Genomic DNA, 61,935 nt, shown 5'->3' on the forward strand with positions numbered 1-61,935 from the left:
TAGTTCAATTCAATTCAATTCAGTTCAACTCAATTCAATTCAATGCAATTCAATTCAATTCAGTTCAATTTAGTTAAATTCAAGGGCTTTATTTGGAACATGATGAGAGTGTAAAGTAACAGACATGCTTGGACATACTGTAACCAGGACTGAAACAGATGCTTATACTTTGGTGGCAGCAGCAGCCTTGACATGTTTGAAGAGGAGTAGGAAGAAGTAAAAAACTTATGAACTCCTCCAACTTGAACTCAGTACTGTGTTTTCAGAAGGACCCTCGTTATTAGGTATCAAAAATCTTGACATACTTAGAAGCTCCACAAATGAATAGTCAGAAATTTACACAGTATAAATATATATTATGCTATACCTGAGTATAAATTAGCGGATACCCAAGTTATTATTGCCACGTGCAGTTATATGTCCCTGAGTCCCTGTATTCATCTACACATAAAAGCATACAATATTTACAATGTGAACTTATAGCCTATACACCCTTGTACAATCTTATTTATTTCAAGCATTCTTACTCATAGATATTCCTACATGCATTAAGGCAAACATATACACATATACTTATTACTGTCCATATATGTATAGATACACACATTTACACACACACACACACACACACACACACACACACACACACACACACACACACACACACACACACACACACACACACACACACACACACACACACACAAAATCATACAAGTCCAATGCCCCCCGCCAGCCCTCACCAGCACCCCTTGGTGACAGAACAAGAACACGCTTGGAAAGAAAAAGTTACATTTAAACCAACTGGCCTGTAGGGGGCGACAAACTATTTTCTGCTCATATCTGCAGGGTCAAATTGAAACATTCCTTGTATTTCCTGTTTTTGTCAAAGAATATATTATATTTGTCAAATCAAAGGACTTTTTCTTCACATTCTCTTTCCCACAGAGTCAAACTGTGTGCTCTCAACTGCTACGATGAGTACTATTTTAGAAAATATTCAACTTTCCAAGCAGCACAGTTAATTAAAATAAAGCAGCACAGGGCCATGAACTACTTATATCATGTTTACGCAGGAAGTATTTCAGTTTATATATTTATGCGTTATTCACCCTGCTTTAAGATTCAAATCTGGCTTCATCTTCTTTATTGCAGAACTTATGCAGCTCACACACTGCGTACCGGTGGTGCCTCAGGTTGAGAACGACTGCCTTACAGCAACAATGCCTATAAGAGGCTGGAGCAGTCTGATGACATTCAGCTTATTATCAACATTTGGCACACGTCATCTCGTCCTCATGTAAACCACGAGTTGTTGAAAGAATTTTGAATTTTAATGTTTCAAAGTTACAGCCAAGGGCCCTTAAAGGCTCTGTCTCTGTTCAAATTTCAACAAGCTTGTCTGATCATTCCTCCAGTGTCTGGCGATCAACTCTCAGTACTTTACCGTCAAAAGGCCGCTCCACTCACAAACTCACAACAGAACAACACCCTATAATACTGCTTAAAAGTGACTCCACCTTTAGGTGATCCCTGGAAAATTTGTTAAAAAAAAACACGCATTTCAGTCTCTTCCGTCCAACTTCCATCAGAACATCAGCGATGGACACAGATAAATTGATACAGATGTTCGTGCTGTTTTTGAATGGTACTAACCAATATCAGTGAGTCAGGAACCCCCACGGGACATAACTCTTATTGCGTTAATAAATATAACACATGTAGACACATAACACACTTGGACAACATGTGTGTCATAGTGAACCCACCAAATGACACTAAAACCACAGCTGTTTACTGTGTAGCACACACTACAAAGTCACCATGCTGGTCAGTTTGACACATTTATTTTAGTTTAAGTTTAAAATATGCACAACTAAAAGGCGTTTAAGCTAGTTTGCAGGTCTGGAGAGATAATTTGATATTACATCAATGATTAATAGAGGAAATGTTCCTTGAATCTGTTTACAAATGTGGACAAGCCCCTATTTCTTTTATCCAAACGCAGTTTCAGATGTGGCTCCTGTCACACAACAGTTTGACGCAGAAGGCGAGGTCCACCGTATAAGCCAACAGCGTAATACTGGAGACCACTGTTTCCACGATGACCAAATTCCTAGGTGGCATGATTTGCAGTATCTTGGTGAAGCAAATCACCGTGGCCAACATGTAGAGCAGCACCCCGATCAGGCTGAAGCCGGCTAAAAACCTGTCAAAGGGCAGGAGGCACCGCCCGGCCAGGTCGCCCAGAATCACCACCAGCGTGACGAGAGACAGGAGGACGCAGACGCCGCAGGACACGCCCGTCGCCAGCCGCTGCCAGGGCTGGAGGCCGCTGGGCGGGGTGTTGACCAGCTTCACCAGCAGGGAAACCATCTGACAGCCTCCCCACAGCTGGACTATCTTCAGGAGACCGGGCATGCTGCCCATGTACCCCCTCTGCTCATGGGCCTGGCCGCACAGTAGGAAGGACTCGGAGGAATAGGCCAGGAAGGTGAGAAACGGGGTCACCGCCACCGCCACAGAACACGGCGACACATTGGCCCGATCCATAACCATCCAAGGGAAGAACACGGCCGTGCTGAGGTTCATCAGCGCTCCCAGCACCGCCACGGTCATCGTCAGGTTCTTCCAGGAGATGGGCAGGAGGCTGTGGAACTGGATGATGCTGAGCGTGTGGATGAGGAGAGTCAGGCAGAAGAAGAAACACCAGGTGAACATGCAGAAGTTCCAGAAAATGTGGTCGGAGTCCGAGGGGACGTCGGCTTGCTTCAACGAGGCCAAGAGGCTGAAGGCCGTGCAGCTGGAGATGACCTCCCATGTCCGCACCAAAAACAGCGGGCTGGTGAAGTCCCGGGCCTCCAGGACAATCACAGGCATTGTTGCTGCGCGGAATCGGAGCGGTCCGGTCCGGAGGAGAAATGTCCTTTAGTGCGTCAATAATACCTCAGTTTCACTTCCTCTTGATTTATGTGGAAAAAAAAAACCAAAGCTCAATAGTTCAGTCCCCAAATATCCACAAATGTACAGAAGAGTCCATTGAAAGAAGCGTCTGAAGCAGGTCTGAAACGATCACTTGAAGCACAGACTCCTTTTTTGGCATTCCTCCCTGCAGTGCTTCATCATTTCGTGTGAACAGCAGAAAAACTTCAAAACATTACCTCCTTGAACCTGTTTTCTGACGAAGTGTTGCTGTGAAAGTAGACCTCGCCTACTTCCTTTTCGAGGTTGCCGCAGTGCATTTTCAGTCTCACTACAGGTAGGTGCAAATAACCGCAAACAAAAAAACCCAAGCCAACTGCAAACACTCTTATCTTGCTCCTGATCTCAGTCCTCATGAAATGTTGTTCCTTTTTTTTGTTGGAGGTACTCGTAATAAACTGGATGTCCTTTGCCAACGGTCCACACACCGTGTGCAAGTGCATGTGCATGCACAGAATTTGATGAGCACTGTCGATCTCCTGACTGTTGCTCAACGGATCTGTGGGTGTGAGTCTGCTCAAAGCCCCTGAGAGACGAAGCTCATTTTGAGAAGGAACATCTGCTTTTCCTTTGTTTTGAGTTGTGTAAATGGAAACGAGTGTGGGTGCCAGCAGCGAGCCGTGCATGAATATTTTTTTTTCATTTTATTGCTTGATTACATGTGTGCATGGAGAGGCCTCCTCTCCCTCGTCTAGCGTGCAGATGAATCCATGCTCTGCAGGAAGGGAACCCAGGGTGGATAAATCCATGTGTGAGAAAGCTCTTTAACGCTTTACCGCAGTGAGCTTCCCGTTCTGCTGGTAGTGGCAAAGATGTGTCTAAGTAAGTGATTTCTGATCACAACAATTTATACAGCTTTGGTTGTATAAATTATTGTGAGGTGTGAGGAGAACCCGAGAGGTAGAAAACTGTTTATCAGCTTCTGTGGACATACATGCAAAGTAAAATTCAAAGCTTTATATATATATATATATATATATAGCGCCAAATCATGACCAAAGTCCTCTCAAGGCACTTCAACACCTCAACCTGTTTGAAAGACGTCCAATTAATACAAAGCCAGTAAATTAACAACAATAATTATCGCTTCCCTGAGGGAACAAACAGATTGCATCAAAATCTTTCTTCGATACAAACCGCCGTCCTGAGCAGAATCAGAATCAGAAATACTTTATTTATCCCCGAGGGGCAATTTCAAGGCAACTGAGCAGCAAAACGTTGAAGGTATCAAATAGGATAATAAAAAATAAAGATAAGTGGGGCATGTCTCATATGTACAAGAAATGTGCAAAGAAAGAATGTACAAAAAAGTATATAAATATAAGAATGTCAGAAAAAATGTACAATAGAGTGACTGTGGTTTAAACAAAATATACAGTGTAAAGTGACAGTGTAAGGTGTAAATATACAGTGTAAAGTGTCAATGTAAAGCATGGCCAGGCGACTGTGTGAAAGGAAAAACTCCCCTTTAACAGGAAGAAACCTCCGAAGAACCAGACTCAGGAAGGGCGGCCATGTGAGGAGAGGTGCATCATGGGAGGTCCCCCAGTAATTTAGGCTTATAGCAGCATAACTAAGAGATGTTTCAGGGTGCCGGAGCCAAGTTTTCTCAAAAAGGAAGGTAATCTTAAAGGTAGCTGGTAAAAAGCTTTCTTTTCTTTCTTTATTTCAAGTTTGTCAGGGATGGTCTTAAGAGTTAAGAAGAGAAGCAGACAAAGTGATCCTTCCATCATGACTAGAGTTCGGTGTGCAGATCTGTGGTGACAGTATTATGGTCTGGAGTTCCCTCAGTGTTGTCAAGAACATTATGTGACCAAAATCTGAATTGTGCCGACAACCTGAAAATACTGAATAAACAGATTTTTCTCGTCCCTGATGACATGAGCATACTCCAAGATTACAAGGTTATGATACGTCCCAGTCGTTCTCCATCACGAAGACAAGATTTTTATTGCAAAATTCATGCAACAGAAAAACCTTGTGTGCAAGTATCATCTTAATAATATGACACCATGGGTGACTGCTCTTTCAGAGCCCCGTGGTGTAACGGCACACCTGCTCTGTGGAAACATGAATTCCCTCGTGTCACAAAGCTGAAACTCAAATCCTCCCGAGCAGACACACTTCTCAGAGGCCGACATGGCGCGTAAACTGTGTTAGTAACGTGTGTCAGGGCTTGTTGTTCCGTCGTGTGCTGCTAGACGAGATAAGAGCTCAGATGTAATCTCACTCAAGTTCTTTCAAACTTTTTTTCTTCACCATGAACCACGTCATGAACGTTTTTCCCCATAACCATTTCAACGGCTGTCGTTTTTTATTATTCTTTTACTTCTTGCAACTCTAGTGTGTGCGCCCTCTGGTGGCAACAACATGACGTGTAACATAATGTATGAGTGTCCCAGATTTGACATAAGAAACACTGTAGTACCGAGAAACAGCAGCAGAGGGTACGCTTTCACTTACAAACAACTGAAAGCAGCATTATCTGTAGCCTGCTGCCCAAAAAATGAATGTACTTTTTTTAAAGCTTTTTTAATCAGACTCTTGTGACGATGAGTCGACCAACATAAAAGCTCTGAAAACCCTGGTGGCACATCAGCAATGTGGCAAAAACAAAAGTTCTGGGAGCCCCTGCTCTCCACAAAACAGGATGTTCGCCTCATATCATTCACTCATTTCCTGCGTTGTTGAGATTCTTGAAAATGTAACGTAAGTTGGGGCAGTTCTTGGATCCCTAATCTCCTGAGAGGCTCTCCGGCCTCATAGTCAGTCAGAAAATATTAGAAATTGTTCAAAAGACACTGGTGAAGAGTGTTTTCACTTTTCATCTTCCACACTGGTACCACCACTTAAACTGCCGATCTAAATGCAAACACTAAAACCACAGTTATGGCATGTAAAATAGTCCGATACATCACAAATATCCTGAACCAGCTTTTGCTGACAGCATGTTGAAAAGCATTTTGGGGGACAGCTGCCATGCATTCTTTAATCAGTTTAAGTGTCTGAGCTGTAGGAGGCGCTGTAGAGCTGCTCTGGAAACCAGAAACCTTTATAAGACGTCATCCATCGACAATAGGAAGTGCAATCGACAGCAGGAGATCTTTGTGGTGGTTGGCATGACTCAGACATTGATATACAGTAAACTGTCATTTCTGTTGTCCTAGCTGTTTTTAGAGTTTTTCTGCACTGGATTATAACTAAAAGCGGGCTGCAACGTGGGTCGTCAGTGGGGTCGTCTGCAGGTCCCATGTCAGCCCTGCTGGTGTTTACCCACCAAGACTCTGAGAGGGATCTTCTGGGTATTTTAAGCAGGTCCCAACATGACTTTACATGAAGCCAATAGTCTCTATAAAGGACGCACATAGTTTCTCTCCTTCTTAGCATCCTTACAGGCCCCACATATGTGGGCCACACAGGCTTCTGGTCTGGGGGCCATTACACTGAAACCATATGGACTTTAACTTTGGCCCACTTTAACCCACATGGACGTGGTGACTGGCATGTTTCACAACTATCACAACATTTTTGTGGTGAGAGAGAGAGAGAGAGAGAGAGAGAGAGAGAGAGAGAGAGAGAGAGAGAGAGAGAGAGAGAGAGAGAGAGAGAGAGAGACTGACAGACACTAACACATAAACTTTATCTTTCTTTCATTCACTAATATATCAAATCCCTTCATATTGATTAATTACGTGTATTAATATAATGATGGGGAAAGATATATGGAAGAAGATATGTAGAAGAATGCATTATGATAGATGTTAACTGTCTGACTGGAAACATGTGCAGGGTGCACCCCCGCCTTTCACCCAGAGGGAACTGGGAAAGACTCCAGCAGATAACCATGACCCTGAAAAGGAATAAGCAAGTGTAGATAATGGATGGATGGTCAAATGTCGAGGTTTAGTAGGCTGCGATGAATCATGACATGTGGAGCTAGTCTTCATTTTAGTTCTGGCAACATTACATTCAGAATTATCTACAGTAAGGTGGATGTGGCTTGACCAAATAATCTATCTGAATGTGATAAGCTAGAGTCAGTCAAGTTGGCATCCTCTGGTCACCACTGGCTAGTAGCCTTCAGCCGGGGAGAAGTTCTACAGGCTGATCTGCTAACTAGGCCCCAAAGCCTTTCAGGCCAACCCCAAACAGTCATATTGGTCTCTTAGGACAGTTAACAGCTCAATAAGCCATACCATTATTAAAATAAAAACCATCATGCTCTGTTAAATCTTTATTCACCGAGCAAAGTCAAGGTCACTGAAGGTGCTAAGTGGCTGACGTGAAAGCTACCCATTTATCACCAGAGACACAGACAATCAATAAACTGAACATGCTCCTAATTATGCAAATATTTGTTTCATCACTACTTTTACCTGATCAGGTACATAAATATTCAGCCCCTGCGTGATAGTTATGGATGTAAAAGCTAGCTATGGGGGCAAAAACCTTTTTTATTTGCTTATAACCAGCTTTTGTTTACATGCACTGCAAAGGTGAACATGTGACCATGGTAGGGGTGAATGCAGACTGACCGATGTTAAGAGAAGCCCCCTAGTGGTCATTTAATGAACAGCAACTTTTCTTTCTCCCTCAGCGAGTTCGACTCCCAGAACCAGATGGTGTCCCTCGCAAATGAACAATAGACCCAAATATACAAGAAGACAACAGCTTAAATGAAAGAGAGTTTTATGCAGAAACACTGAGAAAGCGCAGTAACAAGGTTTTCAAGATAAAACTACGGGGCTCATCTTTTAGTCCCCATATTTTTGTCAATAAACTGTGAATTGCATAAGAAATAAAAAAAGACAGTTTCTTAAAGAATATACTCAATTCAGTTCAATTTAGGCTCATGAAATTCTAGTCTTGTATTTTATTCACCATAAAATATTTGACGGCTGTGTTCTTCCTAAATGACGCCTGCCTTTAAATGAACCGTTCTTTATTGCCTAAAATGGAAATGTTTTTGTGTTGCTTAGAATATGTAAATAAAATGTAAATATTAGGCTTCCTCATTCTGAAAAATGTTTGACCATGAGACAAAGTGTGAAACATGTCAAATAAAAAAAAAAAAGCATAGAAGAATTTTCTGGTAAATGTGAGACCACAAATGTGTGATTTGGCCTTATGGTGCTTTTTGTAACTAATATTCTATGATCTAGGACATTTATTGATAAAAATACAAAAACAGACTCCAGTGTTGTTCTTTTGGTTGGATGCATCTGCAAATCTGCAGCTATGACGCTGAGCAACGTTTCACCGCGTGAGACAGGAAGTTTCACATGTATCTGAAGTGATTGTCACTTATTATTTGGCTTGTTTTACTGTAAATGCAGTTGTGATACAACAATTCTGTTAAGCATTTGCTAACAAATCATTGTGATTTGGCATAACCTTCAGCCACATAACCTTTGGTCACAACTGATAAAGTTTGAACTCCAAGTTTCATAGTGACTTAAAGAAGTAAACACATAAAATATGTCTGAACTTACATGTGTTCATTGAATTAAAATAAATATATGAACTATGACCTATCGTCAACGTTAAACAAAAATAACACAAAAAAAGAAGGGGAAATGCAGTTCATCGACTGACCACAGGGGTTCCAAAAGCATTTCAACGTCCATCGATCATCATGGTAAAATGTCCTTATTTGCAGAAGAAATGTAGTGTATTTACAGCCTGGTTCACAAACCGTGTTTGGTGTAGCTCCACATCTATGAGAGAACGTCTGGTAAAATTATAGAAACAACCAATGTATGTATAATTTGTATATGTATACAGTATGTATGCATATTGTATGTATAATTCAATGGCTAGTTGTCATCACTTTGCTTCTTAGGACCTTTACATGCGTGAGCAAACAGGGTTTTCCCTGTATACTTGGTAATTAATCATTTGGGATATCTGGATCAAAACAGCGACGCGCGGAGAACATCATGACGCAATTACCGTCATTTCCGCTTCTTCTTCCTGTATCCAAATACAAAACAAATGCTGCTTGGCGCAACCTTTCGCTCACCTTCTTGTAAATCTCGCTATCCCGGTACTTTCTACCGTCTACAAATGCAGAAATGTTCATATCCTTCATTACATTTATGAAGTGATTAGTCTCCTCCTGGTCTTGTGTTTCTCCGTGTTTATAAGAACTTCCTGGACTCAAAAGACCAGGATTCCTTGCAAAAAGAGCATGCGCAGAAAACAAATTCATGTTCCGTTTGATGGGGATATTCCGTTAGGCGTTTACATGACCCAATATTCGAGTTTTAAAAGGAGTAACCCAGGGGTCATAATCGGGTTTTTAAAAACCTGAATATGACCAAATTCGGGTTATTCAAAGGGGTTATTGGTGTTTACAGGGCCGTGCAAATTCGGGTTATTGCCAATATTCGGGTTTTAAAAGGGTTATTGACTGCATGTAAACACAGTCCCATGTGCTAAGCATAACTTCTGAACTGTGAATAACGACCTAACAGAGGACGGTCATTCATATTTTAAAGAGAATACGTTTTATTGTACGGTTAATATTACAAACCGAGCACTGTGACTGGCTGTGGGAGGCCTGGAGGGGTCCGAGGCCCCCCCCACTCATCACTGGTAGTTATGGGTCAAGTGACTGCGTGTCACAGCAGAAGGAGCTGTTATTCCTCATCTCAGCCCTGGCAGCACTTGTACCCGCTTATTCAGGATCACAGGGGTCTGCTGGAGCATATCCCAGCTCTCAACGGGTAAAAGGGCAGGGGGACACCCTGGGCGGGTCGCCAGTCCAGTTCAACAGCTAACATTTGAGTGTCTTATCTTTATGTAACTTTGTGGGTGTAAAATAATTTTTATTTTGAATTACATGTGTACACTGACTAGTATTTTAAAGAGAAAAAGAAGGTAAAAAACAATGTGAAACTTCTTTGTAATTTGAAAAAAAGAGACAAGAGTGGCAGATGAGAGCATGTTGTTGGTCCTGATGTACAAATGAACTTTATAGGAATATAAGAAAGAACTCTGTGTCAGGTGATGCTTGAATGCCACCTCTGGAGCTGCCATACATATAGACGAGAAACATGGGATTTGTGAAAGGGTGGCCAGAATATCTAATAAATTATTAAAGATATAACATCTGAAAAACTCTCCAAATGTGTGGAAGGTAGATTTAGTCAGATCAGGCTCGTTGTGCCGTTCCACACCGAGGAAGATGCCAAACCCAAGACTGTTGAACCACACGTCTACATCCTTGGTTTTACAGAGAACTGAAACAGGTTTAACAGTCAGAAAGAAGAGGAAGCTAAGCCTTCTATAAAGATAACACTGGACTGTTTAATGTCTGGTTAGCAAAAAAAACTACTTTAAAAGATCTTGTCAAACCTCAGACCTCAATCTGTGGCATGACTCAAACATTGCGAAATATCAGCGGAAGTCATCAAGCTTGAGCTTCAGTTATTCACTAAATGTTTTGCATTGTCAAAGTTGCAAGCAAGTCACGTTGCTCAGTTAATTAAAAAACGTTACATTTAGTTTTAATACTGCATCATCAATCCATATAAGGAAATTATATTTTACAATTCTGTAAAATTGAAAGGTAGCATTTCAGTTCCCATGTGATACTAAAGTTTGCTTTACCCAACCATCCTAAATCATATGACAAATGTCAAGAACACAACTGGAAATGTTCATTTGCATGTCAAAGTTTGAATACAGATCGCCTTCTTAATGTCTGAATGTATAGCCAGAACTAACAAGGACTGCTCAAGAGTACTGAAAAAAAGCTGCTGCAGAATGAAACTTCCTCATTCAATCAAATGGGTTAAACCACATGAGACAGAGCGAGATATTATGATGTGTGAACAGCACGCACTTGCCAGGATCCTGCAGTAAAATGTTGGATTTAGTCTTCTTATTTGGCCAAGAGGCCATAGTTAAGGCTGACCGAACAAATGACTGTAGTTAGATTACAGAACACTGTTTTGTGTGATGTTTTCTTAAGAATTCATTGTTTTACAGTTTCATATCACAGCGCTTTTATATGAGATATGTCTCTAAATTTTCCCCTTCTAGTGTTTCTAAAATGATTAGTAAAAATGATATTGGTTCATGCACCCCATTTTTTGGAATGAATAACAGCCCGCTTGAGGGTTAAGTGTCACCTCATGTACATCAGTGGAGCCTTTGAGACTATCTCAAGAGATGCAAGCTGAAAGTTTTACTGCAGCCATCACCGTCCCAAAGGTTATCTGTCTTTGGCAAAATTTAAGTAAAATACATTTATTTCTAATATATGGCTTTTGATTGACAGTTGGCCCAGTTATGGATAGCCATTATCACTTCCTCATCAGTCGCTGTCATGTTAGAAAGCCAAGAGACATAATCAACAGTTTATACTAACCCGATGTCACCTTAACGCACCAGTAATTTGAGATTTTTGTTACCGAAGCAGCATCTAAAGAAAAATATTCCACTGCAAGAGTCTTCCTGCAGCTCTGCAGCTCTTTCAGTCTGGACCAGCTGAAGGAGTTGTTAGCCACCAGTTTTGATTGATATATGGTGAGCGTGCTCCCAATATGGCACGAAACAGCACAAGCAAAAAGAGGCTTCCAAACCTATGGGTCCCGTGACTGATGTGTCACAACACACAATGTTCCACACGCAAGCTCTATTATGGAAGTGAAAGAATTATGTGGAAGCACATCACATTTCTTTTTTTTTGGATATTTTAATGTCAGTTCTGATGAGTTTGTAGATCTTTTAATTTCTACTTGTACTGATGTATTGGACGTGGAGGCTCCTTTCAGAGTTAAACCAGTAACAAACGGAAGCTGAATGATCATACCCACAGAGGCGTCAGTAGATGCGCTGAAAGAAAATGGAGATCAATTACAAGTCTCCTTAAAAAACTTAGATAGAAAATAGCCTAATAAATTACCAAAATGAAATGAAACACCAGTTTTTGTCTGAAATTGTGTAAGATCTCTTATAATCTCTTCTCTTATAAACCCCTGTTATTCAGATGGTATACCTTCACCTGTTCTTTGTGGCATTTTACTAATAAAAGGGTTCTTCGATAAATCTTCTGCCTCTACTTATGCTTTAGATCCATGTTTCTTCTCCTGTATCTGCGGTTTTCTAGTGTTACTGTATGAACTGGTGTCTTTTACCACCTTGTGTGGAAATGTCCTTCATCTCACTGTCCCTTTGACAGCGTCCCACCTCGTCTTTTTGAGGATGTTTTTATTACTATTGGTACATATGTTGTAAATGTGATAAATTCTTCATTGATGTCCGGTTGTGTTGCCTTCAAACATGATGTGGTACAGGCCATCATCAAAAAGAGAAATTTGAATTCCTCAAATCTATTTCTAAGCTCCCTTTTCTGTCTAAGCTCTTAAAAATGGTAGTTATACCTGGACCCAAATGGCATGTTTGAGAAGTTTGTGTCTGGTTTTAAGTTGTGCCACAGAACAGAGGAAGCATTGTTAAGAGTTTTAAATGACCTCCTTTTAACTGGGGAATCAGTTAAATCAGCTATCCTGCTTCTGTTGGAATTGTCTGCTGCTTTTGATACATGAGACCACAACACTCTTTTACCACAGTTTGAGTTGTGTGTCGTATTAAAAGGTACAATCCTGAAAAGTTACGGTATTATCTGTCTGATAGGAGTTTTTACATTTAGTTAGGCCGGTATTCTTCTCCTGTGTCCCCTTTTAGACACAGGGTTCCCCAAGGGTCTATATTGGGCCCTGTTTCATTCATTTTATATGTTCTGCATTTGGGTAACATTTGTAACCCTTGCACGGCACTAAGGCTCGAGTCAAAATGACCAAAGCCAGAACGAAGGCCCTCAGTTTCTCAGAGGGCTTGCCTATTCTGTAGCACCTTGCACAATACCTCATTTCATTGTTTTGCAGATTATTTCCACCTATATCTGTCAATAAAAGCAAATAGTCATGTTAACATTCAGGCTTTGCAAAACCGTCATGTGTCTCAGATGTGCAGTTGTGGAGTCAAATGACCTAAGTCTCAATAAAAATTACCTATTGACCTACTGTATGGATTCTTACTGCAACTCAGTTGCAAGAAACTTTGGTGTAATGCGTATTGAAATTTGATAAACAGGTTAGTTTATGAATGAAAAGAAGTTTCTTTCACTTAAGGCCAACCCCCCTCCTGGAGGTTCCCAGATCCAGACTGAAAAGCAGAGGCGACAGAGCATTTTTGGTGACGGCCCCCAGACAATTTAGGAACAATTTACCTTTAACTATTACCTACTCTTTTATCATATTAGGGTGTCATTCTTTTCAACTTTGTATTTCTATTGATATTGCTTCGTTTATATGTGCAATTTGTGTAGCACTTTGGTCAACCTTTGTTGTTTTAAAGGCCCTATATAAATAAACATGGACTTATTTTTGAAAATGTTACTCTGCAAAAGCATGGCATAGGAGAATGTATCCACATAAAGTCTATGTCATTTGTAAATGCAATATGCAAAGTTTAAAAGGGAAGTCTAAGCCCAGACTGTCGTTTTGACCACAGTGATGGAAGGAGTAGCAGAAGGACCCGTCTTTAAAAGCTGATCTTGACATGGTTGACAGCTTGACCAAGGTGCCAGTCGGATGTTGAAAAAATTCCATCTGTTCATTTCCTTTACTTCTATTCATTTACCTCCATACGTTACATTTCAAACTGAGACAGCAGCTTCCTGGAAAAAAATGCTATCTTGTAATAGTTTCATTATAATAAATGTGTAAAAATCCATCATTTAATTTCTAGAGATCTCGGCAGCAGCTTACTGTCGCAGACCATCAGAACAAGAACATTTAAAATCACTGTAAGCTGATGCTTTTGAATGACTTTGAGGACTGAGACAGGAAAAATGTGACATTTAAGAGCAGAAATACAAAAACAAAATTCTGTATCTGAACCAGCGTCACTGGACAGAAATGAAAATTGGAAAAACTTTTGAAAGAATGCTGTGCCAGTACAACCATGCCCAAAGTGCTTTTTACAAATGACACTGTGATGGCTCTAAAGACAATTGAATAATGGGATTTCTCAGTCTTTCAGATATTTTCACCATATCAACCTTATTATTTTAATTGTTTAACCGATGGATCAACATGTCAACCCAACAGAAGAACTTCCACTTATTTCACACTTAAATATTTTAAAAACATACAAACTGACTGCATTATTACTGTGGGTGATAAAACGGTGGTTAAATGGGCATTTTTGACAATACATTCTGTGACTCCACCTCCACATCAATACTATAATATGGGTCAGCTATCAGAAACAACCATGCAGAGCCTGAAGTCCACGGCCAAGGTAAGACTCCTAAGTCCTGCTAAAATGTATTTTTTTAATACTGTACTGCAGAGGTGTAAAATCCAGGCTGCCATAAAGTAAAAACCTTGCCATGTTTCTGGATCAGCCTGTACATTTAGAACAGGGTTTTCACTAATGACCTACCATCTACCTGCAGAGGAGCTGGTTTAGTGATTGGTTGAAACAACTGCTGGACAGGATTTTTACTTTATGGCACCTGGATTATACACCTCTGCTGTAGTGTTTAGAAAAGGGAAAATATGAGATTTTTTGTTGACATTTTTGGTTCTGGATGTGCCATAACACAACATCTCATGTGTTTGCTGAACTCTTTATCCAGATGGTGCGTGTGTGGGGTCTGATGCTCGTGTGCTGGGCATGGTCTCCTCTGTGTCTCTCATCCACAGTGAGCTTCATCGGCTCACCTCAGCAGTGTAAGAAGGCTCACTTTGTTCCTGGTTACAACCTGGGTGGAGAAGGCTTTGACATCGTCACAATGAAGAGAAAAGGTGCCTACGTCATCAATACTGAAACGTGGGACCTTGGAAACAAAACATGCAGAATGTTTAAAAACAGCTACATGAAGGGTGAGAAGCAGAAGGTCCCGGCTGCCGTGGTGGACTGGAGAGCCCTGCCCAAATGCAGCTTGAAGGTTTCCAGTACACTCTACGATTCGGTCGAAAGTCTCGTCAACGACTCCACATCATCGGTGTCCAACAACTGGAAACTTGGTCTCGATATCCCTGCACACTTTTCAGTCTCTGTTGGGGTTGGTTTTGGAGGTTCACATTCCAGGGCATCTGAATTTGGGATGAGAAAGTCTAAACGAGACCGCTACGACTTTGTTCGCCATTCGGTTCACTGTAACACCTACAGGTGAGTAGCAGGCAGATCTTACTGCTGTTAACTTATTCGTTTATTTCCTCAGTTCATTAAGAATTTCGTGGTTGAGTCTTCCTAATATTTCACAATATTGGGAAAAGTTTACCTGAAGAAACTAATGAGGTAAATAGTGGCACCGTGGCAAACTAACTTATTTCTGCTTTATTGATATGGTTTCTCCACAGATACAGACTAACCACAGAACCTCCCTTGAGTCAAGCTTTTGTTTCAGCTGTGACATCTCTTCCTCCATATTCCTCTATCTCTGAGATATCATATCGTCATCTGATTGATACCTATGGTACACACTACATCACGCAGGTGTCCCTTGGGGGGGAAATTAAAGCCATTTCTTCATTCAAAACCTGTAAGGCAAGCTTGAGTGGACTGACTGCATCAGAAGTTAGTGATTGTTTGTCAGTTGAGGCCTCGGTTAACTTTGCACAGAATGCCGGCATTAAAGCCATGTATCAACACTGTCAGGCACTGAAAAGTAAACTATCTGGCCGGAGTTTCAGCTCTTTATTTAATGAGCGTTTCACAGAAGTCATTGGTGGGGATCAGAGGGGTCTTGTGTTATTTCTTGGGTATTCAAATCCTAGTATCTACAACAACTGGGTAGCTTCTCTGAAAAAGACACCTGATGTTATCCAGTACAATCTGAAACCCCTCCACACCATCTTGCCAAACAATCATAAAGCTCGGAAAGGACTGAAGAAAGAGGTGGAGAAGTACATCAAGAACAATGCAGTGCTGAAAAAATGTTCAGAGTCCTGTCCGATTGGACACAGATCCAGCGGAAGAGATCCCTGTGCTTGTGTCTGCAACGGTAACCAGATGATCAGGTCAAACTGCTGTCCTGCTGGCAGAGGTCTTGCAACATTAAAGGTGTATGGACTTTATGCACGTGGTCTCTATGGTGATGTGAGCACCCAGACAGATGGGTCAGTGGTGGTTAGATATAAGGACCAGATCAAGCGCACTGCTATTATAGCCAATAATGACAACCCTAAATGGTCAGAGGTATTTGAATTCGGACCCATTGTCATCAACACGGTAAACAAGCTGACATTCACTGTTTATGATGAAGATACATACTGGAACAGCGACCTCCTGGGTAAATGTTCAATTTATCTTCGTAGAGGTCTTGTTTCTGCCAGCTGCATGTTTAAGTACGGCACCTTCTTCTTTACATACAAAGTTCAGTGTGGACCACATCTTGGTGGTAGCAGGTGTGATGAATACATTCCCTGTTCCATGAATCCCTCCTTGGCTGACGTCTTCTACACCAGAAATGGGATTCTGGTTGGAGAGTCCGAGAATGTCTATGCTAATTCAACTTTTCCGTCAGGTTAAACCTGATGTCTGATGATTTGATCAAAAGAATGGGATCAAATCATTATAATTGCTTGTAGTTTATAATTTTCTTCTTTTTTTTTCTATCCAAAAATATGTAAATCCCCCCCCACCCCACCCAAAACCATCTCAATTGTTATCAAAAATGTGTTCTCTGATTATTCAACTTCACCATTTACATTTCTGTTTCTTTCATTTATTTTATATTTGCATACTTTCGCAATAAAGCATCAGCAAAGACAACATGTGTCCGTCTGATTTTAAATATTAAAAAAGTGTAATTTTATACTTAAAAAATGTCAAAAACCTAAAGGTACAGTATGAATTGATAATGGATTTACAACAGTATCTTCCTATGTGTGTGTGTGTGTGTGTGTGTGTGTGTGTGTGTGTGTGTGTGTGTGTGTGTGTGTGTGTGTGTGTGTGTGTGTTTACTACTGTCTACATATATGTCAATGGTTAAAGTTTTAATTGGCAAAACAATTTTTGTCAATATACATGCATTTTATTATAGCAGGAGATTTTTGTTTTCTTGTGCGTAGGTGTGTGGGTGTGTCCTCCACCAGTCCTCTCTGACAGACCAATCAAACATATTTTATTAAGAGATGAAATCGGGACTAATGATTAGTGGTTTTTCTTCTAGGTTAGGTTAGTACCTCCTTTTATGACACCTACTTGGCCGGGGTTCCAACTGAGCTGAGACGGATTAAAAATGCCATGTTACCAGACTGCAGGTCACAGAGTAGCCACACAGTAATGTTTCTGATGAGTCTTGCGAGCAACTCTTTTACACCCACCATTAAAAACCTGCCAACCACGATAATATTTACTTTACAACTAAACTTTGGTACACCAGAAAATGGCAAGCAAACCTACTCTGTGGTGCAACGAGGAGGTCCACACGTTGCGTCCTTGTGGCTGATAACTGCATCCAGAGGGAGCAGGATAGGGCAACGTGGAATGAAAATGAAGCTCCACCCACGTTGAGGTGGTACATAACTGTAAGAGAAAACAGCTGAGACCAAGGCGAGTTGAGTTGAAAACTGCAAATTGGAAAAAGGGCATTAAACCAGCAAGGTGAAAAAGGAAAGGACAGAAAAAGAGACAAGACAGTTGGGTGAAGTGGACGCAGTGTGGGGACGGTGTGTGTGTTATGATGTATGTGAATGTGAGGCGGAATTTTTACAAAAAGGGCAGATATCAAACATGAGACAGACAGATACAGATAATCGAAGTATAATATGAAGGGAAAGGACAAGAGCTCTTTCTTCGGAGTTCACCGGTTAGAGTGTGTGTGTACATGCATGCATGAATATGGATGTGTGTGTGTGTCTGTATGCGTGTGTGATGTACACTTCCAAAGGTCTGTAAACATCTTGAATATCTGTGTCTAGGTTGTGTTGGAGGGGGACGGAGTGGGACGTAATGGACCAACATTGATAGACATAAAATTAATCAAATCAAACACAAGAAGTACATATGGGAGTGCAAGTACAGATGGAAGTACATTTAATTAAGGATGACACACACCTAAACATAGAAACTTAAAAATGTATATGTATTTGTGCGTATACATATACAGAACTATAATCCTACTCACTAATAACGATAGTACTAACAATGATTAAAGAAATAGAGAACATTCACAGATATTTATAGATATAGATACAGTATATACATACACACACGTGTATACATGTAAATATAAATACATAGACACCTGCACTTGAACATTTATATGCACATGCGTATAGAGGTCTATGTTCACTTTCTGGATTTCATTAAACTATGGTAAAATTGACATGCTTACCCTGGATTTATTTAACAGTGGATAACTGTAATTTAAATATTGATACGTGAAATGGAGGTACACAATAAAACTTTAATTCAAATTCTCTAACCATAAAGTCATGACAAAGACATCTCAACTTTTTTCATATCTTTTCACACTGGCAGATACCATGTGTTTAACACTCGAATCGAGCATGTCGCCTGTCCTTTTGACATTAACTGACCCGGTGTGGCGTACCCAGCTGCTCTGCCAATAACTCGCTTCCATGGGTCCACTTGATCCCGGCTCAGGTCTAATGTAAACAGAAGTGACGCAGGGTGGGATTTATAGATGAAAAGATGATGATGTCTGCGACTTCCGCAAACTCAGAGCCATGGACGTCATCAATCAGAATATTGCAGAACCATAACTACAACTGGCTACTAAAATGACAGACCGCAGCTTTGTCATTAAGAAACTGAAAAGCCCTCAGGCATGTTCGGAGGTAAAGGGTATAGTCTTTGATCAGCTGTTCTGAGTGAGCCACCTTCAGCCCTGGACCATTCCAGGCCAACCCACTGCCAGTCATAGTGGTGTTGTAGTACAATTTATAGTATGACAAGGCATATTATCTTTAAAATGATCTTTTGAAATGACTGTGCTCTCTTAGCTCTTAATCCACCCTTAGATGTGAAGTTCAAGCTATCGGCTCCATAGAATCCATTGTAGCTTGGCTGAAAGCACCCCTAATTTGGCATGAATTTTGTGTCTCTATATGATTTTGCCTGACAAGATTCATAAAAATTTAAACAAATGTTTTTTCTGCTGTAAGGTTGCACATTAACCAGGGGGTCGCTAGAGACGGAGTCGCTATTGGATCCAGCCCCTAAATGGCATCAGCCTATAAAACTGTCTGTTGCCCTTTGGTCTTAACATTTTCCCTTGAAGTAAACTATACAGTGGATACAGTAGCCCTGTTTCACCTGATTTGCTGGCTAAAATTTAAATACTTACAATCAGGAAGACAATTAGAAATTCAAATTATTTTAATCTTAATACTTATACCATTCTCGCGTACTATCACAAATGACAACCTAACCTCATAATGAATGAAATGCATTATGAGATTTGAAAAATGAACTTTCCTGAAGCAATTACTTGTGAAATACTTGCAGACTCTGAGATTTTACAGTTCATTAAAGTTGAATTTATTTGATCTGTTCATGTGTTTCTGTGTTTATTCTTCATTTATAGGTGCAGGGTATCCATTTCACATAAAATGGATCACAATAACTACTGTTATACTCCCCGTGAATTTATAGTGTGTTTTAAAATAACAGTCTTTTTTCCATACACAACAAAACAGTCTTTTTTATGTTTTTATGATGCTTTATTGCAAAATGATTCATACAAACGAGGAGCACAAAGGTGGACTATGAGATAATCCTCATAAACACACATCTGGGGGGCACGGTGGCACAGCTGGTAGTGCAGCCGTCTCACAGCTAGAAGGTCCTGGGTTCAATTCTCGCAGGGGGGGTGCTGAGTGCGTATTAAGTTCCCCCATGACTTCAGCACCCACACTGGTTGGGGTTGGCGTGAGCTACCCTCACAAAAACATGCAGCAGTCCTGGGCTATACAATGCCCCCTCTGGCCACCTGAGGGTGCCAGATGGGGTGGGGAGGATGTAGCGCGTGGAAGGATCACGTTATTCCAGCCAGAAAAGCCCCAACCTGTCTGGTGAAAAGAAGCGGCCTGCTCACTCCTCAGGTTAAGGAGGAGACCTGAGCTCAGTGCAGGGCCCCCTCCGGGGTTGGTAGAGGGAGCAATGCCCAGGACTGGCTTAGGTAGGAGCACTGGGTGATAAGAAATGGGGAAATAATGCGGAGGAAAATATAAAAAAAAAACAACAAAAAAAACACACATCTGATCAGATCTGAGATGTAATTATTTGTAATTATTTTTCAGTGAAAAGGTCAATAAAAACAAGCTATGAAATTAATAAAAACTCAGAATCAGATTTAAATCATATCTTCTTCAACTCTGCAGCCAAAACCCCATTTCTGGTGTGGAAGACCTCAGCCAAGGAGGGACTCATTGGAGAGGGAACGTATTCATCACACCTGCTACCACCAAGACCTGGTGCACACTCAACTTTGTAGGTAAAGAAAAAGGTACCGTGGTCAAACATGCAGGTGTTGGACACCAGTCCACTTTGAAGACCAAAAGAACACATACCCAGCAGATCAGTCTGAAAATAGTTATCGTCATCATAAACAGTGAAAATCAGCTTGTTCACCATGTTGATGACAATGGGTCCGAATTCAAATACCTCTGACCAGCTAGGATTGTTGTCATTTGGTATGATGGCAGTGCGCTTTACCTGATTCTCATAATTAACCTGAACAAACCCATCTGTCTGGGAGCTCACATCACCAAATAGTTTCTCTGCATAAAGTCCATACACCTTTAATGTTGCAAGACCTCTGCCAGCAGGACAGCAGTTTGACCTGATCATCTGGTTACCGTTGCAGACACAAGCACAGGGATCTCTTCCACTGGATCTGTGTCCAATCGGACAGGACTCTGAACATTTTTTCAGCACTGCATTGTTCTTGATGTACTTCTCCACCTCTTTCTTCAGTCCTTTCCAGGCTTTATGATTGTTTGGTAAGATGGTATGGAGGGGTTTTAAGCTGTATTGGACAACATCAGGTGTAGTTTTCAAAGAAGCTATCCAGTTGTTGTAGATACTAGGATCTGAACCCCCAAGGAATAACACAAGATCACTCTGATCCCCACCAATGACTTCTGTGAAACGCTCAGTGAATGTAGAGCTGAAACTCTGTCCCGAAGTCAAATTCTTCTTCAGTGCCTGACAGTGTTGGAACATGGCTTTAATGCTGTCAGTCCATACAAAGTTAACTGAGGCTTCAACTGACAAACAATCACTAACTTCTGTTGCTGTCAGTCCACTCATTGTTGTCTTGCAGGTCCTGAATGATGTGATGGCTTTAATTTCCCCTCCAAGAAACACCTGCCTGATGTAGTGTGTACCATAGGTATCAATGATATTACGATATGATATCTCAGAGATAGAAGAATATGGAGGAAGAGAGTTCACAGCTGAAACAAAATCCTGACTCAAGGGAGGGTTTGTGGTCAGTCTGTATCTGTGGAGAAAGCAAACGTATTTACGTTACAGTTCATCTAAGTCTCACATTATTTATATCACTGTTTTCGTAAAACTACTGCGATTATTTATCATTTTAATAAAGAACAAATGAACAATATTTGGTAACAGCAAGACCTGCCTGCTTACGTACCTGTAGACGTTACAGTCAACCGAATGGTGAACAAAGTCGTAGCGGTCTTGTTTAGACTTCTTCATCCCAAATTCAGATACCCTGGAATGTGAACCTCCAAAACCAACCCCAACAGTGACTGAAGGGTCAACAGGGATATCAAGACCAAGTTTCCAGTTGTTGGACACAGACGATGTGGAAGCGTTGACGAGACTTTCGACCGAATCGTAGGACGTACTGGAAACCTTCAAGCTGCATTTGGGCAGGGCTCTCCAGTCCACCACGGCAGCCGGGACCTTCTGCTTCTCACCCTTCATGTACCTGTTTCTGTACATCTTGCAAGTGTTGTTTCCAAGGTCCCATGTTTCAGTGTCGATGACGTAGGCACCTTTTCTCTTCATTGTGACGATGTCGAAGCCTTCTCCACCCAGGTTGTAACCAGGGACAAAGCGAGCCGTCTTACACTCTTGAGGTGAACCGATGAAACTCACTTTGGATGAGAGACACAGAGGAGACCATGCCCAGCACACGAGCATCAGCTGCCACAGCCTCGTCATCTGGATGAAGAGTCCAGTAAAGAGATGACATGAAATGGCATGGCAAGGATAATTTCCCCATCATGTACAGTAATGCAAAGACAGAATGCTTAAATGACTTTGAGTCATTATATTACATATCACTAACATATAAAACACTTGCATCAGACAAGAGAGGACTTTGATGTCTTACCTTGACAGTGGACCTAATGCTCTGCTTTGTTGCTCTGAATATGTTCCTATTTTAAAGCATTGATGTGGAGGTGGAGTCTTCTTTACCAGCACCTTTCTCACAGAATTGTTTTACCACTTGAATGTAACATGTGGTGCAACATGGTGGCTTGATGGCTGGAACTGTTGCTTCACAGTAAGAAGCCTCTTGGTTCAACCTACGACAGGGGCCTTTCTGTGTGAAGTGTACAGTGAGACAAAGCAATTGTTTTTCTATATGTCTTCCTGTGGTAGACTGGTAATATGCCCAGATTGTACACCGGCCTTTTGTCCAAAGAGGGGTGGAGAGCTGGGATAGGCTCCAGCAGATCCCTCTTACCTTGAACAGGAATGAGAAGGCATGATGAATGCTGACCTTTATGGCCCTTTTGCACTAGTCCTTACTCGGCCCGACTCGGCTCGTCACGCCTCTACCCGCCTCTACCCGTTTTGTCCCCGTTTTGTCCCCGTTTGTTGTTCTACAGCCAGGTGAGAAGTGGGCAGGTTGGTGGGAAGCTGCTGTGACGTACTCGATTGCGCAACCGCTTTGTTCATGTCGGCGCTGATCAGAAATCAGCTGGAGCCGCGAGTGGCTGAGAGTAAAACAGCCCGTCTACATCCCTTTTTTAATTCTCTCCTCAGCCACCAGGTTTATGAACATCTGCACCTCAGAGTTGGATCACCAAACAGACGTTTTGCGCTTTATAATAAAATCGCCGCGAGTTGCGCTCGCGCTGACTCCCGCTTCCTGATTCAAACGTCTGACGGCCCCGCCCCCCGACCAATCAATGGTGCGGAGGGTGGTGACGTCAGAAATAGTCCCGGCTCAGCCCGGATAGAACCTCGCCAGAATGGTTACAGAAATAGTATCGGCTTGGAGCGGCTCAGCCCCTAGTGCAAAAGCGCAAGACGGGGCCGTGGCGGGTAGAACCGAGCTGAGGCGGGACTAGTGCAAAAGGGCCATCACATGCTGTACCGGTACCGGGTCCAGCAGCTGTATGCACCAGTTGATGAAGTTGAAAAAGTTACACAAGTGCTGTCAGGGTTTTTCTTTCAACTGTTTCTCAAACAAGAAGCCCTAAAGCCAATATGTGAAAACTCCAAGTACACTTTCCAAGTATCACTTAAGTGGATTGACATTTTTGAGTCTTTAAATAGCAATTTATTCTGACTTGCTACTTGCTTTCTGGGGTAACATTAGTCATTAAACTGCAAATGTATTTTCCATTCTCAAATAAAAACTTTGAATCGCACTTTTTTGCTTTCTAACACACTCATTACCGTCTAGTAATAGACATAAGGGTGATTTAACCAACAGTAATAGGGATGTAAATACAGATAGGTTGTGATGAACAGTCATTTATTTATATGCCTTCTCCGCAGTTACAAGATGTCAATGACTCCTTCACTGAGTCATGAATTTCTTTCAGCTGTGAACTCTCTTTCTCCCTATTCATCTAAAATTGGACAATTGTATGGCAATCTGATCGACACCTATGGTACATTACATCATGCAGGTGTCTCTTGGGGGTGAAATTAAAGCCTTTAAAGCTGTCGGAACATGGAAGGTAACCATGAGTGGACTGACAGCACCAAAGGTTAATGATTGTTTGTCCATTGAGGCCTCAGTTAACTTTGCACAATCTGCCCTCATTATAGCCAAGAACGAACATTGTCAGGTGATGAAAAATAACCAAAAAGTCATTGGTGGGGATCAGAGTGGTCTTGTGTTATTCCCTCATTCAAATCCAGCTATCTATAACAATTGGGTAGTGTCTGAAAACTACAGCTGATGTGGTCCAGTACAACCTGGAACCTCTCCACACCACCTTACCAAGAGACCATCAATCCGGGAACGGACTGAAGCAAGAGGTGGAGAAGTACGTCAGGAAGTCCTGTTCAGAGTCCTGTTCGACTGGATCTAATGGAAGAAACCATTGTGATTGTGTATGCAACAGTAAGGAGCTGGTCAAGTCAAACTGCTGCCCTGTTGGTAAAGGCCTTGCAACTCTAGAGGTGAATCATCTTTTTTCACGCAAACTCTACGGCAGGGCTATTCAATTGGCGGCCCGCGGGCCACATGCGGCCCGCCAGGAGCTTTTATGTGGCCCCTGGTCATATTTCAAAAAAGGGGTTGTTTGTTGAAAAAAAAAAATTTTTTTTTTTTTTTTTTTTTTTTTTTTAAATAATAGTGATGCACCTGCGCTGCGTAATTTTGTTGGCCTGCTGCACACCGCTGGCTGACGAGCAGCCTTGAGACACATGCAGACAGACGGGCAGACAGATATGCCAGGAATGCGTTCACACAAGGTGCGATTTTTATTTGTAATGTGTGCAGAGAATGCATATAGCATTTAAGTTTAAGATGCTTGGTAGCCTTTTTTTAGTTGGTTAACGATGCATAGTGTTTGTACATGTTAATCTCTGTTGGAGATGTTTTTTACTTCAGATTTTTTGCCAGTGTTGCACAGTGTTAATGTTTGTCACATTATTATTAACCTCCGTTGTACAAAGGACTTGTTGACATAGGCTTCTAGGATTGGCCTGACATTTTTTTCATTTGAATAAGTGAGGACTTTGCATTTCAGATGGAACTTCTAAGCCTCCTATAATTTCATGTGATTGTTTTGTTTTGCTGATATTATGCACAGATGTTTCATTAATAAAGGAGCTTATGGTTAATATTTTGGTTCCTTATTTATAACATCAAACTGGCTACTATGGACTGAAATGCTTGTGCTCAATGTTTAATATAATATTCAAATAAGGAAATCTTGGTGGAAAGTGGTGCTTTGTCATTATGGCGTGTTTTATTAAAAGTAGGTCAATATCAACTTCATTAAGTTTGCACAATGCATGGTTTCAAAATGAACTTGCATTTAAAATAATATTTCTTTATCTGAATATTATATTTAACATTCACAATGACTAAATCTGGAGACAATTAATACATAATTCATATGTAAACTAGATATATTCAAATGTATAATACAAATGTATTATATATAAATAAGTCTTCGTCTTTGAGTGCAAATTACATTTTGAAAACCCCCAAATTTTCAAATTGTGCGGCCCTCTCCATACAGTCCTTTTGCAGATGTGGCCCCCGGCCCAATCTAGTTGAATACCCCTGCTCTACGGTAATGTGTGGATGCAGACAGAACCATCCGTCGAGGTTAAATATGGGGACGAGGTTAAGCGCACTGACATCATACCAAATAATGACAACCCTAGATGGAAAGAAAAACGTACATTTCAAATTGACATGGGCATGTTAAAGAAACATATAAATATTGGAACATGCTTGGTTCGTGTGCGGCTTTTCTACATACTGGGAAATTGTCAGACAGCTGCGGGCTCAACCAAGGTACCTTATTCTTTTCCTACAATTTTAAATGTGCAGCAAATCTCGGTGGTGGCCAGTGTGATGAGTACGTTTCCTCTCCCATGAATTCTTCCTTGGCGGAGGTCTTCTACACCGGAAACGGGTTTCTGGCTGGAGAGTCAGAGAAGATGGAAGCCAACTCAGCCGGTCAGCCAGGTTGAAGCCTGCTGTCTGAGGATTTCATAGAGTGGATTTACTGTAGCACGGTGGCTTAGTGGTTAGCACTGTTGCCTCACAGCAAGAAGGTCCCCGGTTCGACTCCCAGGCCCGGCAGGGTCCTTTCTGTGTGGAGTTTGCATCTTCTCCCCGTGCTCCGGGTACTCTGGCTTCCTCCCACAGTCCAAAAATATTAGGTTAATTGGTGATTCTAAATTGCCTGTAGGTGTGAGCGTGAGTGTGGTTGTGAGCATGGTTTGTGTGTTTATATGTGGCCCTGTGATGGACTGGTGACCTGTCCAGGGTGTAACCCCTGCCTCTCACCTGAAATGAGCTGGGATAGACTCCAGCAGACCCCCGTGACCCCGCAAGGGATAAAGCGGGTATAGATGATGGATTTACTGTATTTACCTGTAGTTAAATAGCCTTCAAAAATCCACCCAATCCTCCCATGGTCTAAATATGTTTTAAGACAACCAGATAAACATAAAAATAAACACTTTTATGTTTATTTTTTTTGCACATTTTTGCAATAAAGCGTGTCTGTCTTAACTTAATTAATCAAAAGTTGCCTCGTCATTTTATAGTTGATGACATTTCTTTAAATCTACAACATCCACTTTATGTCAAATAAAACACACTTTACTGAAAGAGTTAACTTCCCATCATGAACAATAATAATACTGTAGATGATCATTTTGATGTACAGTATGTGCTTGTTGCCAAAACACAGACATGTAACACAAAAAAGAAAAGAAAAAAAAGGTTGATTTACGCTGCCAATATTTTACATACATCTGCTGAGTCCAGATCAATTAAAATGACTTAATTAAAGAAAACTATTATCCTTTCACAATGGGTGTGCTCAGAAACTAATTAATCATTTTAAAAAGGAAAGGAACTAAAGAAAACCATTGAGTGACATGTTATGGTGAAAGAAAAGTGAAACAAATAAACTACATATCATTGTGGCATTCAAAAGAAAAAACTGACGACTGGAAGAGTCTGAGATGTGCTTGAGTGGGAGGATAGGAAATCATAATTATAGGAAGAAAAACACAAACATAGAGGAGGCTAATTACAAAGCTGATTAAAAACAGGAAACACACATAACAAACATCATGTTGGTGGGTCCTCCTCTGAGTGCAGGAAGTAGCAGTCGAGACATTTGAAACTCCAGGTTTACTACTCACTAATGTCACACTCTCACACGTGTGTGTGTGTGTGTGTGTGTGTGTGTGTGTGTGTGTGTGTGTGTGTATGAGTGGGGGTGAATGTGTGTTGTGTGTCACACTTGTCCTTCACACTTTGGCGTATGCATCAGTGTGACATCTCACATTGAAAAATGAAGCTTTGAGCAAACACAAACATTACTGCAACGATGCCACCAAATCTTCAAGGTAGCAAGAGTGATGGTTGCAGACTCGAGGTTTGGGAGTTGAGTCTTATTTTTGGACTTTTACTCTGAATATTGTCAGCTGCATGATGCAGTTAATCAGGCTTTTGAGGGGTTGATCTCACAAATATCACAGTTCAAGCATCCATACAGTCTGGATCCTTTTAACTTTTGATTGGTGTTTTCCCTCTTTTTTTTCTAATTTGGACAGTGATTAAACAATGTAATGCAGATCTTCTTTATTTTTTCTTTATTACAGTTTAAAGTTCCACTTTTATGGATATGTGCAAATAAAATAATGAGTTGTATTGTCAAATACTGTGTAGATAATAACTTGAAGCGGAAAGAAGCTGCATGTAACCCATGCTGACAGCAGGCCGACACTTTCCCCCCTGAAACACCGTGTGAAATATTATGTGTGTATTTCAAATGAGGAAAACCTTTGACTTTATAATCATAAATCTGACACAAACCTTAGTTTTGAATCAGATTTGAAATGTATTTTCTGTAAAACTGAAATAAATACAAATTAAAAAGAGCACACAAACGTATAGTGTACATTAGAATGATGTCATGAATAAGCCAAGGACATGAAACTAACTTCACCTCCGAGGGTTCACTTAACCGGTCAGGTCTAATGTAAACAGAACAGAGTACAGAGTACAGCCCACCAATTTGATTTATTATTATTATTTCATAAAATAAGGAAACAGCCGATGAGAGCAACGAGGAGATCCACGAGCTGCTCAGCCTCGTTGTCTGCGTTGATGAGCATTGGAGAAACTCAGACGAAACTTATATTAAAGATTGCTGAAGAGTGCTGAAGTAAATCTGCTGCATGACAACACTTCCTCATTCAAGCAAATGGGTCAGACCACACGAGTGGGGTGAAATATGTGTCAATGTCATCTGTGAACACAGTTCTCAAGCACAAATGCGGTAATTCCGCAAATTCAGTCCACTTGTTTGGCAAGGAAGCCACAGTCATGGTTGATCAATAAAAAAATGATTTTAATTACAATATTCTGCTTTGCGAGACATGCCCGGATGATTTTTTACAATAATAGTTTATTATACAAATCTTTATTGTCTGTTTCTATGTTCTCCACAGTTATGACAAATGTGTGTCCGAATGTTGCTCTGCTCAGATTTAATAAAAAACAGCTTTGATGAGTTACTGCAACCTCCAAAATGCTACTTTCAAACAGGCTGCGTATTGTGGTATGCTTTTTAATCATACATGAAAATATGCAAGAGTGACGCTTAAACCATCAGTGATGATGTAATGTTAGCGTTAGTAAACTCATTATTCTGTTTTTCAGGCCAGAGTATCCTCTCAGGTTGTGTAGCCATGTTGCTCTATATCCTACGATTTCTGTGTACCCGTCCAACATCTCTGCTGTGTGTAGCGCCGGCTAAATGCAGCAGTAAGTTTTTAATTTCACCACTGAGCACATGTTAAATGGTAAAATCGGCTGTCAATGTTGGCTGGCAGCTCTGGAAATATTTTGGTCAGGATCCGCTGAAGGAGCTGATAGCCATATGGTGGACATGGTGGCCGTGTTTCCGTCAGCATCCATAGCACCATGGCTGAAGAAAAAATTGGTTTAATTACTGTTCTTCACTTACATCGTTGCAGAAGAAATCAGATACTTGGGCTTGGTTATCTCCAAAGACCCCAAACTAATTTATAAAACATTGAAACGTGGAGGCTGTTGCCCTTATCTATGACAATGTACAGTATGATAGGTGACACGATCTGTTACAAATATGAATTTTGAAAAATATGTATGTCTGTGTCCACAAACACAAACTTCTTCTTCACTTCATTTTTGGGGCAGCATGGTGACATGTCAGTCAACACAGTTGCCGAGCAGACAATGCTCTAGCTGTGCTTGTGTGGGGTTTCACGTGGTGTTCTGGTTTTCCTCTCACAGTCATAGACTCAGAAGAATGCAATAAACCTGTATCACCACTCATAAAACCTTTTAAAACCTCTGAGCCCCTTGTGGTGTGTAGCACCATGTTGCGAATGAGCAGAAAGAGAGATCTGACTTCCAGGTCTTCTCTCTCAGCCTGGAACACACCAGCCTTAATTCAGTCACTGCAAGTTTGTTTTTTTGGATTGGTTGGTTTATGCTAATTCACTCTGATCACATCCGTCAAATCAGCATGGTTTGAGATGCCACTACAGAAATGAAATCCAAAAGGAGTGTTCCCAGAGCTGAGAACCAGCAGAGCTCCGGGGCCACTGGTTTCGAGGCCAGGTCAAACAAGCCTACGGTTACAGACTGTGAGTCCTGAGCCAAGTGACTGAGGGTCCCAGCAGATTTCTGCTTCTTGTTTTAGCTCTGGCAACATTAATTTCAGATGTCATAGTTAGTGATTTATCATCTTGGAAGAATTCTGAAATGATCCGCGGCACAGGGTTCTCCTCTGAAGGACCCAGCTGCTCCTGGAGTTAGAAGCCAGTGAGCTACAGACAATCGGGATGATGTCCTCTGTTAAGCCGAGGACACACCAACCCGACGTCGCCCGCTGTCGGCCGACTGCTGTGTCGGCTCGCGTCGCCTGTGTCGGGCTGGGTCGGGCTCAAAAAGAAGCACTCAGACACACCGCAAAGACGACATCCAGCGGTAGTCTGTATTCACTCGAAAAAAAGGGAAAACGGGAAGCTCTGGGAAGCCGTAAACAAAACAAATAGGCTTCATATTCACACCACATTTCCACACCACTCTTGCTACCACAGTGCGTAAGAATAAAGAATTGGCACTGGCGTTGTCAGCCCTCGGCCTTCAGCTTGTGGAAGAAGAAAAGAGGAGGCGGAGGCGAAAAATAAGAAGAAACCGCACTACATGGGTGAAATCATGGATACGACAGCGACAGGCTCAAGGAGCTTACCCGAACCTGTGTCGAGAGCTGGAGATGAATGAAACCAACGATTTCAAAAATTTCGCTCGGCTTTTCCCTGTTCAGTTCCACGCTACCTGAACAGCCAATCACAGAGTGAGCTGTTTGACCGACGGCCGACGCCGATTCGACATGTCGAATCGGCTGAAAAGCTGCCGACAGGCGTCCAACCTGTGGCGACGTGCAGGACACACCGGGGAAACTAGCCCGACAGACGCGCACCGACGCTCATCAACAGCCCGACGGCCGACAGTCGGCTTGGTGTGTCAGGGCCTTTAGCCTTCAACGGGACTGAAGATAGCTGCTTTAGGGTGCTTTCACACCTGTCCCATTTGGAGCAGTTATTCCGGAACAGGGAGTGTTTCCCCCTAAAGATCGGATCGGTTGGTATATATGAACACAGCAATCGTGCTCGGAAGTGGCACAAAACAAGCGAGCCGGGATCACCTAGGAGAGGTGGTCTCGGCCCGATTCCATTCGAGACCTGAAGCGGTTCATTTTTTTTTTATTTGTAGTGAGAAAATAATCGACACAGCAACCGATACAACTCCATTCATTGTGTATGTGCTGCCGCGGCGCAAGGAGAAGAGTCGGCGCAGAGAACCCACCACCTTCTCTCCGTGCACGGTGAAATAAACGTTCATTTCTGACCAATCAGAGAACAGTTGGTTCGCGCAATTTGTTGCATTTGTTAACAGCTTTGAACCGCTACAGACATTTGCCTTGTGAACACAAACCCCACAAACGAGAAACGAAACAACTGTATCAATTTAGCCTCTGAATCGGAACAAAACAAACGGGCCACAGGTGTGAAAGCACCCTAGGACTGCATTCGTTCACCTTTAAATCCTTCAAGGCTGTTGTAGCAAAACAAGCTATATTAGATTCACAGTAAAAAAAAGACTAAATAAGTGTTTGTTTACAGTTCAGAAGTCAAGTCGATACAACCTTAAAGGAGCTTGAGGCAGGATTGAGGCAGAATTTATGAAAAAAATTCGTATACGTTTTAAGTTTTCTAGTAATAATGTCAGATGAAGCGTTCCAAACCAAAAAGAATGAGCCCTCTAGTGTATCTCTCCGTTGCCTTGAACAGGCTGTGTGCTGCAAAATGTGCTGCAATTCGGTCCCGAATTTCCCGCGCTGGGCTGCGGATGTGACGTCACATGACGCTGCATGCACGTTCTCCCCGTTCTCCCGTGCCGGCTTCGCTGTTGGCTGCAGTACCCCCAACGACCGTCGTGGTGAAGGGTGGCGCTAGAGAGTCTCATTTCTTAAAAGGAGCCTCAAGCGCGATTTTGTGTACCTAAGTTTCAAAATTTATTTAGACGGGACAATGCATATTCATGAACACTACATTAAGCCGTGTAAATACACCAGGTTTTAGCAGGTTTTGCTAGTTTCCACCCGCAGTCCCCACAAACAACCAGACACACTCACACTCACACCTACGGGCAATTTAGAATCACCAATTAACCTAGCATGCATGTTTTTGGACTATGGGAGGAAACCGGAGTACCCGGAGGAAACCCACGCAAGCACGGGGAGAACATGCAAACTCCACCCAGAAAGGTCCTGCTGGGCCTGGGAGTCGAACCGGGAACCTTCTTGCTGTGAGGCAACAGTGCTAAACACTAAGCCACCGTGCTGCTATTGCAACCAAACCCTCCCGTTAGCTTCAAATTAGCCAGCGGCCTAAAAACGTTTCTGGTAGACTGATGGTGGTAGGCTGATGACTCTCAACTGACTGCAGAAGTTACTGTGGGTGTGTGCTAGTTGTGTTCTGAGTGGCCTTATGATGGTGTGGTGACCTGTGCAGGAGAGGCTTCAGCAGACACCAATGCAAGTGGAAGTGAGTATAGTTAATCAATGGATGGTTGGAGATAACACCGTAGAAAAAAACGGAAGAAAACAAAAACAACAACACATATTCCAGTTATACAGTGGATTGGGGCATGCTGGGACTATCCACCCTGCATGTCCCACTCTCTTTTTAATGCACCTAAGACACATCGAATGGTCTAATGCACTATGGTTTTTGAGTTTCACGCATTCTTCATTTCTATTTATTCTGCATCTTGTCCTGTTTATGATGACATTGCTTGTTGTCACCATTTGGCCGATACATCGTATCATCTCTAAAAACTAAGTCATGTTAGCTTAAGAAAGATGGAAGGTTCAATTCAATTCAATTCAATTCAATATTTCCATTCGATTCAATTCAATGTTATTTATATAGCATCTATTACAAGAGAAATTGTCTCTAGGATCTTTCCAGAGACCCAGAACATGACCCATGAGCAATTATTGCATAAACATAACATAAACAGTGGCAGGTAAAAACTACCCTAGTGGGAGAAAAACCTTAAGCCAAACAGTGGCAAGAAAAAAACTCCCCTTTAGGAGGGAAGAACCTGGACCTGGACCAGGAGCTGGAGCATAAGGGGGGGCCCTCCTGCCGGAGACCAGGAGGGAAGGTGGAGGGGCGCCAGTCGACAAGAACCTGCCCTGTGGCATGTTAGCTGGTTAGCTACCTTGTAAACCCAAATTTAACAGCAAGCTCAGTTGGAGAACAGACGGACTTGTGCTTGTGTAATTGGACCTTAGATATCACCACCTGCAGTACACTGGCTTGCAGCAAAGCTCAATTGTCCTTCTGGTCAAGTTTTGTAAATTAGAAGACACAGTGTAGATCTTCATTTGATTTATCTTCATTTATCTTTAATGTTGTTTAATTATTGTTGCTGTTTAATTAAAACATTCCCGCCGTGGAAACGTGACGGGAATCCTGACGTGGCTCTAAATACTTTGTCTAGTTTGTCTTACCTCTAATATTTCACTGTATCAGTAGTACACTTTTATTTTAATTCAATAACTCTCTAATCGATCAAGAGGTCAAATTATTTTTTTATTTTTTCTTGTCTGCACACATATTAATGGTTAATACCATGCTGGTAAAAACCTAAGGCATATATATGTGCATTGTTACTATATTTAATATAGATACATATATATACGCATACACATACATATATAGCCTATACACATAAAAACCCTTTTTTTTTTTTTTTGGGGGGGGGGGGGGATGGGGGGGTTGGGGGGGACATCCGCTGCTAAACCTGAAAGCAAGAACACACATAGAGGCGCACGTCGAGCACTGGAAATCTGCAAAAAAAAAAGAGGTCAACTTAGACGAGAAGTGTGCTTCCCACATGCATGTGTGAAGGAAATACAAGCGGTGGGTGCTAAAATAGTGCTAAATATAGATCATTACTAATAAAATCTGTGAGAATCATGCTGACTCAGTGGACTCCACCTCCTCATCAATACTATAACAGGGGTTAGATGTCGGGACCTAGTAAGCAGAACTTCAGGTGCACAGTCAAGGTAAGGTATAAACAATTCCTCTTTGTGAGAAAACAACACTTTTATTTTGGTAAAATCTCCTTCAACAACATCATGGGTAAATACACTCACTGGTCCCTTTTTTAGGTATACCAGGTATACCTGATGAAGTGGTTGGTGAGTGCACGTTTATATATAATCCACGTAAAGTTTTCAGTGTGTAGTTGTATAGGTTTTGTCCATACCATTTCATGTCCCTCTCTTCCTCCAGATGGTGCGTGTGTGGGGGCTGATGCTCGTGTGCTGGTCTCCTCTGTGTCTCTCATCCACAGTGAGTTTCATCGGCTCACCTCAAGAGTGTAAGACGGCTCGCTTTGTCCCTGGTTACAACCTGGGTGGAGAAGGCTTCGACATCGTCACAATGAAGAGGAAAGGTGCCTACGTCATCGACACTGAAACATGGGACCTTGGAAACAAAAAGTGCAATATGTACAGAAACAGCTACATGAAGGGTGAGAAGCAGAAGGTCCCGGCTGCCGTGGTGGACTGGAGAGCCCTGCCCAAATGCAGCTTGAAGGTTTCCAGTACGTCCTACGATTCGGTCGAAAGTCTCGTCAACGACTCCACATCATCTGTGTCCAACAACTGGAAAATTGGCCTCGATATCCCTGTTCACCCTTCAGTCTCTGTTGGGGTTGGTTTTGGAGGTTCACATTCCAAGGCATCTGAATTTGGGATGAGAAAGTCTAAACGAGACCGCTACGACTTTGTTCGCCATTCTGTTCATTGTAACACCTACAGGTGAGTAGCAGGCAGATCTGTTGTCAACTTCTTTGAGAAAAGATTTCTTTAGAGTCTTCCTGATTGCTTGCCATAGTCATACCTGCATCATAATGTGATGAACAGTAATTAGTTTATTTGCTTCCTTCACAGATACAGAATGGCAACGAATCCTCTGCTGAGTCATGAATTTCTTTCAGCTGTGAACTCTCTTCCTCCTTATTCCTATGACACTGCAGTGTTTTATCGCAATCTGATCGACACCTATGGTACACACTACATCACGCAGGTCTCTCTTGGAGGGGAAATTAAAGCCATCACATCATTCAGTACCTGCAAGACAACCATGAGGGGACTGACAGCAACGGATGTAAGTAATTGTTTGTCAGTTGAGGCCTCAGTTACCTTCGCACAATCTGCGAGCATTCAAGCCATGTACGAACATTGTCAGGCAATGAAGAAGAAACTGGTATCTGGACAGAGTTTCAGCTCTTTGTTCACTGAGCGTTTCACAGAAGTCATTGGTGGGGATCAAAACGGTATTGCGTTATTCCTTGAGAACTCAGACCCCAGCATCGTCAGTAACTGGGTCGATTCTCTGAAAACTTCACCTGATGTTATCCAGTACAACCTGAAACCCCTCCACACCATCTTGCCAAACAATCATAAAGCCTGGAAAGGACTGAAGAAAGAGGTGGAGAAGTACATCAAGAACAATGCAGTGCTGAAAAAATGTTCAGAGTCCTGTCCGATTGGACACAGATCCAGCAGAAGAGATCCCTGTGCTTGTGTCTGCAACGGTAACGAGATGATCAGGTCAAACTGCTGTCCTGCTGGCAGAGGTCTTGCAACATTAGAGGTGTTTGGACTTTATGCACATGGTCTCTATGGTGACAGGACCACCAAGACAGATGGGTCAGTGGTGGTTAGATATAAGGACCAGATCAAGCGCACTGCTATTATAGCAAATAATGACAACCCTCGCTGGTCAGAGGTATTTGAGTTTGGACCCATTGCCATCAATATGGCGAATCAGCTGACGTTTAGTGTTTATGATGAAGATAAATACTGGAACAGCGATCTCCTGGGGACGTGTTCATTTTCTCTTCGTGCAGGTCAAGTTTCTGACAGCTGCATGTTTGACCACGGTACTTTCTTCTTTTCATACAAAGTTCAGTGTGCTCCAGGTCTTGGTGGTAGCCTGTGTGATGAGTACATCCCCTCTCCAATGTCCTTGGCTGCGGCCTTCTACACCAGGAACGGGGTTCTGGTTGGAGAGTCGGAGAAGAATGTTGATTCAGCTGTTGATTCAGCTGATCAGTTGGGTTGGAGTTTTACCTTTAGAATAGTTTGCTTCTTGTGCAGCCTTCTTTTCTTTTCTTTTCTCCCATGTTCATTTTAAAAATATGTGTTTATGAAGACCTAAGCGATTTCTTTACCTTTAAGTTTCTTTTTTTAATCTGCATTTTCTGGCAATAAAGCATCAGCAAAGACAATATGTTTGTGTGTGATAATTTAAATATCAAAGAAATACAGCATCATTTTATAGGCCTAATTGGAAAATGGGAATGACGTGAAGTTAATAATAATACATTCTTTGTGTATATAGTAGAATTGTAAAAACATCTGAAATTCTAGGCTTGAGTTCCCATTAATATCAGACAATAATGAAAAACGTGTAGTGTGCATGTGTGAGACAATGTGTACTGTCTGTCAGACTTGTCGTTCACACTGAAATGCAGGTCATCTGCGTGTCTGCCTTTCTTCATCTTCCAAATTCATCGTGTTAAAACCACCCCCACAAACCCTACTCTGTGTGATTCAGCCTTGAAACGCACTTTCAGTCTCTGAATAAAATAAATGAATAAGAGTGCACTAAGCTATGGTATGAAAAGCTAGAACATGATGTAATGAATTAACCAATAATATGAACTTGATCAATATGATTCATTGATCTTTAAAATCCAAAACAAATTCAAACCGAAATTTTGAAGGCTTTGACAAATTGTTCCGCATGTGTGACGATTAATAATCAAAAACCTGTTTCTCAGTCACTACTTCCTGACATCTCAAGAAGACAAATGAGAAAAATGAGCAGAGCAAATTCTTATCCAGGTCAATAGCACCACCAAGTGGCCATCCTGCACATTACAGCTATTGCAACAACACTTCTGCTCTCAACAGCAGCTTTTACTGCAGACAGAGCTCTGAGGTTAAGAAGCGAGTGCGCAAAAAGCGCTCATACAAAACAACTAGAAACATCTAATACATGTGAAAAATGCTTTTATTCTCATGAAACACAACGAAAAGCTAACAAACAGTTCTGTTGAAGCCAGTGCTTGAACAGATACTCAGAAAAAGAAATAGGCCCAATGCAAGACAATTACAATGTTTGTAGAGTGTGTTTCAGTAAGGTGGCCTGCTGATGTGAAAGAACCATCATCGTCTTGAACTGGGGGTCCAGAAAGTCCTGCTCATTAGTGTAACATCTGCACCTTCTGGACATCGTAAGCGAACTCTATCCTCCAAGACTATTAGTTTTCTGGGTTTATTGTTTATTTATTATTTATTGTTGGCTTTATCTCGAACAACAACAAATCATCATCAAATTAAAAGCATCAAAATATCAAGAAAAAGCAAAACAATTTAACAGTGTCATCCAAAAATAAAGAACAACAGCTAAATAATGTGTTCGAGAGCGAACAGGAGGAAGCAGAACGCTTATTTAGTCATGTCCCTTCCTCACAATATCATATCATATGCCATAGAAAATATAAAAATTAAAATAAAATAAGAACAGAAAGAAAAGACAAAATAATAACAAAAAATAAATAAATAGAACACAAACAATTAATAATCAAAGATCAATGCATTATTAAACTAGCCTCCTACAATATCCTAAACTCAAAAATGTAATTTCCCAGTCACTTCTTTGATGATCCATGACCAGCCATGAATGCAGGTAGTTTTAATTTGTATCGTATATGATGTATCACATAAGGAACAGAATAATAATAAAATAAATACATACAGAAGGTAAATTGGGTTCTTTAGAGGTCCTTATTTTTATATTTGTCAAGAATAGTTTTCTTGTATGTGTATTTAAACTGTATGGAGTTTCTATTCCAGTCGCGGGGGCAGTAACCTGAGCCTGAGGCCTGGAGGATTCTCTCTTGCTCCTCAGGCACCTCCAGGATGATACCTGGGCGTCGTCTGGCCAGAGATCGTCTCCCCACCGTCTTCGGGGAATGCTTTGGAGCCTTGTCCAAGTTAATCATCTTCAAAACATCTCCCCAGGGAGAAGTTTGCATTAAACTACTCACAATAAACTTTTTACGTTATTCATGTGCAATCACAAACCCAATTAAAGCTGCAAGCAGCGATGAACGGGCCCTCGCACTCACGGCCACCGCCCCCCATAAGCATATCAGAAATGACACCACCCACGACTTCCTATGTCAAACCATTGAAAAGTTATAGCAGAAAAAAGGGACAACCAATCAGAAGAAGGGGCGGGGCTAATCCAGGCCAATGAAGGTCAAGGACTCCATACAGAATCTGATGACACCACCCACGACTCTCTATGTCAAACCATTCAAAAGTTATAGCAGAAAATCGGGACAACCAATCAGAAGAAGGGGCGGGGCTAATTAAGGCCAAAGAAGCTCAAGGACTCATTACAGAGTCCCATGACACCACCCACGACTCTTTATGTCAAACCTTTCAAAAGTTATGGCAAAGAAAAGTATTCTAGTGGGCGCTGTTGAGCCGTTAGGCCACGCCCATTAATGCAAACCATGAAATATCAAATGTATCGACAGGCCTGGCTTTTCTTTAAGTTGCGACATGATACAGGTGTGTACCGATTTTTGTTCATGTACGTCAAACCGTATTATGGGGCTTGAGGCGCAGTTTTTCTGAACCAATCAGATGAAGGGTGGGCGCGCTTTTTGCCGTCTAGCGTCGCCATGGTAATGCTTTTGAAAGAGAAAAGTAATGCGTGGTGTCGGAGGATGGAGACGCACGTTTTGATGTATAACACACCTGGGTGCACGTTACGGTTCGGGCCGTATTAATGACCGAAGAAATGGCATAAATTCCGCCAAAATTACACGATTAATTCAAAATGTTCAAAATGGCTGACTTCCTGTTCGGTTTCGGCCATGGCGCCAAGAGACTTTCCTTTAAGTTGCGACATGATACAGGTGTGTACCGATTTTCGTGCATGTACGTCAAACCGTATTGTGGGACTTGAGGCACGAAGTTTTATCTGTATGGACCAATCAGATGAAGTGGGGGCGCGCTTTTTGGCGTCTATCATCGCCACGGTAACGCTTTTGACTGAGAAAAGTTATGCACGTTATTGCAGGATGGAGACGCACATTTTGATGTATAACACACCTGGGTGCACGTTACGGTTCGGGCGAAGAAGCGGCTGAAGGGATGGCATAAATTGCGCCAAAATTACATGATTAATTCAAACTGGCCGACTTCCTGTTGGGTTTCGGCCATGGCGCCAGGATACTTTTTTTTAAGTTGTGCTATGATACAGGTGTGTACCGATAAAGGAAGCTCTGAAAACCTTAACAAACCATGGTTTACTATAGAACTTAGGAAATCTGCTTTAAAGAAAAACAAGCTTCATAAAAGGCATTTACAAAGTCCTAGTCCTTTAAATTGTGCTACATACAAAAATTATAGGAATAAATACAACCACCTTATTAGAAATAAATAAATGATCTATGGATAATATTGAAAGAATCACTCAACAAGAAAAAAAATTATCTATTCCAGCCCAGTCTACATTTCAGGATGGTGCATAAGATAACAGAGCATACACAAATTGCTAATAAATTCCATGATTTCTTTATAAATGTGGTTCCACGTCTTGCAAAAAATATTGAAAATGTTCATGGTTCTCCTTCTAACTATAAATGAAGGTTATCCCTCTTTAAAGAAGACCTATTATGAAAAACATAGGAACATACAATGACATAGTTATGCTGATTCTTTAATATTTGTCTTTAAATTTGTCTCAAATCAAACTGTCTGCTGTTTCTCATCATTTGGGCCGACCACCCGTCATGTGGGGTAACCAACGAATCGCAATTTTGTACCAAATTCAAAATTTAATGTCTATCAGTTTTGGTATAATATAAATCTAAAATAAATATAAATCATTGGTATAGTATGCATAAATGGCTTTATGAGGGCGACACTTCCATTATAGATAAAATGTATTTCAAAATGGTTTTCAAAAAGTAAAGGACATATGAGTCTATCTTTCTTGAAAAGTTAATTTAATTACTGATACTTATTAAAATATAAATTTTGTTAAGGAAATCTATTAATTTTGAGATAAATAACTCAAAGGCCTAATACATTATTGACAGACAACTGTGATTCAGGCTTAAAGCTCCCCTGCTACACGTCATTCAGGCAGCCAATCAGCACAGAGCCTCATTAACATAGCCCCCCCTCCCCTCAGAATCCCTCATAGAGAAGGTTAGAAACGGTAAAAATAAAGACATGGCCCAGAGGCTGAATTTCTCATTTATGTAGAAAAAACATTCAAAAGCTTGTTTTTAAGACATTCAATGCCTGTTTAAAATATACATTAAATGCCATAATAGGTCACCTTTAAATAATTTTTAAGCAAATGAAGCAATTCTCGCCAAATACAGTAAATTCCAGTTGTCCCTGAACGCACCAGTAGGATAATCTGTAATTTTAGAATTCCGACCGGTCCCTGAATGCACCTCCTCCGCGGCGCTGCGCGGTTCCGACCAGATCTCGGCTGAAAGCCGATAATAATATAATAAAATTGCAAAGCTGCTGTGCAATAAGGTGTAATACATGCACTGTAATTATTTTCTGTATAAAAATTGAATGTAAAAAGACGGGTTTGACTCAAAATCAGTGTGGTTTTATTTAAGTGGTCTCTGTCTCGGTACATTTCAACTAAGTGGTCTCTGTCGATGAACAAAGCGAGCTGCGCATTTCTGTAAGCAGACATGCGCCGCCGAAATACATCGGTGAAAACTATTCCACAGGATTATTACACCATAGATGTCTTAAGACTACTCTACAATTATGCACACAACAAAAAATACTTACAGATTCGGGACCATGGAGTCGGGCTCGTGAAAACACGAGGTGTTATGTCGTGTGAGTGACGTCACCACGCTGAGCACGCAACAACGTCCCCCCGCTCCCCCCCCTCCTCCCTCGGCCTCCGCTCCGCTGCAGGAGCTGGGGCGGCACACAGAGCCAGTTTGCTTTAAATCCAATGGATTTAAATAAATATTGATTAAAAATCCCGCGTTGTACGCACAAAATATATTTTCACATCACAGTAAACAATATTTTTACGAAGTTTACGAAGTTAATTGGACATGGCATGACAAAGATATGATTTAATTGTATATGAATACATTTTTGGAAAAAGAGAGTTACAAAGTTCTTCAAAAGCGATATGTACCAGCGTATGATTTTTTAATCCTGTTGTAAGCTATCTGAAACTGCCATTTTATTGTCTTAAGACCAAGCCTATGATTTTAAATTATTATTTTACCAAAAAATTCAGAGTGATGTAAAATGGCAGTTCCCTTCAAGTTATGACCACGATACTCAACACAGTTAATAAGGACGCTTATGACAATAATATGTGTCGGTTTCATTGTGATTGGGTGAATGAAACAGCAACGACAGCACATAATTTGATGAAAAATGTATACCTGACCAAAAGGTGGCGCTATGGAGTTCATCCAAGATTGTCATATCCACTTGTTCAGAATGGAAGCCTGATTACATGTATTGATTTTGGGTTAATTCTGACCAATTATGTTTAAGTTACAACAACTTTTATGTTCATGGCGAGACACAGAAATTTTACTACCTCTAACGGCCACGCCCTTCGATAAGAACGTACAGTTTTCTCTGTCAGTCATCGTCAATGTCTTACCCATTATCTGACCAACTTTGAGATCATTAATCTCATCTCGCTTGGAGCACAGATGCATACTAGAAGACATGACAATTCCTGGTGCCAACAGGTGGCGCTACAACCGATCCTGAATATTCCACCACATATGTCTTCAGGCTCAGCCTACAATCATGCACATACGTTTTCGGCCACATAAAATAATGTATTGCTGAATTACAGCCAATTGATGTTTCATGGCGAGGCTTAAAAATGACCTCAAACTTCGCCGAATGACTACGGTCAAGCCCTCTGGTGAAAACTTAAAAGCTTCGCAATTTAGCGTCGGCCATGTGTCTAGATTGTACAAACCAAGTTGTGAGCCAATTCGATAAAATCTCTAGGAGGAGTTCGTTAAAGTACGAGGCCTAGAAATGATCAGAATTCATGAAAAATGACATTTTCTGTTCAAAATGCCGGACTTCCTGTGTAACTTAGACCATGGGTCCAAAAGACTTTTTTGTAGCTCTTTGTCTAATATAATACTCACATAAAGGTCATTGCTGTAAGTCAAACCATATTGTGGGGCTCGTCAAAAAACATAAAATAGGTGGCGCTATAGAGCCCATTCTTGTGGACCCATGCCTGTCGCCCATAAAATACGTAATTTTACGCGACTCTGGAAGCGTGTGCAAAATTTGGTGAGTTTTGGAGCATTTTAAGGCCTCCAAAAAGGCAATTTATTTACGGCGAGAATAATAATAATAATAATAATTAAAGCTGCAAGCAGCGATGAACGGGCCCTCGCACTCACGGCCACCGCCCCCCATAAGCATATCAGAAATGACACCACCCACGACTTCCTATGTCAAACCATTCAAAAGTTATAGCAGAAAAAAGGGACAACCAATCAGAAGAAGGGGCGGGGCTAATTCAGGCCAATGAAGCTCAAGGACTCCATACAGAATCTGATGACACCACCCACGACTGTCTATGTCAAAATATTCAAATGTTATAGCAGGAAATAGGGACAACCAATCAGAAGAAGGGGCGGGGCTAATTTTCGCCAATTATGGTCAAGGACTCAATACCGAGTCCGATGACACCACCCACGACTCTTTATGTCAAACCTTTCAAAAGTTATGGGAGAGAAAGGTATTCTAGTGGGCGCTGTTGAGCCGTTAGGCAACGCCCATTAATGCAAACCATGAAATATCAAATGTATCGACAGGCCTGGCTTTTCTTTAAGTTGCGACATGATACAGGTGTGTACCAATTTTCGTTCATGTACGTCAAACCGTATTATGGGGCTTGAGGCGCAAAGTTTTTTCTGTCTGAACCAATCAGATGAAGGGTGGGCGCGCTTTTTGCCGTCTAGCGTCGCCACGGTAACGCTTTTGAAAGAGAAAAGTAATGCGTGGTGTCGGAGGATGGAGACGCACGTTTTGACGTATAACACACCTGGGTGCACGTTAGGGTTCGGGCTGAATTAATGACCGAAGAAATGGCATAAATTGCGCCAAAATTACACGATGAATTCAAAATGTTCAAAATGGCTGACTTCCTGTTCGGTTTCGGCCATGGCGCCAAGAGACTTTCCTTTAATTTGCGACATGATACAGGTGTGTACTGATTTTTGTGCATGTACGTCAAAGCGTATTGTGGGACTTGAGGCACGAAGTTTTATCTGTATGGACCAATCAGATGAATTGGGGGCGCGCTTTTTGGCGTCTATCATCGCCACGGTAACGCTTTTGACTGAGAAAAGTTATGCACGTTATTGCAGGATGGAGACGCACATTTCGATGTATAACACACCTGGGTGCACGTTACGGTTCTGGCGAAGAAGCGGCTGAAGGAATGGCATAAATTGCGCCAAAATTACATGATTAATTCAAACTGGCCGACTTCCTGTTGGGTTTGGGCCATGGCGCCAGGAGACTTTTCTTTAAGTTGTGCTATGATACAGGTGTGTACCGATAAAGGAAGCTCTGAAAACCTTAACAAACCATGGTTTACTATAGAACTTAGGAAATCCGCAAATTCAAAATTTAATGTCTATGAGTTTTGGTTCAAATATAAATCATTAGTATAGTATGCATAAATGGCTTTATGAGGGTGACACTTCCATTATAGATCAAATGTATTTCAAAATGGTTTTCAAAAATGAAAGGACACATGAGTCTATCTTTCTTGAAAAGTTAATTTAATTACTGATAATTAAAATATACATTTTGTTAAGGAAATCTATTAATTTTGAGATAAATAACGGTCGCCCCCAATGACTTTTTTAAGGTCGTTGCCCTATTAATGTAGGTTTAAAAACACTAAAATACCTTTGTTTTAAGTTTTCACATATATGCACACTACATTCCAAATGTTTGGAAAATGGCCAAATACATCTTTATTTTAAGTATTTTAAAAATAGGCCTCTCAAAGGCCTTATACATCATTGACCCACAATTGTGATTCAGGCTTAAAGCTCCTCTGCTACACGTCATTCAGGCAGCCAATCAGCACAGAGCCTCATTAACATAGCCCCCCCTCCCCTCAGAATCCCTCATAGAGAAGGTTAGAAACGGTAAAAATAAAGACATGGCCCAGAGGCTGAATTTCTCATTTATGTAGAAAAAACCTTCAAAAGCTTGTTTTTAAGACATTCAATGCCTGTTTAAAATATACATTAAATGCCATAATAGGTCACCTTTAAATAATTTTTAAGCAAATGAAGCAACGGTAAATTCTCGCCAAATACAGTAAATTCCAGTTGTCCCTGAACGCACCAGGAGGATAATCGGCTTTTTAGAATTCCGACCGGTCCCTGAATGCACCTCCTCCGCGGCGCTGCGCGGTGCCGACCAGATCTCGGCTGAAAGCCGATAATAATATAATAAAATTGCAAAGCTGCTGTGAAATAAGGTGTAATACATGCACTGTAATTATTTTCTGTATAAAAATTGAATTTAAAAAGACGGGTTTGACTCAAAATCAGTGTGGTTTTATTTAAGTGGTCTCTGTCTCGGTAGAAGACAGAGACATGAAAGACATGGTAAAAAGCGAGCTGCATTACAGACATGCGCCGCCGAAATACATCGGTGAAAACTATTCCACAGGAATATTTCACCATAGATGTCTTAAGACGACTCTACAATTATGCACACAATAAAAAAATACTTACAGATTAGGTTGGGACTCGTGTGAAAACACTGGAGGATTTATGTCGTGTGAGGAACGTCAATACGGTGCGCACGCAACAACGTCTCCCCGCTCCCCCCCTCCTCCCTCCCCCTCGGCCTCCGCTCCGCTGCAGGAGCTGCGGCCGGCACACAGAGCCAGCTTGCTTTAAATCCAATGGATTTAAATAAATATTCATTACCAATCGTGCGTTTTACGCACCTTAATGCCAAAAATATATTTTCACATCACAGTAAACAATATTTTTACGAAGTTTACGAAGTTAATTGGACATGGCATGACAAAAATATGATTTAATTGTATATGAATAAATTTTTGGAAAAAGAGAGTTACAAAGTTCTTCAAAAGCGATATGTACCAGCGTATGATTTTTTAGTCATGTCGAAATGTATCTAAATCTGACATTTTATTGTCTTAAGACCAAGCCTATGATTTTAAATTATTATTTTACCAAAAAATTCAGAGTGACGTAAAATGGCAGTTCCCTTCAAGTTATGACCAAGATACTCAACACAGTTAATAAGGACGCTTATGACAATAATATGTGTCGATTTCATTGTGATTGGATGAATGAAACAGCAATGACAGCACATAATTTGATGAAAAATGTATACCTGACCAAAAGGTGGCGCTATGGATTTCAATCCAAGATTGTCATATCCACTTGTTCAGAATGGAAGCCTGATTACATGTATTGATTTTGGGTTAATTCTGACCAATTATGTTTAAGTTACAACAACTTTTATGTTCATGGCGAGACACCGAAATTTTACTACCTGTAACGGCCACACCCTTCGATAAGAACGTACAGTTTTCTCTGTCAGTCATCGTCAATGTCTTACCTATTATCTGACCAACTTTGAGATCATTAATCTCATCTCGCTTGGAGCACAGATGCATACTAGAAGACATGACAATTCCTGGTGCCAACAGGTGGCGCTACAACCGATCCTGAATATTCCACCATAGATGTCTTCAGGCTCAGCCTACAATCATGCACATACGTTTTCGGCCACATAAAATAATGTATTGCTGAATTACAGCCAATTGATGTTTCATGGCGAGGCTTAAAAATGACCTCAAACTTCGCCGAATGACTACGGTCAAGCCCTCTGGCAGAAACTTAAAAGCTTCGCAATTTAGCGTCGGCCATGTGTCTAGATTGTACAAACCAAGTTGTGAGCCAATTCGATAAAATCTCTAGGAGGAGTTCGTTAAAGTACGAGGCCTAGAAATGATCAGAATTCATGAAAAATGACATTTTCTGTTCAAAATGCCGGACTTCCTGTGTAACTTAGACCATGGGTCCAAAAGACTTTTTTGTAGCTCTTTGTCTAATATAATACACACATAAAGGTCATTGCTGTAAGTCAAACCATATTGTGGGGCTCGTCAAAAAACATAAAATAGGTGGCGCTATAGAGCCCATTCTTGTGGACCCATGCCTGTCGCCCATAAAATACGTAATTTTACGCGACTCTGGAAGCGTGTGCAAAATTTGGTGAGTTTTTGAGCATTTTAAGGCCTCCAAAAAGGCAATTTATTTACGGCGAGAATAATAATAATAATAACTAGAAAATTTCAGGAAATTTTGATATGGGCATGCCCTACCACCCATTCGACCCCTCTCGCTGCTTTGGTTTGGGGCTGTAGTGTTTGTGTTTAGGGTGGTTCTATGTCAGTTTGAGGTGTTTTTACGCTTGTATTTCTTTCATTCCTGTGCTCCCAATAGTTATTAATGGGGCGCGCTTTTTGGCATCTAGCGTTGCCACGGTAACGCTTTTGACTGAGAATAGTAATGCCCATCGACGCAAGATGGAGACGCATGTAACGATGTATGCCGTGCATGCGTGCATGTTCCGGTTCAGGCTACGTTAACGGATAGGTTTTTTTTTCACCATGGTAAAAAACCCCATCCAAATGAATGGGGCCATTTGGCCTGGATTTTGACATAAAATTTCCTTAAATCCCAGCTTAATGAAATTTGAATATGTTGAAGTCCACAGCGTGCCGAGTCAGGGGACATTTGTACGATGTCTCTACGATAACCTGTTGCCTAGCAACAAGCGTCCAAATTCAAACAGAAATAAAAAAAAAAAATGAAAGGCCAATATCTCAAAAAACTGTAATAATTAGCATAATGAGGTTGTACGTAGCGTTAGGGACAATCGGGCCGAGTGTTTGAAAGTTTGAACGATGTCTCTACGATAAAGTTCGACGGAGCAATAAGCGTCTGAATTTTTGCCTTTTTTTTTGCTTTTTGGCATCTAGCGTTGCCACGGTAACACTTTTGACTGAGAAAAGTAATGCCCATCGAGGCACCATGGAGACGCATCCAACGATGTATGCCATGCATGGGTGCACGTTCCGGTTCGGGCAGCATTAACAGATTGGTTATTCACATGGTCCCCCATACAAATGCATTGGTTTTTGTTGCCATGGTAACAAGCCCCATAGGATAGAATGGGACAATTTGGCTTTAATATCTCAAAAGCTGTAAACGACAGCGTAATGAGACCTCAGTATGTTGTAGTCCACATGAAGCTGAGTCTTTTAACGTTGGAACCAAGTCTCTGCGATACCGTGTTGCCGCGCAACAAGCATCCGAAGTTCCGTTAGCATCAAAATGAACAATGTGGAATATCTCAAAAACCGTAATAGCAAGCATGACGAGACTAAAATATGTTGCAGTACAAAGCGTCCCGGGTTGGTCAATGTTGTAATGATGTCTGTACGATAAACCGTTGCCTAGCAACAAGCGTCCAAAATAAAAGTGATTTTTTTTTTAAATTGAAAGTTAAATATCGCAAAAACCGTAATAACTAGAATGATGAAGTTGTATGGTCCTTCAAAGACTATCGGGCCGAGTGTTTCAAAGTTTGAACGATGTCTCTACGATAAAGTTTGGCCGAGCAATAAGCGCGGGAATTTTCGCCTTTTATTTTGCTTTTTGGCATCTAGCGTTGCCACGGTAACCCCTATTATTGAGAAAAGTAATACCCATCGAATCACGATGGAGACGCATCCAACGATGTATGCCATGCATGGGTGCACGTTGCGGTTCGGGCCGTATTAACGGACAAAAAAAAGTGCGGAATAATAAGAATAATAATAATAACTAGAAAATTTCTGGAAATTTTGATATGGGCATGCCCTATCGCCCATTCGTCCCCTCTCGCTGCTTTGGTTTGGGGCTGTAGTGTTTGTGTTCGGGGGGGTTCTATGTCAGTTTGAGGTGTTTTTACGCTTGTATTTCATTCATTCCTGTGCTCCCAATAGTTATTAATGGGGCGCGCTTTTTGGCATCTAGCGTTGCCACGGTAACGCTTTTGACTGAGAATAGTAATGCCCATCGAGGCAAGATGGAGACGCATCTAACGATGTACGCCATGCATGGGTGCATGTTCCGTTTCAGGCTACATTAACGGATAGGTTTTTTTTTTCACCATGGTACAAAACCCCATCCGAATGAATGGGGCCATGTGGCCTGGATTTTGACATAAAATTTCCTTAAATCCCAGGTTCATGAAATTTGAGTATGTTGAAGTCCACAGCGTGCCGAGTCGGGAAACATTTGTACGATGTCTCTACGATAACCTGTTACCGAGCAACAAGCGTCCAAAGTCAAACGGAAATTAAAAAAAAAAAAGAAAGGTCAATATCGCAAAAACTTTAAAAATTGGCATAATGAGGTTGTAGGTTCCGTATGTGCCAATCAGGCCGAGTGTTTGAAAGTTTGAACGATGTCTCTACGATAAAGTCCGGCCGAGCAATAAGCGTCTGACTTTTCGCCTTTTTTTTTGCTTTTTGGCATCTAGCGTTGCCACGGTAACACTTTTGACTGAAAAAAGTAATGCACATTAAGGCACGATGGAGACGCATCCAACGATATATGCCATGCATGGGTGCACGTTCCGGTTCGGGCAGCATTAACAGATTGTTTATTCACATGGTCCCCCATACAAATGCATTGGTTTTTGTTGCCATGGTAACAAGCCCCATAGGATAGAATGGGACAATTTGGCTTCAATATCTCAAAAGCTGTAAACGACAGCGTAATGAGACCTCAGTATGTTGTAGTCCACATCAAGCTGAGTCTTTTAACGTTGGAACCAAGTCTCTACGAAACCGCGTTGCCGCGCAACAAGCGTCCGAAGTTCCGTTAGCATCAAAATGAACAATGTGGAATATCTCAAAAACCATAATAGCAAGCATGACGAGACTAAAATATGTTGCAGTACAAAGCGTCCCGGGTTTGTCAATGTTGTAATGATGTCTGTACGATAAACCGTTGCCTAGCAACAAGCGTCCAAAATAAAAGTGATTTTTTTTTTTAATTGAAAGTTAAATATCGCGAAAACCGTAATAACTAGCATGATGAAGTTTTATGGTCCTTTAGTGACTATCGGGTCGAGTGTTTGAAAGTTTGAACGATGTCTCTACGATAAAGTTCGGCCGAGCAATAAGCGCGGGAATTTTCGCCTTTTTTTTTGCTTTTTGGCAACTAGCGTTGCCACGGTAACCCCTATTACTGAGAAAAGTAATACCCATCGAATCACGATGGAGACGCATCCAACGATGTATGCCATGCATGGGTGCACGTTGCGGTTCGGGCCGTATTAACGGACGAAAAAAAGTGCGGAATAATAAGAATAATAAAAATAACTAGAAAATTTCTGGAAATTTTGATATGGGCATGCCCTACGGCCCATTCGACCCCTCTCGCTGCTTTGGTTTGGGGCTGTAGTGGTTGTGTTCGTGGTGGTTCTATGTCAGTTTGAGGTGTTTACAGTTGTATTGCATTCATTCCTGTGCTCCCAATAGTTATTAAAGGCGTGCGCTTTTTGGCGTCTAGCGCCCCCCACGGTGATACTTTTGACTGAAAAAAGTAATGCCCATCGAGGCAACATGGAGACGCATCTAACCATGCATGGGTGCACGTTGCGGTTCAGGCTACATTAATGGATAGGTTTTTTTTTCACCGTGGTAAAAAATCCCATCCGAATGAATGGGGCCATTTGGCATGGATTTTGACATAAAATTTCCTTAAATCCCAGCTTCATGAAATTTGAATATGTTGACGGCCACAGCGTGCCGAGTCGGGGAACATTTGTACGATGTCTCTACGATAATCTGTCGCCTAGCAACAAGCGTCCAAAGTCAAATGGAAATAAAAAAAAAAAATGAAAGGTCAATATCGCAAAAATTTTAATAATTGGCATAATGAGCTTGTACGGCCCGTTAGTGCCAATGGGGCCGAGTGTTTGAAAGTTTGAACGATGTCTCTACGATAAAGTTCGACCGAGCAATAAGCGTCTGAATTTTTGCCTTTTTTTTTGCTTTATGGCATCTAGCGTTGCCACGGTAACACTTTTGACTGAGAAAAGTAATGCCCATCGAGGCACGATGGAGACGCATCCAACGATATATGCCATGCATGGGTGCACATTCTGGTTCGGGCAGCATTAACAGATTGTTTATTCACATGGTCCCCCATACAAATGCATTGGTTTTTGTTGCCATGGTAACAAGCCCCATAGGATAGAATGGGACAATTTGGCTTTAATATCTCAAAAGCTGTAAACGACAGCGTAATGAGACCTCAGTATGTTGTAGTCCACATCAACCTGAGTCTTTTAACGTTGGAACCAAGTCTCTGCGATACCGCGTTGCCGCGCAACAAGCATCCGAAGTTCCGTTAGCATCAAAATGAACAATGTGGAATATCTCAAAAACCGTAATAGCAAGCATGACGAGACTAAAATATGTTGCAGTACAAAGCGTCCCGGGTTGGTCAATGTTGTAATGATGTCTGTACGATAAACCGTTGCCTAGCAACAAGCGTCCAAAATAAAAGTGATTTTTTTTTAAAATTGAAAGTTAAATTTCGCAAAAACCGTAATAACTAGCATGATGAAGTTGTATGGTCCTTTAAAGACTATCGGGCCGAGTGTTTCAAAGTTTGAACGATGTCTCTACGATAAAGTTCGGCCGAGCAATAAGCGCGGGAATTTTCGCCTTTTTTTTTGCTTTTTGGCATCTAGCGTTGCCACGGTAACCCCTATTACTGAGAAAAGTAATACCCATCGAATCACGATGGAGACGCATCCAACGATGTATGCCCTGCATGGGTGCACGTTGCGGTTCGGGCCGTATTAACGGACGAAAAAAGAGTGCGGAATAATAATAATAACTAGACAAAATTCCCGGGAAATTTTGAAGTGCCACGGACTACTGCCGGATGATCGCGGGGCTCGATACTGATTAATATACTGATTAATATGACATCATCCATGACTCTGTATGTCATACCATTCAAAAGATATTTGACTATAACGTATCAGCCAATCAGAAGAAGGGGCGGGGCTAATTTGCACCAATGAGGGTCAAGGACTCGATACAGATTCCAATGACACCACCCATGACTCTCTATGTCAAACTATTCAAAAGTTATTACAGAAAATATGTAATAGGCTAATAGAACCGCTAACAAGACCGCTAACGGGACCGCTAACGGGATAGCTAACAGAACCGCTAACGGAACCTCTAACAGTATCGCTAACTGAACCGCTAACGGGATCGCTAAAGGGATCGCTAACGGGACCGCTAACGGGACTGCTAACCGAGCCGCTAACGGAATCGCTAACCGAGCCGCTAACAACCGCTAACGGAACCGCTAACGGGACCGCTAATGGGACCGCTAATGGGATCGCTAACGGAACTGCTAACGGGACCGCTAACAGGATCGCTAACGGGATCGCTAACCAAGCCGCTAACGGAATCGCTAACCGAGCCGCTAACAACCGCTAACGGAACCGCTAACGAGACCGCTAATGGGACCGCTAATGGGATCGCTAACGGGATCGCTAACGGGATCGCTAACGGGACCGCTAACGGGATCGCTAACGGGATCGCTAACGGGATCGCTAACGGGATCGCTAATGGGACCGCTAACCGAGCCGCTAATGGGGTCGCTAACGGGACCGCTAACAACCGCTAACGGATCCGCTAACGGGACCGCTAACAGAACCGCTAACAGGACCGCTAACGGGATCGCTAACAACCGCTAGCGGAACCGCTAACGGGACCGCTAATGGGATTGCTAACGGGACCGCTAACGGGGTCGCTAACTGGACCACTAACGGGATCGCTAACGGGACCGCTAACGGGATCGCTAACGGAATCGCTAACTGAACCGCTAACGGGACCGCTAACCGAACCGCTAACGGGATCGCTAACTGAGCCGCTAACGGGATCGCTAACGGGATCGCTAACGGGATCGCTAACAACCGCTAACGGGACCGCTAACGGGATTGCTAACGGGACCGCTAACGGGGTCGCTAACTGGACCGCTAACGGGATTGCTAACGGGACCGCTAACGGGGTCGCTAACTGGACCGCTAACAGAACCGCTAACGGGACCGCTAACACCAATAACACTACCATCCCATAATAAACACCTACCATCCCATAATAACACTAACATCCCATAATAACACTAACATCCTATAAAAACACCTGACATCCCATAATAACACTAACATCCTATAAAAACACCTGCCATCCCATAATAACACTAACATCCTATAAAAACACCTGACATCCCATAATAACACTATTATCCTATAAAAACACCTGACATCCCATAATAACACTAACATCCTATAAAAACACCTGACATCCCATAATAACACTAATATCCTATAAAAACACCTGCCATCCCATAATAACACCTATCGTGTGTGTGTGTGTGTGTGTGTGTGTGTGTGTGTGTGTGTGTGTGTGTGTGTGTGTGTGTGTGTGTGTGTGTGTGTGTGTGTGTGTGTGTTCATCTAAGGTTAAAAGGTCAGGGTTCAGATTTCTCCATTTTCCAGGTTATACTATGAATTCTGTACTGAGTGAGTCATGTGACCAGTTTTGGGTCAGTCTAATCAGTACAGCTGAGCTCTGGTTGCTAGGGGCAACAAGAACCTGATACAGAGGGAGCGGGAATGACTCAGCTGGATTTTCGGTTGTGACAAACCTGAAATAACTCCACTTTGCGCTCAAACCGTAGCTCTTAGCAGAAAAACGAAAACATTTTGAGAAACGGAGAACCTACCAGATTATCTAAATGTTATTTTCATACAGATATTCCTTAAAATGTGTTAGTAACGGCAATTCGAAAACAAAAATGAGATTTTTTTTAAGAAAACTTCATTTAACATGGGAGTCAATGAAGAGAGAGACAGGAACTGGCGTGTCTGTTGGCTCCCCCGTTAAAATTTTGTGCACACCACGCCTGTCAAAGTCACATTTTATGAATCACAAAACCTATGTCTATATTCTGACCAAAAATTATCCGTCTACCTTTTACGGTTTGGCCGTGACCTCGAGTTACAAATAAAAAATCATGTTTTTTTTTCAGTGTAACTACACTCTAGCAAACTGACTCCCGTGCTCTAGATTTGAAAAAAAGTGATTTCCAGTCCTCGCTTGAGGGCTCATATCTTGAAAAGTGTACATTTTAGGAAAAAACAGTCCGGGGTTTGGAGAGAGAGGAGAAGTTTTCCTCCGTTTTGAAGTTTGAATGACGTTTCTACGTGCAAGTATGAGAAAGATATGTGACTCGGAAAAAAGGTGAATTTTGTCTTTTTTTTCTCGACATTCTCCCATCCGCTTTGAATGGGCCCATACAAATACATGGGGAAATCTCCCCATTAGTTTGGAAATTTGGAAATGTTTTTGCACTTCGTGCAAAAACCATTCGTGCCATCGTTCTGAAAATCCACAGGACTGTAGTTAAATTCAGGGCCTACAACTTTCTAAATCGGTTCAGAATTTTTCGAGTAACGGTGTGCGAGTGGTGAGGCCCCAAAGTTCACGCAATGCGTTCCGGATGGGGCAAAAAGCGCACGTTTGTGCACGTTGCGCAAAAACGTGCATGCCAATCGCTAATAAAAGTCATACCCATCGATTCCCGATTAAGGCGCACGTTTCTACGTTTTTACTTTTCGCGTTTTCTCAAAGCTGTGGGACTAGTTACGCGCCAAAGTTTTTACGGAAGAATAAATAAATAACTAGACAAAATTCCCGGGAAATTTTGAAGTGCCACGGACTACTGCCGGATGATCGCGGGGCTTATTTGCACCCATGAAGGTCAAGGACTCGATACAGATTCCAATGACACCACCCATGACTCTCTATGTCAAACCATTCAAAAGTTATTACAGAAAATATAGAACCGCTAACTGAACCGCTAACGGGATCGCTAACGGGATCGCTAACGGGATCGCTAACGGGATCGCTAACGGGACCGCTAACCGAGCCGCTAATGGGATCGCTAACGGGACCGCTAACAACCGCTAACAGAACCGCTAACGGGACCGCTAACAGAACCGCTAACAGAACCGCTAACAGGATCGCTAACAACCGCTAGCGGAACCGCTAACGGGACCGCTAAAGGGATTGCTAACGGGACCGCTAACGGGGTCGCTAACTGGACCGCTAACGGAATCGCTAACTGGACCGCTAACGGTACCGCTAACGGGATCTCTAACGGAATCGCTAACTGAACCGCTAACGGGACCGCTAACCGAGCCGCTAACGGGATTGCTAACCGAGCCGCTAATGGGTTCACTAACGGGACAGCTAACAACCGCTAACGGAACCGCTAATGGGACCGCTAACAGAACCGCTAACAGAACCGCTAACGGGACCGCTACCGGGATCGCTAACAACCGCTAGCGGAACCGCTAACGGGACCGCTAACGGGGTCGCTAACTGGACCGCTAACGGGATCGCTAACTGGACCGCTAACGGGACCGCTAACGGGATCGCTAATGGAATCGCTAACTGAACCGCTAACGGGACCGCTAACGGGATCGCTAACAACCGCTAGCGGAACCGCTAACGGGACCGCTAACGGGGTCGCTAACTGGACCGCTAACGGGATCGCTAACTGGACCGCTAACGGGACCGCTAACGGGACCGCTAACGGGATTGCTAACGGAATCGCTAACTGAACCGCTAACGGGACCGCTAACCGAGCCGCTAACGGGATCGCTAACCAAGCCGCTAACGGGATCGCTAACGGGATCGCTAACAACCGCTAACGGGACCGCTAACGGGATTGCTAACGGGACCGCTAACGGGGTCGCTAACTGGACCGCTAACGGGATCGCTAACTGGACCGCTAACGGGACCGCTAACGGGATCGCTAACAGGACCGCTAACAGAACCGCTAACGGGACCGCTAACACCAATAACACTACCATCCCATAATAAACACCTACCATCCCATAATAACCCTAACATCCCATAATAACACTAACATCCTATAAAAACACCTGCCATCCCATAATAACACTAACATCCTATAAAAACACCTGCCATCCCATAATAACACTAACATCCTATAAAAACACCTGACATCCCATAATAACACTAACATCCTATAAAAACACCTGTCATCCCATAATAACACTAACATCCTATAAAAACACCTGACATCCCATAATAACACTAACATCCTCCAAAAACACCTGACATCCCATAATAACACCTATCGTGTGTGTGTGTGTGTGTTCATCTAAGGTTAAAAGGTCAGGGTTCAGATTTCTCCATTTTCCAGGTTATACTATGAAGTCTGTACTGAGTGAGTCATGTGACCAGTTCTGGGTCAGTCTAATCAGTCAACAGCTGAGCTCTGGTTGCTAGGGGCAACAAGAACCTGATACAGAGGGAGCGGGAATGACTCAGCTGGATTTTTGGTTGTGACAAACCTGAAATCACTCCACTTTGCGCTCAAACCGTAGCTCTTAGCAGAAAAACGAAAACATTTTGAGAAACAGAGAACCTACCAGATTATCTAAATGTTATTTTCATACAGATATTCCTTAAAATGTGTTAGTAACGGCAATTTGAAAACAAAAATGAGATTTTTTTTAAGAAAACTTCATTTAACATGGGAGTCAATGAAGAGAGAGACAGGAACTGGCGTGTCTGTTGGCTCCCCCATTAAAATTTTGTGCACACCACGCCTGTCAAAGTCACATTTTATAAATCACAACACCTATGTCTATATTCTGACCAAAAATTATCTGTCTACCTTTTACGGTTTGGCCGTGACCTCGAGTTACAAATAAGAAATCATGTTTTTTTTTCAGTGTAACTACACTCTAGCAAACTGACTCCCGTGCTCTAGATTTGAAAAAAAGTGATTTCCAGTCCTCGCTTGAGGGCTCATATCTTGAAAAGTGTACATTTTAGGAAAAAACTGTTTCGGGTTTGGAGAGAGAAGAGAAGTTTTCCTCCGTTTTGAAGTTTGAATGACGTTTCTACGTGCAAGTATGAGAAAGATACGTGACTCAGAAAAAAGGTGATTTTTTTTTTTTTTTAACCTCCTCCCACCCAAAGTGTGAAATGCTGCCCCATACAAATACATGGGAAAATCTCCCCATTAGTTTGGAAATTTGGAAATGTTTTTGCACTTCGTGCAAAAACTATTCGTGCCATCGTTCTGAAAATCCACAGGACTGTAGTTAAATTCAGGGCCTACAACTTTCTAAATCGGTTCAGAATTTTTCGAGTAACGGTGTGCGAGTGGTGAGGCCCCAAACTTCACGCAATGCGTTCCGGATGGGGCAAAAAGCGCACGTTTGTGCACGTTGCGCAAAAACGTGCACGCCAATCGCTAATAAAAGTCATACCCATCGATTCCCGATTAAGGCGCACGTTTCTACGTTTTTACTTTTCGCGTTTTCTCAAAGCTGTAGGAGGAGTAGCCGGACAAAGTTTTTACGGAAGAATATATAAATAATAATAAGCCTGAGCAATAGTATGAGTGCCTCGTGCTGCGCACGAGGCACTCCTCCTCCATTGAGCTTGCGCAGCTCAATGGAGGAGGCGTGCCACGTGGCGCAGCCGTGGCACTAATAATAAGCCTGAGCAATAGTATGAGTGCCTCGTGCTGCGCACGAGGCACTCCTCCTCCATTGAGCTTGCGCAGCTCAATGGAGGAGGCGTGCCACGTGGCGCAGCCGTGGCACTAATAACTAGAAAATTTCACGAAATTTTGACATGGGCATGCCCTACGGCCCATTCGACCCCTCCAGCTGCTTTGGTTTAGGGCTGTAGTGGTTGTGTTCGGGGTGGTTCTATGTCAGTTTGAGGTGTTTACAGTTGTATTGCATTCATTCCTGTGCTCCCAATAGTTATTAAAGGTGTGCGCTTTTTGGCGTCTAGCGCCCCCCACGGTGACACTTTTGACTGAAAAAAGTAATGCCCATCGAGGCAACATGGAGACGCATCTAACGATGTATGCCATGCATGGGTGCACGTTGCGGTTCAGGCTACATTAATGGATAGGTTTTTGTTTCACCGTGGTAAAAAAATCCCATCCGAATGAATGGGGCCATTTGGCATGGATTTTGACATAAAATTTCCTTAAATCCCAGCTTCATGAAATTTGAATATGTTGACGGCCACAGCGTGCCGAGTCGGGGAACATTTGTACGATGTCTCTACGATAATCTGTCGCCTAGCAACAAGCGTCCAAAGTCAAATGGAAATTAAAAAAAAAAATGAAAGGTCAATATCGCAAAAATTTTAATAATTGGCATAATGAGCTTGTACGGCCCGTTAGTGCCAATCGGGCCGAGTGTTTGAAAGTTTGAACGATGTCTCTACGATAAAGTTCGACCGAGCAATAAGCGTCTGAATTTTTGCCTTTTTTTTTGCTTTATGGCATCTAGCGTTGCCACGGTAACACTTTTGACTGAGAAAAGTAATGCCCATCGAGGCACGATGGAGACGCATCCAACGATATATGCCATGCATGGGTGCACATTCCGGTTCGGGCAGCATTAACAGATTGTTTATTCACATGGTCCCCCATACAAATGCATTGGTTTTTGTTGCCATGGTAACAAGCCCCATAGGATAGAATGGGACAATTTGGCTTTAATATCTCAAAAGCTGTAAACGACAGCGTAATGAGACCTCAGTATGTTGTAGTCCACATCAACCTGAGTCTTTTAACGTTGGAACCAAGTCTCTGCGATACCGCGTTGCCGCGCAACAAGCATCCGAAGTTCCGTTAGCATCAAAATGAACAATGTGGAATATCTCAAAAACCGTAATAGCAAGCATGACGAGACTAAAATATGTTGCAGTACAAAGCGTCCCGGGTTGGTCAATGTTGTAATGATGTCTGTACGATAAACCGTTGCCTAGCAACAAGCGTCCAAAATAAAAGTGATTTTTTTTTTAAATTGAAAGTTAAATATCGCAAAAACCGTAATAACTAGAATGATGAAGTTGTATGGTCCTTTAAAGACTATCGGGCCGAGTGTTTCAAAGTTTGAACGATGTCTCTACGATAAAGTTCGGCCGAGCAATAAGCGCGGGAATTTTCGCCTTTTTTTTTGCTTTTTAGCAACTAGCGTTGCCATGGTAACCCCTATTACTGAGAAAAGTAATGCCCATCGAATCACGATGGAGACGCATCCAACGATGTATGCCATGCATGGGTGCACGTTGCGGTTCGGGCCGTATTAATGGACGAAAAAAAGTGCGGAATAATAAGAATAATAATAATAACTAGAAAATTTCTGGAAATTTTGATATGGGCATGCCCTACTGCCCATTCGTCCCCTCTTGCTGCTTTGGTTTGGGGCTGTAGTGGTTGTGTTCGGGGTGGTTCTATGTCAGTTTGAGGTGTTTTTACGCTTGTATTTCATTCATTCCTGTGCTCCCAATAGTTATTAATGGGGCGCGCTTTTTGGCATCTAGCGTTGCCACGGTAACGCTTTTGACTGAGAAAAGTAATGCCCATCGAGGCAAGATGGAGACGCATCTAACGATGTATGCCGTGCATGGGTGCACGTTCCGGTTCAGGCTACGTTAACGGATAGGTTTTTTTTTTCACCATGGTACAAAACCCCATCCGAATGAATGGGGCCATTTGGCCTGGATTTTGACATAAAATTTCCTTAAATCCCAGCTTCATGAAATTTGAGTATGTTGAATTCCACAGCGTGCCGAGTCAGGGGACATTTGTACGATGTCTCTACGATAACCTGTTGCCTAGCAACAAGCGTCCAAATTCAAACAGAAATAAAAAAAAAAAATGAAAGGTCAATATCGCGAAAACTGTAGTAATTAGCATAATGAGGTTGTAGGGGCCGTTACTGCCAATCGGGCCGAGTGTTTGAAAGTTTCAACCATGTCTCTACGATAAAGTTCGGCCGAGCAATAAGCGTCCGAATTTTCGCCTTTTTTTTTGCTTTTTGGCATCTAGCGTTGCCACGGTAACACTTTTTACTGAGAAAAGTAATGCCCATCGAGGAACCATGGAGACGCATCCAACGATGTATGCCATGTATGGGTGCATGTTCCGGTTCAGGCTATGTTAACGGATAGGTTTATTTTTCACCATGGTAAAAAACTCCATCCGAATGAATGGGGCCATGTGGCCTGGATTTTGACATAAAATTTCCTTAAATCCCAGCTTCATGAAATTTGAGTATGTTGAAGTCCACAGCGTGCCGAGTCGGGAAACATTTGTACCATGTCTCTACGATAACCTGTTGCCTAGCAACAAGCGTCCAAAGTCAAATGGAAAAAAAAAAAAAAAAGAAAGGTCAATATCACAAAAACTGTAATACTTGGCATAATGAGCTTGTACGTACCTTTAGGGACAATCAGGCCGAGTGTTTGAAAGTTTGAACGATGTCTCTACGACAAAGTTCGGCCGAGCAATAAGCGTGGGAATTTTCGCCTTTTTTTTTGCTTTTTGGCAACTAGCGTTGCCCCGGTAACCCCTATTACGGAGAAAAGTAATGCCCATCGAGGCATGATGGAGACGCATCCAACGATGTATGCCATGCATGGGTGCACATTCCGGTTCGGGCCGCATTAACGGACGAAAAAAAGTGCGGAATAAGAATAATAATAAAAAGAAAAGGGAAACCTTTTCTAGATACTAATATATCGCCTTCATTTTCATGTTTTTCCTCGTTTTTCCGGCCGTGTTTTAGTTTTTGGGGATTTTTTTTTTCCACATCAGAGCGGGGTCATGCTGTACCCCCGCTCAGAGCGGGGTCATGCTGTACACCCGCTGGTGCGCAGTGGGACTTTTGCGACTTTAGCTTGTTAGCAAAATGCTAGCAACATTGCCCTTTGGGCCATTCTGGACGATTGCAATATGGTCATGCCATTACTTGGCATGCCCATAATAAGAAAAGGGAAACCTTTTCTAGATACTTATATATCGCCTTCATTTTCATGTTTTTCCTCATTTTTTCGGCCGTGTTTTACTTTTTGGGGATTTTTTTTTTCCACATCAGTGCGGGGTCATGCTGTACACCCGCTGGTGCGCAGTGGGACTTTTGCGACTTTAGCATGCTAGCAGCATTGCCCTTTGGGCCATTCTGGACGATTGCAATATGGTCATGCCACTACTTGGCATGCCCATAATAATAAAAAAAGGGAAACCTTTCTAGATACTAATTTAACGCCTTCATTTTTCAGGTTTTCTCGGCCGTGTTTCATTTTTGGGGGATTTTTTTTCTCCACAACAGAGCGGGGTCATGCTTTACACCTGCTGATGCGCAGTGGGACCTTTGCGACTTTAGCATGTTAGCGAAACGCTAGCAACATTGCCTTTTGGGCCATTCTGGACGATTGCAATATGGTCATGCCACTACTTGGCATGCCCATAATAAGAAAAGGGAAACCTTTTCTAGATACTAATATATCGCCTTCATTTTCATGTTTTTCCTCATTTTTTCGGCCGTGTTTTACTTTTTGGGGATTTTTTTTTTCCACATCAGTGCGGGGTCATGCTGTACACCCGCTGGTGCGCAGTGGGACTTTTGCGACTTTAGCATGCTAGCAGCATTGCCCTTTGGGCCATTCTGGACGATTGCAATATGGTCATGCCATTACTTGGCATGCCCATAATAATAAAAATTCCTGCAAATACAATAGGGCCTTCGCACTGCAAGTGCTCGGGCCCTAATAAAAATTCCTGCAAATACAATAGGGCCTTCGCACTGAAGGTGCTCGGGCCCTAATAACGCAAAGAATTCCTACAGATACAATAGGGCCTTCGCACTGAAGGTGCTCGGGCCCTAAAAATTCCTGCAAATACAATAGGGCCTTCGCACTGCAAGTGCTCGGGCCCTAATAATAATAATAATAAGAAAAGGGAAACCTTTTCTGGGTACTAATTTACGCCTTCATTTTCATGTTTTTCCTCATTTTTTTGGCCGTGTTTTACTTTTTGGGGATTTTTTTTTTCCACATCAGTGCGGGGTCATGCTGTACACCCGCTGGTGCGCAGTGGGACTTTTGCGACTTTAGCATGCTAGCAGCATTGCCCTTTGGGCCATTCTGGACGATTGCAATATGGTCATGCCACTACTTGGCATGCCCATAATAATAATAAACATCACAGATACAATAGGGTCCTCGCACTTTCAGTGCTCGGGCCCTAATAATTAAAGCTGCAAGCAGCAATGAACGGGCCCTCACACTCACGGCCACCGCCCCCCATAAGTATCAGAAATGACACCACCCACGACTTCCTATGTCAAACCATTCAAAAGTTATAGCAGAAAAAAGGGACAACCAATCAGAAGAAGGGGCGGGGCTAATTAAGGCTAACGAAGCTTAAGGACTCATTACAGAGTCCCATGACACCACCCACGACTTCCTATGTCAAACCATTCAAAAGTTATAGCAGAAAAAAGGGACAACCAATCAGAAGAAGGGGCGGGGCTAATTAAGGCTAACGAAGCTTAAGGACTCATTACAGAGTCCCATGACACCACCCACGACTTCCTATGTCAAACCATTCAAAAGTTATGGCAGAGAAAAGTATTCTAGGGGGCGCTGTTGAGCCGTTAGGCCACGCCCATTAATGCAAACCATGAAATATCAAATTTATCGCCAAGTCTGTCTTGCATGTAAAATTTGGTGACTTTTGGAGAACTATCAAATATGGACCAATCAGATTTCAAAATGGCCGACTTCCTGTTCGGTTTCAGCCATGGCTCCAAGAGACTTTTCTTTAAGTTGTGCCATGATACAGGTGTGTAGCGATTTTCGTGCATGTACATCAAACCGTATTGTGGGGCTTGAGGCACAAAGTTTTCCGGGGGGCGCTGTTGAGCCATTTTGCCACGCCCATTAATGCAAACCATGAAATATCAAATTTATCGCCAGGCCTGGCTTGCATTGCCAAATTTGGTGCCTTTTGGGGAACTATCAAATATGGACCAATCAGATGAAGGGGGGGTGCGCTTGTTGGCGTCTAGCGTCGCCACGGTAACACTTTTGAAAGAGAAAAGTAATGCGTGTAGTCGCAGGATGGAGACGCACATTTTGATGTATAACACATCTGGGTTCACGATACGGTTCGGGCCGTATTAATTCTCGAAGGAATGGCATATATTGCTCCAAAATTACGCGATTAATTCAGAATGTTCAAAATGGCCGACTTCC

At 42.1% G+C, this 61,935-nt stretch overlaps 4 protein-coding genes and 1 pseudogene across 4 annotated transcripts; 3 read left to right on the forward strand and 2 right to left on the reverse strand.

Annotated features, from left to right (window-relative positions):
- Window positions 1–1,436: 1,436 nt before the first annotated feature.
- LOC133453512 (myeloid-associated differentiation marker-like) lies at window positions 1,437–3,170 on the reverse strand. The gene has a single exon (XM_061733102.1). It carries the CDS (start codon window positions 2,878–2,880, stop codon window positions 2,011–2,013), a length of 870 nt encoding a protein of 289 aa, XP_061589086.1. The 5' UTR covers window positions 2,881–3,170; the 3' UTR covers window positions 1,437–2,010.
- Window positions 3,171–14,638: 11,468 nt separating this feature from the next.
- On the forward strand, window positions 14,639–16,536 carry LOC133441577 (perforin-1-like). The gene is made up of 2 exons (XM_061719058.1): window positions 14,639–15,174; window positions 15,366–16,536. Exons 1-2 carry the CDS (start codon window positions 14,639–14,641, stop codon window positions 16,534–16,536), a joined length of 1,707 nt encoding a protein of 568 aa, XP_061575042.1.
- Window positions 16,537–19,896: 3,360 nt separating this feature from the next.
- On the reverse strand, window positions 19,897–22,170 carry LOC133453528 (perforin-1-like). The gene is made up of 2 exons (XM_061733103.1): window positions 21,635–22,170; window positions 19,897–21,481 (listed from the first exon to the last, which is right to left on the reverse strand). The coding sequence occupies exons 1-2, from the start codon at window positions 22,168–22,170 to the stop codon at window positions 20,335–20,337; spliced, it is 1,683 nt and encodes a 560-aa protein (XP_061589087.1). The 3' UTR covers window positions 19,897–20,334.
- A 323-nt stretch (window positions 22,171–22,493) lies between these two features.
- On the forward strand, window positions 22,494–25,905 carry LOC133441640 (perforin-1-like; annotated as a pseudogene).
- A 7,914-nt stretch (window positions 25,906–33,819) lies between these two features.
- LOC133453545 (perforin-1-like) lies at window positions 33,820–35,813 on the forward strand. Its single transcript, XM_061733104.1, has 2 exons — window positions 33,820–34,349; window positions 34,482–35,813. The coding sequence occupies exons 1-2, from the start codon at window positions 33,820–33,822 to the stop codon at window positions 35,728–35,730; spliced, it is 1,779 nt and encodes a 592-aa protein (XP_061589088.1). The 3' UTR covers window positions 35,731–35,813.
- Window positions 35,814–61,935: the final 26,122 nt, after the last annotated feature.

Source organism: Cololabis saira, chromosome 1 (assembly GCF_033807715.1).
Source record: "Cololabis saira isolate AMF1-May2022 chromosome 1, fColSai1.1, whole genome shotgun sequence".
Classification (NCBI taxonomy): Eukaryota; Metazoa; Chordata; class Actinopteri; order Beloniformes; family Belonidae; genus Cololabis; species Cololabis saira.

Coding starts and splice junctions, on each gene's coding strand:
- LOC133441577 (XM_061719058.1), top strand. CDS start 14,639: ATGGTGCGTGTGTGGGGTCTGATGCTCGTGTGCTGGGCATGGTCTCCT. Junction 15,175..15,365: donor GTTCACTGTAACACCTACAG/GTGAGTAGCAGG, acceptor GTTTCTCCACAG/ATACAGACTAACCACAGAAC.
- LOC133453528 (XM_061733103.1), bottom strand. CDS start 22,170: ATGACGAGGCTGTGGCAGCTGATGCTCGTGTGCTGGGCATGGTCTCCT. Junction 21,482..21,634: donor GTTGACTGTAACGTCTACAG/GTACGTAAGCAG, acceptor CTTTCTCCACAG/ATACAGACTGACCACAAACC.
- LOC133453545 (XM_061733104.1), top strand. CDS start 33,820: ATGGTGCGTGTGTGGGGGCTGATGCTCGTGTGCTGGTCTCCTCTGTGT. Junction 34,350..34,481: donor GTTCATTGTAACACCTACAG/GTGAGTAGCAGG, acceptor CTTCCTTCACAG/ATACAGAATGGCAACGAATC.
- LOC133453512 (XM_061733102.1), bottom strand. CDS start 2,880: ATGCCTGTGATTGTCCTGGAGGCCCGGGACTTCACCAGCCCGCTGTTT.